At 35.4% G+C, this 72,089-nt stretch overlaps 3 protein-coding genes, 5 long non-coding RNA genes, 1 other non-coding gene and 1 pseudogene across 13 annotated transcripts in view; 4 read left to right on the top strand and 6 right to left on the bottom strand.

Moving 5' to 3' along the window:
* The first annotated feature begins 7,432 nt into the window (after nucleotides 1-7,432).
* On the top strand, nucleotides 7,433-9,452 carry LOC131003871 (uncharacterized). Of its 3 annotated transcripts, XR_009094826.1 has the most exons (6): nucleotides 7,433-7,473; nucleotides 7,723-7,777; nucleotides 7,943-8,017; nucleotides 8,263-8,288; nucleotides 8,370-8,671; nucleotides 9,196-9,452. It is a non-coding gene; the product is annotated as an uncharacterized LOC131003871 (long non-coding RNA). The 3 variants fall into 3 exon arrangements; XR_009094827.1 differs by lacking the exon at nucleotides 7,433-7,473 and having other exon boundaries at nucleotides 7,602-7,777; nucleotides 8,241-8,288; XR_009094825.1 differs by lacking the exon at nucleotides 7,433-7,473 and having other exon boundaries at nucleotides 7,603-7,777.
* Nucleotides 9,453-22,010: 12,558 nt separating this feature from the next.
* Nucleotides 22,011-22,083, bottom strand: TRNAK-UUU (transfer RNA lysine (anticodon UUU)). Its single transcript has one exon. It is a non-coding gene; the product is annotated as a tRNA-Lys (tRNA).
* Nucleotides 22,084-23,313: 1,230 nt separating this feature from the next.
* Nucleotides 23,314-24,485, bottom strand: LOC131003877 (uncharacterized). The gene is made up of 2 exons (XR_009094832.1): nucleotides 24,256-24,485; nucleotides 23,314-24,178 (listed from the first exon to the last, which is right to left on the bottom strand). It is a non-coding gene; the product is annotated as an uncharacterized LOC131003877 (long non-coding RNA).
* A 1,175-nt stretch (nucleotides 24,486-25,660) lies between these two features.
* LOC131003876 (uncharacterized) lies at nucleotides 25,661-27,016 on the bottom strand. Its single transcript, XR_009094831.1, has 2 exons — nucleotides 26,916-27,016; nucleotides 25,661-26,782 (listed from the first exon to the last, which is right to left on the bottom strand). It is a non-coding gene; the product is annotated as an uncharacterized LOC131003876 (long non-coding RNA).
* LOC131003875 (uncharacterized) lies at nucleotides 26,567-27,076 on the top strand. 2 transcript variants are annotated; one of them, XR_009094829.1, is made up of 2 exons: nucleotides 26,567-26,704; nucleotides 26,789-27,076. It is a non-coding gene; the product is annotated as an uncharacterized LOC131003875 (long non-coding RNA). The 2 variants fall into 2 exon arrangements; XR_009094830.1 differs by having other exon boundaries at nucleotides 26,581-26,716.
* An 11,510-nt stretch (nucleotides 27,077-38,586) lies between these two features.
* On the bottom strand, nucleotides 38,587-42,030 carry LOC131003857 (probable mitochondrial saccharopine dehydrogenase-like oxidoreductase At5g39410; annotated as a pseudogene).
* Nucleotides 42,031-42,569: 539 nt separating this feature from the next.
* LOC131003862 (uncharacterized) lies at nucleotides 42,570-49,714 on the top strand. Of its 2 annotated transcripts, XM_057930415.1 has the most exons (4): nucleotides 42,570-43,901; nucleotides 46,137-47,641; nucleotides 49,308-49,368; nucleotides 49,492-49,714. In XM_057930415.1, exons 1-4 carry the CDS (start codon nucleotides 43,232-43,234, stop codon nucleotides 49,494-49,496), a joined length of 2,241 nt encoding a protein of 746 aa, XP_057786398.1. In that variant the 5' UTR covers nucleotides 42,570-43,231; the 3' UTR covers nucleotides 49,497-49,714. The 2 variants fall into 2 exon arrangements, with proteins under 2 accessions (XP_057786398.1, XP_057786397.1); XM_057930414.1 differs by lacking the exons at nucleotides 49,308-49,368; nucleotides 49,492-49,714 and having other exon boundaries at nucleotides 42,593-43,901; nucleotides 46,137-47,816.
* Nucleotides 49,715-49,770: 56 nt separating this feature from the next.
* Nucleotides 49,771-55,808, bottom strand: LOC131003863 (uncharacterized). The gene is made up of 7 exons (XM_057930416.1): nucleotides 55,265-55,808; nucleotides 54,956-55,105; nucleotides 54,729-54,866; nucleotides 54,580-54,657; nucleotides 54,092-54,217; nucleotides 51,817-52,086; nucleotides 49,771-50,864 (listed from the first exon to the last, which is right to left on the bottom strand). Exons 1-7 carry the CDS (start codon nucleotides 55,806-55,808, stop codon nucleotides 49,906-49,908), a joined length of 2,265 nt encoding a protein of 754 aa, XP_057786399.1. The 3' UTR covers nucleotides 49,771-49,905.
* On the top strand, nucleotides 51,924-55,953 carry LOC131003864 (uncharacterized). Its single transcript, XR_009094822.1, has 3 exons — nucleotides 51,924-52,042; nucleotides 53,534-53,612; nucleotides 55,286-55,953. It is a non-coding gene; the product is annotated as an uncharacterized LOC131003864 (long non-coding RNA).
* A 14,416-nt stretch (nucleotides 55,954-70,369) lies between these two features.
* LOC131003874 (uncharacterized) overlaps nucleotides 70,370-72,089 on the bottom strand; it is a 3,340-nt gene continuing 1,620 nt past the window's right edge. The window contains exons 6-9 of the mRNA XM_057930445.1: nucleotides 71,971-72,084; nucleotides 71,678-71,890; nucleotides 71,109-71,593; nucleotides 70,370-71,036 (exon numbers count right to left, since the gene is read on the bottom strand). Coding sequence (XP_057786428.1) covers nucleotides 70,425-71,036; nucleotides 71,109-71,593; nucleotides 71,678-71,890; nucleotides 71,971-72,084 — 1,424 coding nt within the window. The 3' untranslated portion in view covers nucleotides 70,370-70,424. The remainder of the gene's footprint in view (nucleotides 71,037-71,108; nucleotides 71,594-71,677; nucleotides 71,891-71,970; nucleotides 72,085-72,089) is intronic.

Consider the following 72,089-nt stretch of genomic DNA (forward strand, 5'->3'; position numbering starts at 1 on the left):
AATTATACGATGCCACGTAGGATATGATTTATTTTGCTATAATGTAAAAATTGATTAGAAATATATAAATAAATAAGAATGAATGAGAATTGAGGAAAATTAGAATGAAGTGATTATACGATGCTACGTGGGATAAGATTTATTTTGCTATTATATATGTAAGAAGTTATATTTGTTCAAAATATTAAAATTGAACAAATTATCTCTCCTCCCTCATCTTTTTTTGAATAAATCTATTTTTTTAATTCTTTTTTATTTTCCTTTTTATTTTCATTTTTTCTTTTAATTTATTTTATTTTTTTAATTTTATTTTCTTTTTCATAATATTATTATCTGAATTCTTCATTATTTTTTCTATATTGAACTCAAATATATTCAATTAAAATTATTATTTTCATTATATTTATAAATATGATAATTGAGTTGGTATCAATTTTATATATATAAAGAAATATAAAAATATTTTCTATGTGCAAATGCTAGTATTGATGAATGTTATAACTATTTAAAAAAAACTTGAACCTGATTAAACACGTTATACTATACCTTAATAAATTTTTAAACTAAAAAAGCTTGAACCTAATGTATTTTTAATTTCTTCCGATAATCTTTATTAATTTGGTATGCCGTCTGCATAGACTTTTTTATGAGATTCTTAAAAGAAAGTTTTCCACACATCTTAAATCATCACAAATTAAATGTGCAAAATTAAAATTTGATCAAATTTCAATTTTTTATAGGCTATTATCCCCATTAAATCAGATAGGTATTCAAAGTGAAAGGGATAAGAACACTTTCACGCGTTGAATGATAATACGTTTGAAAGTTAAAATAAACCTTTAGGGCGCGTTTGGTTTTGGTTAAAGGATTAGGCAGTATAGTTTAGCTAATGGTTACCTAATGTAGATAAAGCGTGATTAATAATACTGATTGGTGTTTGATATTATAGTTAGTCACGCCTTTATTTAGTTTGGTATCCACTAATATAGGTTAGATTAACATAAAGAAGGACACATTTGTCCCTCTGTAATTTTCGAAAATACCCGCCTACCCTTCTCTCAACCACATCATCTGCAACTCTCAAATTAGAGCAACAAAGAAATCAGACTTGAAACACACATTGCAGTAAGAACCAAAGAATTATTGATAAGTTAAACAAACATTATCCAGCACAAAAACATTCCTTATTGAAATTGTTATACAGAAATCCATTATCTGTCTCCTAGGGCACGAATGCAGACGCCGACTAATGTTTATACCCAAACTAGATTCAGCACAAACAACACACAAATCAACTACAACCATCCTATATTCATAAAAAAATCGAAAAAAATGGTGCAATTCTATGGAGTGATTCAGTTCTGGAAGCGCGATATTGAATTTATAACCATAATTTCGGAATCGGCGATGACAACAAATTATATAACAATCGAATCCATAAATCCACATAAAAAATGAAAACCAATTCACCGTTCTAGTTGCTGCTTTGGATTTGTTTTGATTTTTGCTTCAGAATAGCGATGAAGGAGAAAGAAATGAGGAAGAAAGAGGGTTATATGTCTTTTTTTGAATGAGCTTCGAATTTCGTGCGAAGGGTAAAAAAATAAATAATTTCTCTGGCATCTGGATTATGGGATAATCGGAGGGGGGGAGGCGGTATTAGTAATCTTGAGTAATCCGCCAAATTTCGTCCGGGCCTTGACATTGCGCCGGGCCATCCGTGGTGCTCGCAGAGGAAACCAAACATAAGACTAACCTGGAATAAATTAGTTAATATGGTGTTATAACTATATTAAAAAGGGAGTTTTCAATTTTAAAATTATTTCAAATCAATTTGAAATTGATTTTAATGGCAATTTTGAAAATACTTTTAATATGAAGGTTATAAATATGTTATTCACATCCCATTCGTTTCACACGTTCACTAATTAAGCCAAATCTATTATCTATTAATTAATTAGACAAAAAACCATTAAAATGGATTTATGCAATCCCACGTTCTCTAATTAAACCAAATCTATTATCTATTAATTAATTAGACAAAAAACCATTCAAATGAATTTATACAATCCACGGTCAACTGAACAATCAAACTACTAATATGTTGTTATAAAACAAAATTAAATAAATATTAATTATAATAAAATTGAAGGCTTATGTTTAAACTATATATTTCTTTTTATTTTTCATCTCTTTAACTTCTTATCTGTTGTTTAATTTCTTACCAAAATTGAGAAATTCGATTAATTATAAAATATTTAATATGCATATCAAATTAAAGATCACGATAAGAGCTTTAATTTGATATATTTTATGTAAATATTTGATTTAAAATGTAAAAATTAAATTTGTTTAAATATTAAAATTTTATAAATTTCTCTCTCATTTCTCATCTTTTTGAAAAAAAAAATATTTTTTTAATTTTTTACTTTTTTTTGCTTTCATAATATCAAATTTTATAATTGTAAATTCTTATTATTTTAAAATTTTTTAATATTCAATTCAAATATATTTAATTGAAATTATTTTTTATTATATTTATTACTATGATAATTAAATTAGTATTAATTTTTATATAAATATAAAAAATAAAAAATATTTTCCCGTGCATTGCACGGGATGCAAATGCTAGTTGTATTGAAGAGACGAATAATTCAAATGTATATTCGAGTTCAAACAGAGACTATTGAGAAGATTCGGACAGTGCGTATTTAAAAAATGAGTTTAATATTTTTTTTAAGTAGAAATGTCAGATTCAGCCCGAAAGATGTGAGTTAAGTTTGATTAGATCGATAATTTGAGAGGATTAAGACTGAAAATTTTCAACACAATAAAATTATAATTCGAATAGCCCGTAATCAAATAACCCGACACCCAATAAGACTGGTCCGAAAATAGTCCGAACTCTATAAGACTAATCCGAAAATAATGTGTTAGCTTGATTGTATGAAAATTTTCTTCTTATTTGATTTCTAACTTCATTGTTTTGCTTTTGAAAATTACCATTATAAGATTTTTTTTTTCAAAAGTTTGTGAAATATATTTTGATTTAATATTAGAAAGTTATACCCATCATTTCACTTCTCTGTAACTTTAATCCAATATTTAACATAAAACGTTTAGATGTAAAAATTAGAAAATGATAATCATTTAACAAAAATATGTTCATGATTGTTCATCTTTATATCTCTAAGAATTGCATATTAGTTATTATGTAAGTCAATGTTGACATATCACTTATTTATGCGCTTATTTGTTTGTTACAAATATAATATTTTCAAAAGAAATATATTAATTAATTTTTTTAATATATATTTAGCCCGATTAGCCTAATGGACTAGCCCGAAACCTAAACGTTTAGGGCTAGGGTTGAAAATTTGTAACTCAAAAAATTTTCAACCCGATTAGCCCGCACCCAAATAATCCGACAACCTAATTGGACCGATTGACAACCTAAGACGGACCGACCTAAATCGAAAATTGCTTCTGGATGGATTGAACCGAAGCCTAACATCGGGTCCAGTTCGGTTCATGTCCGACCTGCCAAAATTATCAAATCGTGTTATATTATTATTATTATTATTATTATTATTATTATTATTATTATTATTATTATTATTATTATTATTATTATACACCCAATTTTTAGAATTAAATTTTAAAAAATTCCATATAAACACATTTCTCGATCTCAAATATTCTTAATTCACAACTACAACAAAAACATAAATTAATTTTAAAAAATATAAATTAAATAATTCGGTTAGATATAAATTAATTAGGTTTGATTTGAAGAACAGTGAGGAGACGAACTTTTTAGCTTTTACCAAGTTTTAGTTAAGTTAGATATTAGATAAAAATCAATTTATTTATTATAAAAATATAAATTAAATAATTATTTTATAGGTACAGGTCGGTCCGAGTTTAGTGGGTTCGAGCGAGTTTAGATCCGAACCGATCTGAAAAGTAATCGATCCCTAAAAATAAATCCCACCCGAATCGTGTGTGTATCTTGAATCGGTCTGATCCGGACCGATCTATCAGTCCGAATCAGTGTAATCGGTCCAATTTAGATTTGCCCGCCCCTAACATCCTTAATGATAAGCTAGCTACCATAAAAATTAAACATGTTACTTTTAATATACTTGTTAAACCTTTTTAATACTTGTTTATCGAGGGATTCGAATATGTTTATCTAATTTATGTTTTAGCGACGAAGATATAAATCAGTTAATTTTTTTTATTTTATTTTTTGGTAGAATTACAAAAGGATACCTATTATATAATCAAATAAGTCATTTGTATACAGACGGGACCTCTACATCACACGAAGATTGGAAAATAATCGCAGACGGGACCACTATCCACACAAAGGTGAAAAAACTACATCGCACGCAGTCGGAATTGAACCCAAGACCTCTTACAAATGAGAGTCTTCGGGTGCTTTAGTTTTGCCACTTCAGCTATGCCTCATTTACATATAAACCAATTAATTTAAGATTGCCTTGACTTCAATTTTTTATCAAACAAAACATTTGCTTCAAATTTTAATAGGGGCAGTTGTCTATAAATTCCTAACATTTACACGGAATTAATTTTTACATCATTTTTTATTTTTCTTCTTTTAAATACCTAACCTTTAGTTTTTTGTCTTAAAATTATTCGGTGACCGATTTTTTCTTACGCCGGCGCCGGAAATGCCACTGTGGCAGCCGGAATTGATGAGGTGGCAGTCAAAATTGCCACCTAGACCTATTTTTTATGTGGAAAAAAAATTTAAAAAAAAGAAAAAAAAAAAAAGGAAATCCCTCCCCCTCGTCTTCTTCCCTCTGTTGCCGCCACCATTGCTGCTCCCTCCCCTCAGCCGCCGCCGCTCTCATCAAACACCCCCGCACAACACCTCTTCTCCTCAGATTCCATCGTTGCCGATGACCCTTAAGCTCCGGTGAACGGCCGCCGATTGTTGTTTTGAGGGAAAAGAAAACCCATGGACCATGGAAACACCAAGGACCACTAGCGCGCTGCCCCCAGCCTCTGAAATCCGACCACCAGCGCCCAACCCCAGCCATACACCACCGGAATCATACCTCCAGCCACCATCTCCAACCGCGGCCCACTCCAAACTCAGCTGACCTCCCCTCTCTGAAATTCCGACTACAACAGACACTTCTCCTTCTTCCTCAACAGCCTCCGACCTCCCCCCTCTCTAAAATTCCAACGATAGCAGCGACGAAGCCGCCACCATCGTCTCTCCCTCAAACCCCATCCCTCTTAAAACCCCCCTTCAATCCCAACAGAGCCCTAATTCTTCCATCACAAAAAGATATTATTTTTCTGTCTTCCAAGCGAGGGAGTCGTAGAGTAGTCGGGAGATGGGGTTGCGTTGGGTTGCGGCGGAGGGTGGGGAAAGGGGAGGGAGCGGCGGTGGGTGGGGGAACTTCTCGATTTGGAGCTTGGTCATGAGGCGGAGGACGGCGGCAGGTGGAGCTTGATCGAGATCTGGAGCTCTGCTGCTCCAAGCGGTGGAACGTTGGTGGTGGTGGCGGTGGGTGGCGGTGGTGGAGGTGGCAGGGGGCGGCGCCGGGTGGCCGGGAGGGAGAGTTAGGGTTTGGGGTGGGGGAAGGGGGAAAGGACGATTGGGGGGGAGGGGGGGTTGATTTTTCTTTTTTTTCTTTTTTTTAATTTTTTTTCCACATGTATTTTTCATTTCATTTTTTTTTATTTTTTTTGCCACGTGTCAAAAATGAGTCAAGTGGAGAATTTCGGCTGCCACCTCGTCGATTCCGGCTGCCACAGTGGCATTTTCGGTGCCGGCGTAAGAAAAAATCAATCATCGGATAATTTTCAGACAAAAAACTAAAGGTTAGGTATTTAAAAGAAAAAAAATAAAAATAGGTGCAAAAACCAATTCCGTATAAACGTTAGGGATTTACAGACAATTACCCCATTTTAATATGTTACATCTATCATCTATGGTTGATATATTTGAGCTCATACTGTTTTAATGAACAATCTCATGGTAAGATATAATATATCTACGAAAGAGTTCATTATATTGTACCAAAAATCACAAGCTTTGACTAAAATTGCAAATGATAACACAAATTTTCAATTTGATATTTCCGACTACCGGGCTTATGCCCATATAGACCAACACTTTAGAAACATCACAAAAAAAAACGAAAAATAATATCGAATTAATTATTCCAAAGACTTCTATTTCTTGGAAGGGAGATGTGGAATTTGGCTTGGCTGGAAAATTTTGAAAAATCCAAAAGAAACAAGTGTTCGTCTTTCTAAAATTTAGCATTAGTACTATTCATGTGAGGTGACACTACAAGAAAATTGAGTATACATGACACTGCATACATGACGCTTTTTATTAAAAAGTGTCATGTATGAGCGCCTTTTTTGAATACATGACGTTTTTCAAAAAAAGCGTCATGCATGCAGTGTCGTGTATTCAATACATGACGCTCTGCTGACACTTTTAGAAAAAACGTCATGTATGAGCGTCATTTATTCATAGTATAGATGACGCTCATTACAAAGCGTCATATATGTGCGTTAATTTAAATACAATACATGACAATTAATCTAAAATGTCAAGTATAATTAAAAGAAGCGTCATGTATGTACATTAAATTAATTGTTATCCATGACATTTATTCATGTGGTAATGTATAATTTAAAGTAAGATTGTAAAACCTCAAAGTCAAAACCCTAATTTCCTAACACTCTCTCCCTCGTCCGCCTCCCCAGCCTCCAGTCCGCCGCGCCGCCTCCCCGCTCCGACGCGCATCCGGCAGCCTCCTTTCCGGTCCGACGCGCCCTCGGCCTGACTCCGTCTGCACAGCCCCTTAATCTACCTCTGCCTCCTATCAAATCATCCGCCCTACCTCTGAATCCCAGTCCGCCGCCCCGCCTCTCCCTGTCTGCCTCGCCGCCATTCGCTTCTCCCCGATCCGCCTCCGTCTGCCTACTTCAGCGTCTCCTCTGTGCGCTTGAATTCCAATCCGCCTCGCCCTGAATTCCAGTCCGCCGCGCCGCCTCCCTCTTATCTGCTGCGCCTCCATCCACCTCCCCCCTGTCCGCCCTCCGTCCGTCTATGTCAAAACCCTCCCAAATGAATTCAAGTTAGTTTATGGTAATAGCTCTCAAATTCTTTGCTTATACATTTTAACTATAAACTGCCAAGTCTTATGATCATTTATGTTTCTGTATTAGTATTAGCATTATTAAGCTATTTTTAAGGCATGCAGTTACTGGATTTGATGATAGTTAGGCTTGATTTTGGTAGGTACTATGATTTGAACTAAGTGGATTTAATTGTTTTTCGGCTTTGGATGTAGGTAGCTGATTGGAATGAATGTTGTTGATGAATTTTGGGGCTATTGCAGTTTTGATGAATTTGAATATGGTGGTGATGGTGGCAGCTGTGAGTTTTCTTCCTTGCATTATTTGTCTCCAAATGTGAGATTGGGCTCTTTTTTTTGGATTTCTAAAAATTTGCAACTTTGCTTTGTTTGTGAGGCTATTGTTGTTGATGAATTCTAGGGCTATTGAAGTTTTGATAAATCAACGGGGTATACAGATCTCACACCCTCTCTATCTCTTCTCTATATTTTTGGTGCAATTATGTACTTAGATTTCATGTATAAAAGAATAAAACACTTAGAGAGAGTTGGCATGCTCTAACAACGATTTGTTTATCTGCTGCAGCTGAGAGGAGCAAAAATTCTGAAAATGAATTCAAAACCCTCCCAAATGGTCTCAAGTTAGTATATGATAACAACTCTCAAATTCTTTGCTTTTACATTTTTACTATAAACTGCTAAGTCTTATAATCATTTATGTTTCTGTATTTGTATTAGCATTATTAAGCTATTTTGTAAGGCATGTAGTTGCTGAATTTGATGATAGCTAGGCTTGATTTTGGTAGGTACTATGATTTGAAGACTAGAGACGGACTTGAAGCTGTAAAGGGATCTCGGGTTATAGTATGATTGTGGCACAGGTGAAAAATTTCAGTCTAGTTCCTCAATAGTCTCTATTTGCTTACTCTGCTTTCATTTTAAAGAAGTAGTTCAGTAGCAGAGGCATTCTGTATTTTGTTTAGTTGTACTTGTTGATGGATATTTCTTCGATTCATGTTAATGGTAGCTATTACTCAGAAACTGTGCAACTTACTTAGTACTAGAAAACTTACTTAGTTTCAATTATGGTCTATGTTTAATTAGGTCTCTCTTTATGTTTATGCAGTTAACACTTGGCTATGCTCCTAATTGGTAAGTCTAGGAAGAAGTTGCTGAGTATATGTATTTGATTGTTTAGATCATTTAAGCTGATTTGGCTCTGTTTCTGAAAAGGAATTGCCAAAAGAGATATAACAACCCTAGAGGAAGAGAGCTGGCAGTGCTAGCACTGTGTCAAAATGCAATCACCCATGCCAAGTCTGCAATTCATTTCTTGTTTTTTATGTTGATTCCAATTCAATCTTATTAATCTGTTATGTGCCATTGTGAATGTGATTGATGGTAATACTACGGTGGCAGTAAGACTTTAAGAGCAGTCGATGTGAGCTTCCGCTATCGGACACTCACAAAGGTGATACCCTGAGGCTGCTCTACATTTACAAAAGATGGGGCATCTTGCATTTACACTATCAAAGGTAAATTCCATTTACACTATCGTATATGTAGTTGGTGTTATAGTGAGTCTCTTTGTTTTCTGTTGAAGAAGGGGCTGGGTCGGGGCCGGGGTCGTTTGTTGTGAGGAAAACCTATTCAGGTGTGGCGAATGCAAAGCCAACATCATCTGCTAAGTACTTCATAGAACAAAATAAAATCTCTAATGATGTAGTGAACATTCGTATACTAACACAACACAAACATATTAATGAGAGATGCTATGATTCTGTTTAAATAATGTTGCTCCTTGATTTTGCATTTATAATGCAATTTATGATACTGCTGCTATACCCAGAGAGAGAGAGGAGAGAGTTGTGGCAGTTAACTAGGATAGTGTCATATTGCCTATTGCATAGCTGCTGCCCTTATCCTTGGCAAATATACTGAAAATTCGAGGAGAATAGTTGTTTTGTGGTAGTAGTATTTGTGAGCTCTTTTTGTTCTTTTACTCCATACACCGTTGAGATTTTGTTGTGTTGTTAATTTTTGTATTCTGTGTCTAAAGCGGTTGCTGAGAAATCTGCATGGCAATTTGCGGAGGAAAATAGCGTGGACATAGTCGTGCTGAATCCAGGAGTGGTGGCTGGTCCTATTATGGTGCAGCTTTTTAGATGTTGTAGGATTGTCATATGAAAAATACTATTATGGTGTAGCTTTTTAGATATTCATTATGGTGTTGGGACATGTTGTAAAACAATGGATCTTGTTTTGTGGATGTTGGATTATTAGTTGTTATCAATGTTTAAATGAGCATTTTCAGTATGTGTTAGTTTGTTATTTAATAGTACAATGTATTCATATTTATAAATATAAAAACAGGAAAAAGTAAATATAATAGGAAATATTATATTTAAATTTTGAAAAAGCATAGATGACGGTTTTCAACTGTCATATATATACCTAAATTGTCGTATATGTCAATATACATGACGCTTATAAAGTGTCAAGTATGACAAACATACTGTCATGTTTTTGATTTTACATGACGGTCAGAAAGCGTCAAGAAAAAAATATGAGTGTCATGTATTGTACAATACTTGACGGTTTCAAACCGTCAAGTATAGATACAGAACCGTCAAGAAAAGTGATCATACATGACGGTTATTAACCGTCATCTATACTAGGGACTACTAGTGCACAACCCGTCGAAATTCGACGGGAAATTATTTTAACTTATTATATAAATTATTTTTAAATTTATTTAATTTAAGGTAATATAGTTGAAATTATATTAATTTGACTCATATTCCTCAATTAAATGTTAACCTTTTGTTAGAATAATAAATATTCTTTTTATGTAGATTTTTATTTAATAATATTTTGAAAAATGTATCGATATTGAAAATTTTATTTCATCTGAGCATCATCTCGTCTGAACCTTGTAGGATCATATCATAATCTAAATTTCGGAAGACGACAACTAACGTTTGAACATCAGAATTTTGAGTATCATCTCGTCTAAACCTTAAAATACAAAAAATGAACTTTTATGCGTCAAGTTTTTTTAACATCACTATCTGGAGCTTTAAAAATCAAAGTTGACTTGTGAGATTGTATGATTTGGAGCTTCTAACATCATAACTAACTTGTAAACATCATTTTGTATGGAACTTGAAAAAATCTTGACAAACTTTTATACATTAATTTAGTTCTAAATATTATAATTGAGTTTTAAGAATCATCTCGTTTGGAGTTTAAAAAAATATATTTAACTTGTGAGTATCATCTCATTTGAACTTTGAATGACCACAATTAAGTTACAAGAATTATCTTGTGTGTAGCTTTAAAGATCATTATCATCTTTAGCTTGTAAGATCATAACTAACTTCTAAACATCATCTTGTAGCTTGAAAACTTTTGACAATTTTTTGTGCATTATTTCATGTGGAGCTTAAAATATTATAATTGAGTTTCGAGCATCATTTCGTTTGAAATTTGAAAGAATAAAATGGACTCATGAACATTAATTATCTTCAAATCTTGAGTTTCGAGCATCATTCCGTCTGAAAATTGAAAGAATAAAATTGACTTGACTCGTGAACATTATCTCGTTTGAAGTTTGAAAGACCATAACTAAGTTTTGAAAATCATCTCGTGTGTAGCTTAAGAAAGTTGACACGAGATTCAAATTGTATTAATTTATTTAGTAATTTAATTGATAAATTTTCATAAAAAATCTATGTTGAATCCAAATTTTATTTTTAAAATTTTAAACAAAATATATTATTTTATAATCAAATTAAATTGAAGAAATAATTATTTAATCAAACCAATTTATTTTTTCAAATTAAATTAATTAGACCATGTATTTAATTAAATAAATTTGGTCAAATTAAATTGACAAAACAATTCAAATTGTATTAGTCTCAATCTTTCCGACAATTAAATGTAGATTTTTAATTTGGAGACTAAGAGCTTATTCTTGTATAAGTTTTATTTTGGTGAAATCTTATAAAAATACTCAATGTGAAATGAGGTGATTTATATGAATTCTTCACTCGATTGAGATTATTATAAATTTGATACATGATTAAAGATTTCTAATATATTTTAACATCATATCTTCTATTGTTCTTTATCTAAATTCTTCATTTATGCATTACTAATTTCATAATTTATCTATTATTATTATTATTATTATTATTATTATTATTATTATTATTATTATTATTATTATTATTATTATTATTATTATTATTATTATTATTATAGTAATGGACGAACAGAAACAAATAAAGTTTGCAGAAATGAAAAATATATTTTTCTTCCCTATATAAATAAAATGTATGGATTTATTTTATAAAAAATAAAAATAAAATTTTAATTATTTTGATAGACATAATATTAGATTTTGTTTTAAAGTAATCAGTTTATAGAATTTGTGCCTTATTATGCAAACATGTAAATCAATGACCGGACCCGTTTATAATTTACATATACGTGCATGTCTCAATTCAAACTTAATTTAAAATTAAGAATATATATATATATATATATATATATATAGATACATATATATATATATTCATACAATATAATATATTGCAACATATACATATAATATGTACGCTATTCAGAAATATTAAATTAATAACAAATATACATCTAATCACTAACATTCAATTAAAATAATTTATCGTATATAGATTATAATTTTTTTCTTATCAGACATGTAAATCTAATTTTTATCTAGAAAAAATAAATAATAAAATTTATTAATTTAGATTATATGTAATGTTAATATTATTATATATACACATTTATTATTAATTATATTTATTATGATTAATGAATCTTAATATAGAATGTAATAGTTAATTAATTAATAAATGATGAAGATTATATATGGTAAATTTTGAAATGGTGAGATTTTAGATATGCCACATAGGTTAAGGCTTAATCCTATTATATAATAGATTCTTGACACCACCAGTCTTGACGGTTCTGGAAGGGCATAGATGACGGTTTTTAGCCGTCATGTATGAGCGTTTTTCTTGTAGTGTGACACAGCATGCCTCTTGCATATCTTCAATATATATATTTATTTAAATTAATGGGTTTACATGGCCAACAACTACATGGAATTAATAGTTGGTTTGATGGTTGATACCAACCAAAGAAAATCATGTCAATGTTATGCATATTTCATTTTAATTTGCCATGTCCTTGTCAATTTTGGTAAGAAATAAATCTAGATACATTTTCTTTGATTATCAAAATAAATAAGCATGAAATAAGGAGGGATGAAAAGAATGTAGAGGTGGATTTGGGTGGGTCATATATGTAAATGTTTCTCTTTGTATATCAATTACTTTAAGGAATGGAAGGTAGTTGGCAATGAAAATGACATAGGTGACGTGACGATTGAAAGAAGAATATGCAATTCCCTCAAATTTTGTTTTTATACCTAAACATTGGACGAGAAAGGGACTTAATTGTAAAATTTATTTGATTGAAATGTTGAAAAATAGTGGTGATGTGAAATAGGATTTGTGGTGTGATATGGGACAGGCATTAATGGCAGTAGTTTTGGCGTAAAATCACTCATAATATGTAGAGAAGTAATGACGCCATTAGAGGATAGATGAAAGAGATATATATCGACTACAATATGACCATTTTTTGATGGGATTAGTCATATAAATTTAGGTGAGCAGACTAGAATATGCTGCTGTTTTGACATTTTTAACATATCAAGTTTTGTTAATTATGTGGGATTGGTGTGGTAGGATTTGTATTTCCAGGGGTGGTTCTGAGGGCGTGCGAGGTGGTCGATCACACAGGGCCCCGAAAAAATAGGGGCCCCAAAAATATAGATCCATATATATATTATGTATCTGATAAATAAAACCTATAAAATTATTAACTTGTGTAAGGTAGCGTAATGTTGTAGGGCCATTTTTTAGACTTTCTTTATGTGTGATCGAATCTTACTTGTAGCAAATTCTTGCAAAAAAAAATTCAGCTTCTTTTTTCTTTTAGCGATTTTTCATTTTTAATTATTTTTGCGATTTATTTATCATGGCAGCACGAGGCACACTATTATTTTCTGAAACTTTTTTTTTCAGCTTCTTTTTTCTTAAAATCAAGGTAATTTCTTTAAAAATTTTAAGTAGAGCAACACTTTGTAAGTGAATGACATAGTTTTTTATTTATTAAGTAAATTCCTGGGACGAAGGGAGTATTGTTTAATCAAATATTTTTCTTTGATCTTATCTTTTCTTTCAGCGATTTTTCAATTCTAGAGATTATCAAGGTAATTTCTTTAAAACTTGTAAGTAGAGCAAATCTATCTATCTATACTATAATAATAGAAAAAGAGCATAAGCATTCTATGGGACAACTTGTGGATTGCCTATTTTACCCCTATTATTTATTTTGTATTATATATTTATAAAATAAATCTATTTGATATATATTTATTTGTCACTCAAATCTATAAATAATATTTTATATTATAAAACCAAATATATACATTAAACCGTTGTCAAATTAATTAGATGAAAAATTTATTCTCTACTTAGGTCCAATATTGTTGTTTCCCTCATCTAATCTAATTATAATTTCTAAATAAATCCCTAATATAATTGGTATTTATACATCACAATTCGTTTTTCCCTAAAAGAAGTTCATCAATTAAACCAACTATCAAGGGGATTCCAAAATCTTATCACATTAGAATTCTATTTAATTTATTACATATTTTATTTTAAAATTATTTTACAGTATTATATATTTATAAGAATACATTATTCATTAGATATTACACTAAATCTATGTGATATATATCTATAGCTATTGATAAGGCTTATAAATAAATATATTCATCCAATAAATTATCTAATGAAAGTAATAAATTAATAGATTTTCTAAAATAATGAATTATTAAATAAAATACCATTAATTACACGTACAACGTACGTTCTTTCTGCTAGTTTCTTTAAAAGTGTGAATGACATAGTTTTTTATATATTTGTTAAGTAATTTAACAAAAAAATATATTGTTTAATAAAATATTTTTATAATACATTTTTTCTTTAATTATGAATAGAGGACCCAAATTTAAGAATTCGCACAGGGCTTACGATTCCCCAGCCCCGCCCCTGTGTATTTCTATGGCAATCTTCATATATAATGCATGAGCTAAGTGTTTTGATTTTTTCTTTTCTTTTTTTAGGGTTAAGTGTTTTGATTTAGGCAGAAAGAATTTGTGATTGCTATAATAAAACATGCTTGTCGTAGTGCGATTTTAAGGATCGTGAGTTTGCAGCTAATACATAGAGTCGTGTGAAAGTCTTTAACTTTCCATAATGGTTGTGAAATATATATATTAATTGTTTCGAATGATCTACTCTACTAATGGAATTGGTTGCTTTTTAAAATTGAAAAAAGTTACTAAAATGAGCACTAATTGAGTTGAGCATGGATTGTGTTCTAATGGCGTGATCGCGCATCTTCTCATTTTTTTTACCAATTGAATTTGAACTGAGCTCATATAGTGGAGTATGAAAATAACATGAATATGATATTTGGTAATGGTTAGCTGATTGAGCTAAAACCAATTTTTTAAAATTTGTATTAATTAGTTGAGTATATGGTACTTTCATCTAGTATTTAGGTCTAGATGGACGCGGTCAAACAAAATAAAAGTAGTATTGTATTTATCAAAAGTGGATATAGTGCCATTTCCACCTACCTATGACCATGGAGTATGGATAACATCTACCAAATTCAAAGCCTTTTGGAGTTGTTAGCAAAATTAGCTTGTCAACTTCCCAGAAAAAAAGAAAGAAAGAAAGAGATTGTTATAGTCAGGGCTAGGGCTGTCTAATTGGTTATCGGGTTTTGGATAATCCGTTAATTGAACCGAAATTTTCGGGTTTGGGTATCCAATAACCGAATTTTTTGGGTATCCGTTCGGTTTCGGGTATCATTTTTAGAAAAATTTCGGGTATCGGTTAACCCAATAACCGAAACGGGTTAACCGAAATAACCGAAAATTAATTAATAAATTATTTAATATATATATTATATATATTTTAATTATTAATTCATTAATTAATTTATTTTTTATTTAAAATCGAGTCTTAGCTAAAATAAAATTATGATATGTTTAAAGTTTAAGAATAAGCTTTAGTCTAGTGGATAAGTTGCTTTGTGTATTTTTTAGAGACTAAGGTTCAAATCCTCTATCTAGCAAATTATTTGAATTTTAATTTTTTAAATGGGTATTTCGGATATCCAAATAACCGAATCGGGTAACCGAAGCGGTTATTGGGTAACCGAACACCTAAAACGGTTCGGGAACGGTTAGTGAAATATGGCAATTTCGGGTTCGGGTAACCGAAAATTCGGGTATGGGTAACCGAACCCGAACCGATCGACAGCCCTAGTCAGGGCCGTAACTGTGTTCCTTGGGGCCCTAAATAAAAATTTAAAAGTAGCCCTTGTAATGTAATTTTTTTTTTAGATAATTTTGATATCTAGCAAAATATTTTAAAACACTAACTTTTAAGAATTGCAAGAAAATTAATAGTATGAAAAAGTGAAATATTATATCGAAAGAACTATTCCAAAATAGACAAAAGTTTCTCATTTTAACAAAAATATCTATCAAGTCTGTGTAATTCACTTGGTCAACCATTTTTCTTTCAATTGATAGCATAGCCAAACCATTCAACCTATCTTGAGACATAGTTGATCGTAGATAAGTCTTAATCAATTTCAACTTGGAGAGAGATTTCTCGGCTGATGCAACTGTAATTGGTATGGTCAATAAAATCTTGTAGGCAATATAAGCATTTGGGAAGCAATTTACCCTCTTCAAAAATCGTAGGATATCTATGACTCTTGACATTTCACTTGAAAAATAACTTTACAGACATACCAGTTTTGTGCATAAATCTTCTTTCAATGATGTCTGCATGTCCATTGTGCTTCAAATGTTGCTCAAGGCTCATACATGACTTCATCAAACTTTCAACTGACTCAGTCCTCAACTTTCCACTTTTAACAAAAAATCCAAAAAAAAGTATCATATTCCTTAAATTTCAAGTTCGTGCTTGATCAACTATGAAGAGAAAATACTCAACTTTAAAAGCTTCCTCAGGTGAATGCTTAACCTCATCACTATTGTTTTCATCACATCACATTGTTTCTTTCTATAGACAATGCGTTTTTATGTAAATGTAGCTTCAACACCTAACTCACTTGCCATTTCTTTAGCTTGATCCATGGCATGATGAAACCCATGCTCTCTAAAATCATCAAAAAAATGAGACGAGTCCTTGCAAAAGTGTAATAGCAATTTCAACATCCATGTCTTCAGATTGAAGAAATTTACTCACTTTGTTGATTGATTGTAACATCTTATACCAAATAACTATTCAGAGCAAAAACTCAAAACTGTTGATTCCATTTGTTGCTAAAGTCTCAGCATCACTTTGTGTTTTAGGATCTTCACTATTCTCGGCTAGAAAGAGTAAAGCATCTCAAATCTCTACGATTTTCTCTTTTATAGCCCTAACACTCTCAACATGACTATCTCATCGAGTTTGTGACAATGGCTTAACTGTATGTCCATGTACATGGTCTTTGAAAATTTTCCACAGCTTCGTAGAGGAAGAGAACAATGTGTAGATTCGTTGTATCACTCCAAAGAACAAGCCATTATTCCCAACAAAAAAATTTCCAATATCTCCTCGAAATGGCAAACTATTTTTAGCAAGTCGCTTCACAATTATAATTATTCTTCTCAATACCTTTTTCCATTGTTGTTTTTCCTTGTCAATTTGTAGTTGCACACTTTCATCTATTCCCTTTCTCTGTCCAAGTCAATCTTCCAATTCCTTCCAACTAGTCATAGAATGAATATGCTCCTTACTCCCTTCATGACGCCTGAGACGTGTGTACATATTACTCCAATCACAAAATCCCTCAGACTAATTAATATTTATTGACTCTTATTATAAACTTTATTACATGAAAGTCACATTTCCAAATAAAAGCTTTCAAGAAAAGACCTATTTGATTTTATGAAAAATATTATTTACATTTAAGCGAAAGTTTCATTTATTAAAAAAGGTCTTAAAATTTTATTTTTTGTTACAAAACTTGTGCTATTATGAAAAGTCATATTTACTATTGAGTGTTATTTTTACACTTTTGAGCATACAACTTATTCTAAATCTTTTGATCATATTTACCAATACAATAATGCTATTTGGACAAAATATGTTCGGACCAAATATGATTAAAAGTGTTATCTCATACAAGTAATACCATTATTAGTAAAAAAATCATATTTCCTATAAAGTAATTCGATATGCTTTTATTATAAAAAGACATATTTTCTGTTAGAAAATATCATATTTTCTATTAAGTTTTTATATATGCTTTCTATTATGAAAACTCACCACAACCTTGTTTACGTTTTCTTCTTTGAATACTTTTATTATATATATTATCTTACGCTACTGGTCTCATATATGAGATCAGTCACACACAAGTGTTTGTGTTTAAAATATAAATATATGAGCTACGAACACATAATTAATTTTGTAACAACGAAGCATAACTTAGTTCATAGAGATTTCTCCTCCATCCATTAAGTTAAGAATTCGAGTCGAGGGGAATTGGAAAACCACTATTAATCATTCTTAAAATGAAAAAAACACATATAATGAATTATATATGAAACATGATATATTTGTTGAAAATATAATGAACAAAAAAAAATTGAAACTCGTTTTTTATGGAATTCAAACACAAGACCAGAAATTTATTTAATATTGATGAATTTATTATAAATATTTACTATTTAAGGATTGGAAATTAATCTTAATTTCTATTTTAAAGTTAGTTTTTAGTTTAAGTGCGTAGGTATGCTTTAGAATTCCCGAGATATAGAATGAAAAGAAATTGAATTTGTTACATTTCTTGTTGCCATAGCTTAAAACATAAGTTTCAAAACCACATGTTATGATTATAGACACACCATTAATTTTGCAATAAAAATAGAATAAAAAATTACATCAATAGATACCGGTTAAAAACCAAGGCATGATATAGAATCAAGAAATGCAGTACTTTTTTTTTGTTTTTCATACTCACTTTTATATGATTTTTAATGTTAATTTTGTATGAAATTGAGTGTTTGATAATTATTTTGAACTTGAATTGTTTTATCTTGTGAAATGTGATACTTCCTCGTACTTTTAGGGATGGGAAAATAGGGTTCGAGTATAGGGTACCCGATTACCCGACCCGAAAAAATCGGGTATCGGGTACCCTATACCCGAAAAATTCGGGGTCGGGTTCGTGATCGGGTAGTTTAGGGTGTAAAAAATCAGGTATCGAGTATACCCGAATTAGTGGTGCCAAGGACCAACCGGAACCGGCGGTTCGACCCTGAACCGGCCCGGTGGTCAACGGTTTCGGCCCGGACCGTTGACCACCGGGCCGGTTCAGGGCCAAACCGCCAAACATTAAGGGCCGATTTAGGTTCACATATATTTCGACCCTGAACCGGCAGTCCGAACCGGCGGTTCGACCCTGAACCGGCCCGGTGGTCAACGGTTCCGGCCCGGACTGTTGACCATCGGGCCGGTTCAGGGCCGAACCGCCAAACGTTAAGGGCCGGTTTAGGTTCACATATATTTCGACCCTGAACCGGCGGTTCAACCCTGAACCGCCGGTTCCAGCCGAATTTTTAATTTTTTTTTTAAAATCAAATTCATATCCTACATTTTTCAATGTGGGATTCAACTTAGAGTTTTATCAGTTTATTTAATTCAATTATGTCTTCTATTTATTTAGTTTTGTCTGTCTAATTCTTTTTCGATTCTAGGGTTTGTATAGTTGATTGAATACGCGTGCTTCATTTAATGATATCAATTTGCCTTTAAGCTTGTGATTCATGATTTCTTGTGTTTGTTTCTTGTGAATTTTCTAGCCAATAGTTGGCATGTTTAGTTGTTCAGTTTGAATCTTGAATGTGATAATTGTTCTGTTGATTCATGAATGCATGATATAAATTCACCTTGAGTCTTGAATGCGATAGGTGAATTATAAAAAGCCATTCTTTAGGTATTTTTTGGAGTTAATTAATTCTCTTGAGTTTTGAATGTGATAAGGAATTTATTAATCAACTTTTATAATTGATTCGTTAGAAAAGGTTGTAAATAGTTATGTGATCTTACTCTTACAAGTTTTGATAGGCTTTGCCTCTCCTGGTGTCAAGTAGAACATGTGCGAACTCTTTGTGATGTAAAATCGGTTCTCATTATATGTGGACTGTGTTGTACATGTTTTTGAATTTCAAAATCATTAGAATTTTGTCATACTCAATGACTTGAAGGGAAAACTATAACCTTAGCAACTTGTTAGGAGCTATTACTATTAGGTCAAGTTTAATGGTATTTGTGTGAGCTTGATCAACCCTTAGTTAATCCATCTCCCACTATACTCTTACTTTCAATTAATTTCACGTGCTAGTATTGTCATTGTTGATCTTTTGGATAACTTCAATTTTGCAATCAGCTCTAAAATCTATTTGAACTCTTATTCTCATTGGCCTACATATTTTACGCCTTGTTGAACTTATGCACTTCCATCTTCATGTTGTTTCTTTGCTTGCCAACAATCAAGCAACAACTCTCCTTGAGCTTGAAAATTTGAGGTGGTTGTCTTGATCTTCCCGTAGTTGGCTTGTCATTCTTCTTGTCTTGAAGTAGAAACCGCACTAAGGAATTCCTTTCAACTGTAGTTAGATATGTTCTACTCATTTTGGTCTTTGGTGTAGGCTTTGAATGGATTGGCTGAATTATGTAATGTGTAGACTGTGAATAGATTGATTGAACTATGTAATGTATTTTATAGACAACTTTAGAGGGAAACTCGAATCCTTTTTAAAATTTCAATGAAGGCATACTTTTTTGAAGTCGTGAACATTTGAAAATTTCGATGAGGTTATTTGAGTGTAAACTGACGCAAAAAATTTGAATGTGGCGTCATATGTTCTTGAGGTGGTCTTGGGTATAACCGGGTGTACCGTACAATCGGGTTGACTTGCACCCAGACCCTAACCTGCATCCTGATTCAAACTCGCATCTTGATTCAAATCGTGTAAATGACACTATTTGATTATACAAATGACACTGCGTACAAATAACACTATAACATTGTAAATGACATTGTGTATAATTGTAAATGACACTTCCTGTAATCGACACTATAAGATTGTAAATGACACTATAATATTTTAAATGACACTATAAGATTGAAAATGACACTATAACATTTTAAAATGTTACAGTGTCATTTATATAACTAAATATTGTCAATTATATGCAATGTCATTTGTATAATCAAATAGTGTCATTTACACTATTTGAATCAGAATGTGGATTCGAATCAGGATGCAGGTCAACTCGATTGTACGGTACAATCACTTATACCCAAGTTTTTGTGATTGTTCTTATTTTAATCTAGTGAATGAACTTTAAAAAATATTAGCATATTTTCGATTAGTCTGTTTTAGTTGGGCAGAAAAAGTTTATTTAAGTTTTCTTTCTTTGTCTATATAGATTAGGTAAGATTTTTTTCTTTTTTCTTTTCTTTTTGAGGAATAGATTAGGTAAGATTTAATACTATTAAAAATCACAGTAAGTATCTGGGCCTTCTTCAATTTCTCTCTAATTTTAAACTCCAAAATACATGTGTCCAAAAAATTTGTGCCATGAATATTGGGATAAGAGGGAGTAAGAATTTTGTATTCCTTTAACTTTTCTTAGGTATATATTCATTCAATCATTCGCAAGATTCTTACATATTTCCGTATTTAATATTATTTTTATTATTTTATTGAAACGTAAAATATAATTTTTATTTGATTAAATTAATTAAATCATAAAAATAAAAATAAAAATACTTAATCATAAAAAATAAACACCCCTTAACATATAACCATCTTTGTCGTTCTATACATTCAATTTATGCATATTAAGCAAAACTTGAGACATGAAAAGATGTTATAATATAGAAAGTAAAAGAAAAGTCACTGGTTCAAAAATGTTCGCATTTTATGAGAGAAAACAATCCACTATACATGGATCATAAAGAAGTTTCATTACTTTTCTTGCATCTCGAAATTTGTCGAAACTTTAATTTTATCAATTTAAAAGTACAATAAATATATTATTCATTAATAATAATCTTGGATCACAACCAGAAAGTAAATTGTGTTTTGGAAGAGCATTGTGGAGGGGAAAGCAAAACATAGTAGCTTTGAGAATGTAAAAATAAATAGAGTTTTAAATTTGTACCTTTAAAATATACGGGGAGTCCGTTCAAAATATATATATATATATATATATATATATATATATATATATATATATACGGGGAGTGATTTTTGGACACCAATTGTCTTAGACACCTTCATAAAAAATCGGTTTTTACTTGATGTTTAATTTGACTGATTTTTTGTTATTTAGTAATTTGTCTAAAATATCATTTAATTTCCCAAAATATATTCAACTGATTTTGTTATTATTTTCAATTTTTATATAGGAAATTAGTGAACTTGGAAAAAAAATATAAAAATAAAAAATAATAACAAAATAGGTTGAATATATTTTTAAAAATAATATTTTAGACAAATCACTAAATAACAAAAAATCGGTCAAATTAAACATCAACCAAAAATCAATTTTTTATGAAGGTGTGTCTAAGACATCTATGTCCAAAAATCTTTTCCCAAAACGTAAATAGCAACAAAATCAATTCATTATAAATGCTTAAAAAAATTCAAAGCTACCACGCCGTCTGTGGGAATCGAACCCACGACCACATGGTTAAAAGCCATGCGCTCTACCAGCTGAGCTAAGACGGCTTGCTTCAACAGTATTATTGTGTTAAGATATAACGTAGTTTTAGATCGAGCTTTGAAAATGAGTTGACCTTCAAGATATTTGTAAAAGTCACGAGCTTTAGACGAAATTTCAAATATGGAATGCGAGCAAGATTTTGAATATATCTGGCTTGTCTTGTCGGAGTCACATGAGTTTTAGCAATATAATAAGGTATAAGGGAACGTTTACAAATTATTATGTTTAACCTAGATAAATTTATAAAACTTAATCTATTATTTATTAAAATTGTTTGAAATTTAAAAAATTTCTTGATAATTGATATAAGTAAACTAACTTGCTTGATTCATATAAATTAAAAGTATTAAAATTAGCGAAAAACAGTAGACACTATAAGCATTCACTATACTAGTGTATTACCCGTCGAAATTCGACGGGTACATATTTTCTTGTAATTTATATATTTCCGAACTTCTTATGATAATTATATAAAATAATTTTTTACGTAAATTATTTATATAATTAATTAGATTAAATTAAATTAGTAATACATTTTAAATTCTATTAATCTCAACAACTTTTAGCAATTAAATTATTAATTTTGTTGAGGTCAAAAAAATACCCATTAGTTTTCATATGAAATTTTATAAAAAGTTGACGCGCAAGAAAAAAAAAAGTAGAAATACATATAAATTTGACATAGGTATGATGGAGGATTGATTTGTTGCATTTGTTGTTACAAGATTTATTAATTTTGTTCAATTTTTTTTATTTTGCCTTTTGACCATAATAAATTTTATATGGAGTTTGAAAAATCATAATTGAATTGTAAGTATTATATAATTCCGAACTTCTAAAAGCATAACTAATTATGAAAATAATCCCGCCTGATATTTAAAAGACCATAACTGATCTATCGAACATCGTATCATTTGGAGTTTTAAGACCAACCAAGTTGTGGGCATCATCTCGTCGCAAACTTGACAGATCACCTCTAACTTCTGAGCATCATCTTGTCTGAAACTTGAAAGAGAATCATCTCGTCTAAAACTTGAAAGAGCACCATCTCGTCTGGAGTTTTGAGCATCACCTCATCTAGAGTTTGAGAGAGCATCATCAAATATGAAATTATATTCAACCATGACTCCAATTGTCAACTATCTAACAAACATAACTCTAACAATTTAGATATTTTATTTATATATGTAATTTTATTAGTTCAAACTCTAGAGAGAAAGGAAAGAGAAGAGTTATTAAAGCAGTAAAAGAGAGAGCGTGTGTTTTATTTCATCATCGTAGGTATTTATAGGCATTACAGTCGGGGTAAAGTAGTAAATTCGTCTGGTTATCTATTCCGCAGGCCTAATCCATTAAACTAATTAAGGCTATTATTAGATTATAACTTGTCAGGTCGTTGTCCCCTAATTACAGAGCTGGATTCTGTCTTCATCATCCCGCTCTGTCTAGTAGCTCTGGATTTCCTTCCTTGGGGCAGACTTCTACTCTTTGGCACGCTCTGCTAAGTAGCTTCGCCTTCTGGCGAATTGTCTCTGGCGTGTGGCTCTGCTCTCTGGCTCCAATATCTTAGCTCTGACTCTGGATCTGGCGAGTTGGCTCTGACTCTAATGACTTAGCTCTGACTCTGGATCTGGCGACTTGGCTCTGGCTCTGACTTTATTGACTTAGCTCTGGCATCTCTGCTCTGGCAACTTGGCTCTGGCCCTCTGCTTTGGAAGCTCTGCTCTGGTTAGCTCTGGCTCTGGCTCTGGCTCTGGCAGTTCTGCTCTGGAAGCTCTGCTTTGGAAGCTTTGCTCTGGCAACTCTGCTCTGGTTAGCTCTGGCTCTGGCATCTCTGCCCTGGCTAGCTCTGGCTCTGGCATCTCTGCTCTGGCAACTTGGCTCTGGCATTCTGCTCTGGAAGCTCTGCTCTGGTTAGCTCTAGCTCTGGCAGCTCTGCTCTGGAAGCTCTGCTCTGGCAACTCTGCTCTGGCAGCTCTGCTCTGGAAGCTTTGCTCTGGCAACTCTGCTCTGGTTAGTTCTGCTCTGGACTTTTCCCTCTGCCTATTTCTCACAGCTTTTTTGCTCCCTGCTGCTCATCTTTGGTATTCCAAGCATAGCCTAACAATATTGGAGAAAAATCAAAATATGCAATTAAAACTTATAAATATCGGAAAAGCGAGGATTAAGAATGTAACCTTGCAATTTCGTGCAGCGTGGTACTTTGTAACCTAGATTAGGAATCTTGAGCAGTCAGTCGACGCTTCTTTCTGAATCAGTGGAGAGAGTTAGCATCTGCGAATTGAAGTGTGATCGATGTGTTATGAATCAAATTTAATTAATTAAGATTAAGAGCATGAACGTGATGGTGATGATGATGATGAATGGACTTGCCAAAACTCGGACCTTCTTTCTGCAAGGTTTGCTCTGCTCCCTAAACACTGCAAAAGAAGAAGAAATCACTATGAAATATTGTAACACCCCGATTTTATTAAGACAAAGATAAATAGAAAAATAATGGGAATTCTTAATAGAGCTGAATAAACTTGACAATTTGCCCTTTTAAATGGGTTATTTATAATTTGAAGAGATAAAATGAAAGGCATTGAGTGATGCCAATCAATTGATAATATTTAAACTCACGGGATCGCATAAGTTTAGTTCCGCGACTCTGTTCATAATCAACAATAACTTTATTAATAGAAATATGAGTTAAAAAGTCTAAGTTCAACAAGATAATATTGCACCATATAATAGAAGTTCTTAGTTTAGGGAATTGAAAGACAAGATAACAAGCTAGCCATTAGCGGAAGCAAAAGACAGCGTGGAACCCTAGCTTCAACTCAACCCTGTCTGCACCAACCGATCAACTTGAAAACATTTGAAAATAATTTGGGCTGAGTACTAGTGTACTCAGTGGGCATGAGTTTTCGAAACATCTTATGAAATAGTCAAACAGTTTATCCAATATCACAATCATGACTCAGAAGGTTTTAAAACAGAAATCCACTTCTAAGCATGACAAAACTTTTCTTATTAAGTGGCGTGCCATGTAACGTTCGATTGTTACTCGGTGCTTATGATCCCGGACCTCTAGCCACCGACGGATCGCTTTCTTTTCTCCCATTTATCAATCTCGGGACGCACCCGGTCAGATCAATAATCATAACTGTGCATCGGAACACATCCAGGCAAGCACCCTTATAACGCCTCTTAGCTTTGTTAGTGCACGATGGCGATCAACCCATCGAGCCACTAACCTTGTGTACACAATCCTCATCTAACGTGTTAGGCCAAATGAAAATCTCGATCGATGCTTATGCGGGCATTAAACAATACAGAACACACATAAAAACATTTATATTGGATAAACAAGCAACTTTCATGAAATATCAGAGCTTATATAACTCAAGATACATTTTACCAAAATATAGCCCACCTCGAAAGTGGAGATTCAACACTCGCCTCGCTTGAAGTTCTATTGCCCTTGATTACTCGGACCTACAAAAAATCTATTTTTAAATAGGTCTCGAAGTGTCATTCTAATTTCTAAGTAAAGGGAATTGCTAATTATTGATACACTTTGCCCGGATTAATAATCTCTTTGAATGAATCTATAAACTTTATAAAATAATTAATAAAGCCCAAGCATTTTTTTTTTTAGAATCAGCCCAATGGTTATTAAGAAATTCTGGTCAAATACAGATAAGGCCCAAAACAAACATAAACTGAGCCCGTCAGATGATTAAAAAAATCGGCCCAGTCTAGGATTTATAGCAAGCCCAAACACAAGGAGTCCAATTATGAAAGTCAAACTTTTCTTTTAAGGAAAACCTAAACATCTTTCACTTCTCTTCTTCAAAATCGGTTCCCTCCCCCTTCTCTCCAATCTCACCGCCCCTTTCTTCCTCCCTAAATTCCGCCTCCGTCGCCGCTACCCGGCGGAACCACCGCCGGAGTCCGCCTCCGCCATCACCCTCTCTCTCTTGCCGCCTCGCGTTTCCTGCAGCAGACGGCTATGAAGGACCACCGCTGCTGCTGCTCTGTTCTCGCCATGACCAGCGGCGCCTGGCCTTCGGCCGCGCCGCCCCGTACGGCAGCTCCTCGCACTGCCTCTCCATGGGGCCGCATCATTCCGCCTCTGTCCGCGTTGCCTTGCTCAGCCGCCTCGGCTCCTGCCAGCTACCAGCCGCCCCAACAGGAGCCGCCGTCTTCTCCAGCGGCATTTCGTCCACCCCGGCTCCGCTCTGCCTTGCCTCGACTCCATCTGTCTTGGCCGTGAGCGGCCGGCGACTGCTGCCACATATGCAGCACCGACAGCCGCGGCCTCGTCAGCCCGGGGTCGAAGCTCCGACAGTGCGTTGCCCTCTTATTGCCACTCATCCCCAAAACCAAAGGTAATCAAAAAAATTCACAGATTAAAAAAAAATAAAATGGATTCTTGGTATTAAGACTTATGCATGTGTGTGTTCTTGTAGTATGTTCATTTCTTTTGATTTTGAAGGGTCAGAAATATGACAAAGTTTTAGTCCATGCTTATTCAAGTCCTCAAGTCTTTGTTGCTGGTTGGGTATACGAATGATAAATAGAATAAAAGAAAGTGGTGAGAAGGAGTTTGGAGTCTAGACCTTAAATACAGACGACGAGGTTGGAGATGTGGTTCGTGAGTTTGTTTGTAAATTCTTCAATGTTTCTGCAAGTTTGTTTGTAAATTCTTCAATGTTTCTGCAGGAGTTTAAAAGAAGTGTAAGAAGTTGCTTGAAGAATAAAAGATCGAGCTGCAGAAAAGAAGTGTAAGAAGTTGCTTGAAGAATAAAAGATCGAGCTGCAGAAAGGAAAGGAAAGAAGAATTCTTTACCGCTCCAATGATTCAGTCTGAGCTATTGGGTGGGGAACAAGAGTAAAAGGCTTTTATATGAGGTTGAAAAATTGACGTGGTGAATTGTAAACGCTGAACTTGTGTGTAATTGAGCATATATACGAGGCTATATAATACCCATGATTTTTGGAATAAACAAAGCAAAATATCTTGTATAGTGACCTTGGAGAAAAATGATTCGTCCATCTTTCAAATCCATACTCTGATCACAAAAATGCTCTCTCTATATATATATATATATATATATATATATATATATATATATATGTGCTTGATGTCCAAAAATAAATAAAAAAATAAATACTAAGTAAATAGATAAATACTTAAAAAAAAATACTTGTATTAATATTCTCGTATAATTTAGCAACGAGATCAAGATTTATAAAATCTCTTTGAAATAATAGAATTTATTATACTATTTAAAGGTCTTTTATATTCTTATCGAAAGATCTGGGTTTCACAAATATATGGACCCAATCAACTGTAATTTACATATTCCGTCGAAAGGCTTATAACATATCTTTCACAAGTCAAAAACAAATTTTATTCAAATACGAAGCACTAAATTACACAGCAAAAGGTTTGCTTTGCTCCCTAAACACAGCAAAAGAAGAATAAAAGTAGAAAAAACACGATGCATCGTATTAGTTTCCATTGTTAAAATTCTTTCCAAAATTTGTTCTTTCTAAAATAATAATCATTCTATATTTAAAATAGTGAAACGCGTTATTAAATTAGGAAACTAATTTAATACTTACCATAGGTGTGTAGGAAGAATCACGGCAGATCCGGAAATGGAGGTATCAAAACAGAGGAGTCGTCGGTGGGGTGGGGGTCGACGGCACGGTGGACGAACTCTAGGACTCAGCGGTGACTCGGCGACGGACGAACCGCAAGCTCAGCGACGACTATTTCGCTGGAGTCTAGAAGAAGGAACGACAACTGGTTATAGGAAAAAGAAATCTTAGGGCTCTTGTATTAATTGCTTCGAATGGAGAATTCTCATGGGTTTAAGAAGTGGAAATAGAATCGAATTAATTAAGGAATGTAAGAGGGAGTTAGAGATGAGGCGGGGCAACGCTGCCCTTAGGACGGCGGCGACGTCGGAATTTAGAGGGAGAGAGAGGCGGGCAGTTTAAGAGGGGAATTAGGGCTCGATTTGAGTGTGCAATCGACTTTAGAGAGAGAAAATGATTGAGAGAAGAGAGAGACAGTGAAGGGGGAGACGACGCCGACCGGATTCAGGGACGGAGGCGATGGGGTGAGGAAGAGGGAGGCGTGAGAAAGAGGGAGGCGTGACTTTTGTTTTAAAAGTGAGAATGAGAATATATAAATTGGATTCTCAAATGCAACATTGGAGATTGAGAATGAAAAGAAAAAATTTGAGGCGTGCTGAGGCCATCGTATTATAGAATAGATGCAACTCAACACCATTCACATGCATTAATTTGGTGCGGTTAGGTCCCACCAATGTAATCAAACTTAAATAATGAAATGTGGAAATGATAATTAGCAGCAAGGTTTTGATGTTTCATGAGCAAGTCATTAGCATAACCAATTTAGAACCGAACTTATCTGACAAAACTATTATGACTAATTTTTCTACTACATATTGTGTAGGTGTTGTGGAAAAAAAAAAATTAATTTAAACAAGTTTTTGCATATGATTAAAATAAAATAATTAAATACATGCAAAGTCATCTTCGCTACGAAGAGTCGATACTTATTTGAAAACGAATTGAATCGTAACTTCTAATTTCAAATATCCAACCCACTATCAAGATTCATGCATGTAAAATTTAAAGTCAAATACTTTGGTACCTGCAAGGAATAGTTTTGTCATATAGTTTAGGTTCAAACAATTGTTAATTAGGCATGATCAATCGATTTATATAACTAAAGAGTGGTATCTCAAACAAAAATAAAAATAATAATAAAGAGTAGTATCCATCAATCTATTCATAAGTATTACACAATCATCATCATCATATAAAGTTGCTTTGACCTCTCCCTCAAAAAAAAAAAAAGTTGCTTTGACCTCTAGTCAAACAAACAATGAATAAGAAAAATATTTTAAGACATGGGAAGGAGACAAAGCTTTGACCCTATGAAGATCAAATTGTGATAGCGGCAAACAACTCAATGTTTCACGGAAGAGGAAGAAAAGATCAGCCTCATATAACTTCACTGCTACTCCCTTCATCTTTATCAGTTGTGCGAGATCTATATCTTGTTAAAATATGGTATAGACATATTGTAAGAGAATTTGAGAGATTGTAAAGATTGTTTCTTGTATTTCTCTTACTTATTTTCATATTACATTGATATCTATTTATAGATTACAATATGAAGCAAAGTCATACAAAATCCTACTAAAGTCACACAAAATATATCTTTTGACTATTGCTAAATATTTCTATACTTCTAGATGTGGTTGTTTATTGACCTTGATTAGTATTTTCAACACTCCCCCTCAAGTTGAGTAACGGGATTCCCGATATTCAACTTGCCAAGAACTTCTGAAAAATTCTTGGAGTTCACAGCTTTGGTTAGGATGTCTGCTAGTTGGTCTTCAGACCTTACGAATGGGAGCGTCACAATACCTCCTTCAATTTTTTCTTTGATAAAGTGTCTATCAACTTCTACATGTTTTGTTCTGTCGTGTTGAACAGGATTTTCTGATATGCTGATGGCTGCTTTATTGTCACAAAACATTTGACATGTCTTTGTCGGTTGAAGACCCAATTCAGTCAACAATCTTTTTAGCCACAGGACTTCGGTTAGTCCACTCTTGATTCCCCTGAACTCGGCTTCTGCACTAGAGAGTGCTACCACTTTCTGTTTCTTACTCCTCCATGAGACAAGGTTGCCTCCAATAAAGGTGAAGTATCCTGCTGTTGACTTTCGATCGACGGGATTTCCAGCCCAGTCAGCATCAGTGTATGCCTGTATTTCAAGGTGTCCAGATTTCTTGAATAACACTCCATAATCAAAAGTTCCTTTCAAATATTTTACAATCCTGATCGCAGCTTCCATGTGGTTAGCTTGTGGTTGGTGCATGAATTGGCTTACCACTCCAACGGCATAAGAGATATCAGGTCGCGTATGAGAAAGATAGATGAGTTTTCCCACTAAGCGCTGATATTTTCCTCGATTAGTCAGTTCTGCTCCTTCCTCAATCTGTAGCCCGTGATTCATAGCAATAGGCGTCTCTGTTGGCTTGCAATCTAGCATCCCTGTTTCTGCTAGAAGGTCTAGAGTATACTTCTTTTGGTTGATAAAGATCCCCCTGTTTGACCTGAGAACTTCTATTCCAAGGAAGTACTTAAGTCTTCCCAAGTCCTTCATCTCAAACTCCTTGAACAGCCTATCTTTCAACTTTTGGATTTCTTCCAAGTCGTTTCCTGTTATGATCATATCATCAACATAAATGACTAAACAGGAAATAAGGTCACCTCTCTTCTTCAAAAATAAGGTGTGATCGGCATTGCTTTGCTGGTACCCAAACTTTTTCATGGCCGTGGTGAATCTCCCAAACCAGGCTCTGGGGGATTGTTTGAGCCCATACAGTGTCTTCTTCAATTTGCATACTTCACCAACTCCGAATTCTTCTGAGAAACCCTGGGGAACTTCCATGTAAACCTCCATTTCTTCTTCAAGTTCTCCATGGAGGAAAGCATTTGTAACATCGAATTGGTGGAGGTCCCAATCTTTATTAGCAGCAATAGAGAGGAGAGCCCTGACGGTGTTCATTTTTGCAACAGGAGAGAAAGTCTCCTCATAGTCGATCCCATATATCTGTGTGTACCCTTTTGCGACCAATCGAGCTTTGTATCGCTCAATTGACCCATCTGGTTTTCTTTTGATGGTGAAGACCCACTTACATCCCACAGTTTTCTTCCCTTTTGGCAATCTGCACTTCTCCCAAGTATGATTCCGATTTAACGCACTGATCTTCTTCTTCATGGCCTCTCTCCAGTGCTTAATTTCAAGAGCCTGTTCAGCTGTCGTCGGGATATCTTCATCATACAGTGCTTCTTCATAAGCAACAGCAGTTCTGGATAGATTTCCTTTAGCGATCTTTCCAATAGAATACCGAGAGTTCTTCCCGACCTTCTCCGGAGTGTACCTTTTAGGAGGAATCCCTCGAGTACTCCTAGGAGGCAGCACGTATCCCCTGGTATCTTTCTCTGCAATATTCTCCTGTTCTTCATCAACAACTTGATGAACATAATCAGGTACCTCAGAGGATAAAGTTTGATGAACATAATCAGGTACCTCAGAGGATAAAGTTTGTTCTGAATGCCTTACCTCGGATATCAATGGTGGAGGAGATATAGAATCAGGGTACCGAGGAGATATGGGCTCTGTAGTGGATGAGACCTGCTCAGTGGCAAGGTTAACTGTTTCTGTTGGTCCTGCTTCCGTACTTGGCATTGGTAACCAGCTTAACAAGTCTATTTTATTTCCTTGCTCTCTCTCCCCCTGACTGTTAAGTTGGTTATCATAGAAGAACTCAGTTTCTTGAAAATCACAATTCGTGGTGGTTAAGACTTGACGAGTTTTAGGATTGTAACACCTATACCCTTTCTGATTAATGCCATAACCTACAAAGACACATTTAATGGCACACGGGGAAAGTTTAGTTCTTTCATGTTTGGGGATATGGACAAAAACAGAGCACCCGAAAACCCTAGGTTGGAGAGTAAGAGCAAGAGGGACAGATGCCAAGGTGGAGAGTTTTTCTAAAGGAGTCTGTAACTGGAGAGTTCTAGTGGGAAGACGGTTTATAAGATAGACAGAGGTAGCAACAGCTTCAGGCCAGAAGTGTGTGGGTACTTTAGATTCAATCATCACAGCTCTAGTCATTTCAAGGAGAATTCTATTTTTTCTTTCTGCTACACCATTTTGTTCAGGGGTATGGGGACATGTAGTTTGATGGATTATCCCCTTTTTTTGACAAAATTCCTGCATAGATCTATTGACAAATTCCCCCCCATTATCGGTTCTAAGAGTCTGAATGTTTTTCTCAAATTGAGTTTGAATCATGGTTGAAAAATGGGTAAATTTTTCAAAAACTTCAGATTTGTGTTTGAGGAAATAAACCCATGTCATCCTTGTGCAATCATCAATGAAAAGCAAAAAATATTTAAAACCCGGACCTCCGGCAATAGGTGAAGGTCCCCAAACATCAGAATGAATTAAAGAAAAAATAGATTTAACCACAGTATTATTAGGTTTAAAAGAGTGTCTGTGGCTTTTAGCCAAAATACAAGTTTCACAAGACAGAGTTCCCCCCTTTATTAATTCAGGAAATAATATCTTAAGATAACTTGTGGAAGGATGCCCTAACCGACGATGCCAAAGCCAAGCGTCACGGTTAGCAGTTCCGTGAGCGAGCATCACCTCGCCTTGTTGAGCTATCTCATCCACATACTATAACCCATTTCTCTCAGTGCCACGTCCAATAATCTCCCCCGTCCTGATATCCTGAAGAAGACAAAATTGAGGATTCATTAGCATAGTACAATTTAGTTCTTTTGTAACATGGCTAATAGACAGGAGTTTATGAGACAGAGAAGGGACATATAGACAGTTTGAGAGGTGCATAGTAGGAGAGATTTCTATGGTTCCAGCCCCTTCAACACGGGTTAAGTCACCATTTGCAGTTTGAACATGTGTTCGGTATGGTGCTGATGCCTTCATGATATCAGTTTTATCAAAAGTCATCGTATCAGTGGCTCCACAATCAAAAATCCACCTTTTATCCCTATCCCTATTATCAGATGAGTTTTGATATGTAGCGGAAGATTTTAGGGATTTTCTACATAAAAGGCTGGTATTTTTCGTATTACACAAAGGTTTGGGGTGGTTTTTTAATTTATGAAAAACTAGGGAGTTAGTTTTCATAAGATGGGGTTCTTTCTGGAATTTAGAATAGTTAAGGGGTGGAAATTTCGAATTTGCAAAATTTGAGGGACTTGACCCCAAAAAATGGGGTCTTTTATAGTAATATGAGAAAGTTAGGGGTTTATGTTGCAAAACACCACCAAACCCTTTAATTTCACCTCCAATACCTGCGCCTCCTTCATAGGCGCCTTCTCCTCCACGATTTTTTCTACCCCCTTGCACAGCCGGACGTTCTTCAGCCACCTCCGCCGCCGCTGGTCGCATCACGGCCGGTGCCGCCGCCCTCACGGTCAGCGGGGACTGATCTCCAGCCGCCAACATCTCCCTCGCGCCCCACGTTCCAGCTGCCAGTCGGTCGACAGCCATGGCCGCCGACACCGTGGGCCACGCCGGCCGGTTTTCGGCCACCGTCGTTCCGGTTGGTGTTGCTCCACTTCCGTCTGCCATTTTTCCTTTCGCTATTTTGTTGTTGTCTTCCCACCATTCCGGGTAACCAACAATTTGGAAGCACATCTCTTTGGTGTGTTTGTTCATGCCACAATGAGTACAGTAGAGCTTGGATTTATCTTCCTTTTTTCGATTTTGGAAGTTTCCTGAGCGTGGTGGGTTGTTCCTGATGGTGGCGGTGTGTGGTGGTCGGATTTCAGCCCGTTGAGTAGGGCGGTGGACGGCGGCGAGTCCGGCTCCGACTCCTCCCGATGATGAGGCGTCGATGTCGGCGTGGTTGGTTGCCGGCTGCAAGATTTGTAGTCGGGCGGCCTCTCTTCTCACTTTCGAGAACGCCGATTCCGCTGAGGGAGCCGGGATTTCCTTGAGGATATCCCGTCGAACGTGGTCATATTTTGAGTCCAACCCGGATAGAAATTGATACAGACGCCGACTCTCGATGAGCTTCTGGTATTTGGTGATGCCCTTTTCGCAGCAATCTAGCGGATTCGGCTCCCGTGTGTCGATGTTGAGCCATATGGCTTGTAGTTCATTCCAGTAGTCCTCTAGGGTAAGTTGTCCTTGGTTCACCTTATTTGCTTTCACCTCCAAGTCGTAGATTTGGAGCGGATCTGTGGCTCCACTACCGTATGTTACTGCTAGACTATCCCAAACGGCCTTAGCCGTCTGATGTTGGGCGAAGTTCATCACTAGTTTCCCTTCCATATTCTGTAGTAACCAAGAAAAAACAGCCAGATCTGTTTCTTCCCATTTGTTGTAATTCGGATCTGCAGGTTTTGGTGGTGGTGGTTGTCCGGTGATGTGTCCGGACCTGCCCCTGCTGCCTATGGCTACCTTCATGAGGCGTGCCCATAGGGGATAATTGTTGCCATGTAATTTGAATCCGAGCACGACGTTTTCGGAGTTTCGCATCAGATTGGCTATTTGTTGGGTTAGCTCGTTTGTATCTGATTTTGGTTCTATGATCTGCCTTTCTTCTGACATTGTGATCTAATTTTTTTCAGGAAGGAAAATGGAGAAAAAAAACCGGCTTGGCTGCCTTGATTTGGGTTGAGGTAAAAAAGGAACAATGAGGAAAATTTTTCTGAGTTCCAAGGATTAAACATGCTCTGATACCATGTTAAAATATGGTATAGACATATTGTAAGAGAATTTGAGAGATTGTAAAGATTGTTTCTTGTATTTCTCTTACTTATTTTCATATTACATTGATATCTATTTATAGATTACAATATGAAGCAAAGTCATACAAAATCCTACTAAAGTCACACAAAATATATCTTTTGACTATTGCTAAATATTTCTATACTTCTAGATGTGGTTGTTTATTGACCTTGATTAGTATTTTCAACATATCTCTCCCGTGAAAGATCCAACTAGTGTATGTTAAATCTATTCCATTATATGTAAAATGCGCTCTTATGATGTTGACAGGCCGGTGAAATAGATTACCGCACTTTACACACGGACAAGGCATCCCATTTGCAATTGCAAAATTGAAGAAAGATTCGACTCCATCTTCGTACTCTTTTGATAATCGACTTTTGGACATCCACCCTTTATCCATTTCTCTTACGTTAAACTAAGAGCTAACTACAAATCTGAAACAATTTTAATATAATCTCGTTTCTCATCTTGTAGTTCATCATTAAGAACAAAAGAAATGTACACATCAGAAATGAACACAACGCCAACAAGGTACAAAAGCACAAGCTTTACAATTGTCAATAAATCAAAGGCATAATCCAGCTCAAATTGTATCTTGTGCTACAATGAAAGAACATTTAACTGTAAACTTCAAAATTATTTTATGGTAACCTAATTTCTATCTAATCAGATTTCCAAAAAAAAAAAATCTATCCAATCAGACCTCTTAATTTCATTGCAAACAACCAACACCCACACATTGCAAGAAATCCAAACAAAAAAACCCAAAACAAAACTGACAATGAAATTAAGACAAAGTCAAGCTTCAAAAACTATATTTAATTCTGAATTTGGTGCTTGTAAATAATTTACAATGTCTAATTTAGAGATGGGCTTAGCTTATACGTTTTGCTTTTGCATGGGCTTGTTTAGGCCAACTGTTCTGTAAGCTGATTTCACATAAGAAATAAGGGCCGAAACACATTTATTGATTATTTGAGATAAAATCAAAGTTGGAAAATACAAAAGAAAATACTAGTAGAATAATTTTAGCTAAGATATCTAGGAAAACTCTATTTTACTTGATGGAATTAATATAAATGTGATTATTTTGGATCAAATTCACCTCCCTACGCCAATATATACAGTGAGAAATCTACTTGATTTATATTCCTCATTCATCTAACACGACAACTTTTATTGATAACAATTGAATTAATGAGCCTAATGGTGCATAAATTCTTAGAGTATTACTCACTAAACTTGCATGAATCAGTGAATCATAAGAAAAGCATAACAAAAGCTGTAATCATGGAAGCTGATAACAATTTTTCTAGCTCACTGTTCTATCCAGAATCCTCATCCCTTCTGCTCTCATTTTCTATATCTACATATATGAGCTAACTATGATGCAACTGATAATGAAGATGAGCAAAGAGAAGCAACACAGAATATTACTCAATAATCCTAACTTGGTTGAGTCAGTGACACTCAAATAGTCTCAGACAATGCATGAACAAAGTGAAATTGAGCACAACAAGCATATCACACACTATCAACTTTTTTTTATCAAACACGAAGATGAATACTCTGACACGATATATAACTCAGTGAACATATTCATGCCAGCCAAAAAAAAAAACCTCATATACGTAACACATGGAACAACGAAAAACTACATCCAAGACATAGACAATTTCGACTAAAAAGAAAGAAAAAATAAGCATCCTAAATAACACTACCTCGGTTTAAATCGAAGAAACAATTTCGACTAAAAAGAAAGAAAAAATAAGCATCCTAAATAACACTACCTCGGTTTAAATCGAAGAAACAAGAGGATCAGTACTAAGATGTCGTCGGAGACAGCGCTGCGTTTAGGCGGGGAGGGCGGCGATTCCCGCCGTTCGCTGTCAGAAATAGAGATGAGGAAGGGCGACGGTGGCGGAGGGAGACGAGCAGCCGTCTGCAGGGACCGAGCTAGGAATTAAGTTCGGGGGGGCTGAACTTGTGCGGGGGTTCCCGAGAAATTTTTTTTGGGCATTCTGTATATTTAAGGTATTTTTTTTATTAAAATACGAGCATAATACTAATAATAACGAATAATATTTTCATAGATTATATAGTTTCAATATATCACAAAACTTTTTTTGGGCATTCCGTATATTTAAGACATTTTTTTATTAAAAGGCAAGCATAATAATAATAATAACAAACAACATGTTCATAGATTATATATTTTCTATATATTACAAATTAGTTTCAATACATCATAATTTTTTTTAGCATTTCATACATATTAGGCATTTTTTTATTAAAAGACAAGTATAATAGTGATAATAACAAACAATATTTCATAGATTATATAGTTTTAAATAACAGAATTATCCTTAAATTAAGTATATATGAGAGAATATAATAACCAAATACTCTTTTATAAAACAAAATTATTTTATAATAGGTATAAACATATATTTAAAAAAAAAAACTCAGAATTTGGGAGGTGGCTCTAGCCCCCCCCCCCCCCCCCCCCGTCCCTGGCCGTCTGTCGAATGAGAGAAAGAGGAAGATTCAGGTGGAGGATTTTGGGGTTTTGATGAGTAGTGGTTAGGGTAGAAGGGAGGAGGCCGCGCCGGGCTGGAGAAGGTGGCGGCGACAGCAACGTGGGGGACGAGCGGTGGGTTGTCTCACAATGTAGAAGGAAGTTAGGTTTTTTTAACCACTTGCAGCTACGCCAACACACGTATGGTCTCGAATGCAGGCCTTCAAACTTTGGGCACTAACCACTTACAGCGGAGCCAACACCCGCATACCAAATAAGGAAGTTAGGTTTTTTCTTTTGAATAATTGGCGTTTAAATACATAAAATTTGAGTGTATTTTAGTTTTTTTATAAAGTTTAAAAATTACACGAATTTATATAACCATAATTTAATTTTTTTTCGTCCAAATTAAATTTGATATGATTGTATATATGTGGCATAATTAGGATCAAAATGACGTTTTGTTTACGAAATAATTTAATTTTTATTTTTTTTAATTCCACCTCATCACCCTATTCTTCTTCACAATCTCTCCTGTCGCCAGCGATCGTCCATCCCCTCACTCATCAACAACATTTGTGCTTTACTACAATAATAGTATGCAATCAATCGAATGAAATTCAACATATGATTATATAAAAATTTTCTAATAATAAACAAGGTAAGACAACAAATCAACTAAATCAAAAAAATCCAATTAAAAATAATGTTGCTCCGCCTTCATTTCTTCGCTATTGTTTTTGTCTTCTCGAAACTGACCACCACCGCAACCTTAGTTTTCTCGCCGATCAGGTCACCATGTCATATTTAATTTGAGCGAAATTCTAAATTGTGCGAAAATTACAATACTATATAAATTCGTGTATTTTTTTAACAAATTTTAAAGTCGTGAAAAAGAATCCAAATACACAAAAAAAATCGTGTATTTAGACACTAAGAACTTCCACTGCCCTAGAAAGTTTTAAGGTAGTAATATTGCTACCTCGATAGTGAGGCATTGATTTTGAGGAAGCGAAGTTGAGGTAGCAAATAAAAGAAAGCACCTTTGCTTCCTGGATAGTGGGGCCCCACGATAATTCCAAAAATGCATGTGTGTATGAATTTCAAGTTTCATATAATAAAAAAATTGAAATATATATATATATATATATATATATATTGTGGTAAATATATTGATAGCCCATAAATAATTAAATATGAGGTACTGTTATAGTGGAGAAAATATAAGATAATTGAAAAATGAGGTAGTTGTTGATGTGGCACACATGTGACACTACTATGGGGTAACACCACAGTGAATGCCCCAATAACACTTTCTTCTTTTGTTTCGATGCCAAAGTTATTTTTAATTTTCATATAATTAAAATACATAAGTGTGTTATAAGTTTGTTGTCTAATGATGTGATAGACAATAGGTTTTTAAAATATTTGTCTATATGCTTTGAATAAATACAACAATTTAGGACTCATTGTCTATTGTATTTCTTTATTTAATTGCTAACTGATAATAATTAAAAAACATCATATTATATGCATTTTGTGACTGATTTTCAGACCAAGAATTTCAAGAAGAAGCATTATTTCATTGCATCATGTAATGTAAGATGTTCAAAGCTTAGATGAGGCACGCATCAGTATTGAGGAAGAAATGGCTTTCTTAAAGATGAAATCAAACGATATCTCGTTCTCTTGCAAGCGTTTATGGAGGTCAGTCGGGTCAAACACGAGCCCAGGCGTATAAACTCCTCCTTTAGGCAGATTATCGCGTTCACTCAATAGCACGAGAGCGTAGCACGAGAACGCATTAAAGCAACACGATTGGGTTCGTCAGATATCCAATCTCTGGCCCCATCACCCTTGTCACCAATTTCGTGTCGGGCTTCTTGTCACCCTGCGACGCTAGACTGCTGTCCGAGTACCCCTGTTCTACGAACCACATCTTGAAGGTAGCACTCGCCACTTCCTCCTCGGAAGGCCCGTTCTTTCTGAACCATCCAAGGCTGAAGAACACGGGAACTTGAGCAGAAGCCATCTCCCCACTCTGCTTCTACTTAAGAGCCCCAAGAATACACCATGTGTGATCACCGAAAACAAACCAAGCAACGATTTTGAGCCTAATTTGACACCGAAATGGGCTAGCTTCGCGGATGACCAGAAGTCCTCCATCGTCTTCATGTGCTCAACACTCCGTTCACACCGGGTAAACCGTGGGGGTTTTCAGTCAATGCGGCCTGGGTTCTTCGTACGACAACCGAGCCCGCTGATGGCAAGCGTAAGCCCAGAGGCCGAGCTGCTTTTGGTGCTTGATGATGGAGCCCTTCGGAGGTGTAGGTCCAGGAATCACGGGCCGGGCCCTCCTCGGTCTGGAGCGCCGCAACTCAATCAACTTATCAGCGTTGGCCACCCCAAGAACCGCCGATTCATACATCCTGAAATTCCCCACAATCCTCTTGTCCGACTGCAAGCTCAAATACGCCTTAACCTAGTTCGGCACCGACGACCCGACCCATTCCCCATCGCCTTGTCGTGGTAGGAAGCCTCCATGCTCTCCATGAAATCGAGCTCGCCGCAGATGTCCAAGTAGTCGCAGCCCGAATCTACGCACGCCGCCACAATGGGCTGCCCGTAGATGCGGAAAGGGCCGACGCAGTCCAATATGATCCTCGCTTGGGATGCGAGGCGGGTGAGCGAGTTCCCGTCCGAAGTGTCGGCGGTCAGCAGGGGGATCTTGGGCTTCGAATTCGGGGCGGAGGCCCATATGAGGGCCTCCAATAGTTGCGATGGGCTTCAGGCCGCCAAGGGCAGGGATTTGAGGGGAGAGTTGGGAGCGTTGAGGAATTTGAGAGCATCTCGAATTACGTATTTTCCGGTGAAATCGGAGGCGCCGAAGATTACGACGTCGTAGGCTTTGGAGCTCCGGCCGCCGACATTAATTTCTACCCTTTCCAGAGATCGCAGGCGAAGGTCATTGTCTATTGTATAAACAATAAAAACTAAGACCTATTGTCTAAAAACGGTCATAAATAATAGATTTCAAAAACTTATTATTTATGATCACATTTTTAATGGTTATAGACAACGAATTTGACCACAATAATTATTTATATAATAATTAACAATAATTTTATTAAATTTTAGTATTTATTTTATACTATTTTTATGCTCTGTTCTTATAATGTGATTAATAACTACTCCCTCTGTCCCACTCCAATAGGTTCACTTCTTTTGGGCACGAAGATTAAAAAAACTTACTCCGTACTTTTTAGTAGGAAAGTGGTAGTAAAGTGGTGTGGTCCACACCAATTAAGTACAATTTTTTTACCCAAAAAGAAAAATGAGCCTATTGAAATGGGACGGATTGAGTATTATCAAACTTTATGCAAATCTAGCCCTACCTTGCATTATTAATAAGACAAAAACCAAATCCCTCACATACTACAAACAAGATATCTACAACGCAAGCACACTCAATATTGTTTAAGTTGTTAGTTTTTACTAGATCTATTGAAGATATATAATTTGCATAGTCTCGTTCCATTTATAAACACTACATTGGCTCATAACATATTAATATTAATATATCAATTTTATTTGCATATTCTATCACATGGTGTGCTCCTTAATTGATGAAATTTATCCAAATTGGCCAGTTTTCATCAGGAGTCCTTCATTTCTTACGAACGAGAAGAAGATGAGGATCAAACTGATGCAAGAAGTTGCACGAAAGAACAAAAAATGAGCTATTGGTGTTCTTCAAGCTCGTTGGGCTATTATCAAATGTCAGACTCGTTTATGGAAGAACGAGCAATTGAGTGATGTCATATTTGCGTGCATTACTTTGCATAATATGATAATCAAGGATGAAAGAGAGCATGCGACGGATTGTAAAGTCAATTGTTGTAATTTTTTAATTAATGTAACGTTGAATTTTAATTTTAATGAAATTTATGTTGTTAAATTCAATGCTTAATTTAATTTAAAAATATATTAAAAATAAAGATAAAGTGTAAAATAAAATTAGAGAGCCCGAATGTAAAGAGCCTCTGTGACAAAGTGACTCTTAAATAATGTAGACCATCTAAAAACTCCTTCAAGGGGTTTACTATGTGGATGTTCTAAGGATAATATTTAGTGAAATTATTTCTAAATATAAATTAGGAAGATATTTTTGAGATGGACAAGAAAAATAAAAAATATTGATGAGAGTAATATTAAAATTAAAAAATATTAATACATTCAAATGCTCATTAAATAAAGGCATAGAAGACGGAAAAGTGCTACTCACTCCGTCCACCAAAAGTATAACATTTTAATGGGCACGGGTTTTAATGAAATTGGTGGTGATTCTTATGTAGTCGAGAAAGTGTTCCATCATTTTTTAAAATGGGTGATTGGGATTGAATTGAGGGCGATTTTTTTGTAAATAAAGAGCATTTATAAGGATTAAAATTAAGAAAAAAATGTGAGTTCATATTCAAAAAAGAAAGGGTTAATTGCACCAAATATCACAAACTTTGTCCGAATACCATTTTTTCCATATTTTTAAAAAATTCCATTTTTTTATCACAGATTGAATTAGTAGTTCATTTTCCCCACAATTTTAGCTTCGGTGACCGAAATGTTGACGTGACGTTGATGTGGATTTAAATTTACACATAACATTAATGTGGAATATATATTAATTTAAAATTACTCAAATAACAAAATCACACAAAAAAGCCCTAATATCACTTGAATTAGAAAAAAAAAATCCCTAAGAATCGTCTGTCTTCTTCTTCAACAAAAATTGGCTGTCTTATTCTCCTCCATCCCAATCTCACTGCCATCCATCTCGCCGGCCGCCACCCATCTCACCGTCGAGGCGTTGTGGGCCGTCGGCACCCACCGCCGCCTGTCTTCCATTGCACTTCTAGTCCTGTGTCTTCCATCGCGCTGCCAGCCAGCCGAAGCTCCGCCTATCTTCCTTCGCGCCGGCAGTCGAAGCTTCGCCTGTCTTCTGTCGCGCCGCCATCCATCTCGTCGGCCGCCACCCATCAATCCTGTGTCTTCCATCGGCTGAAATAGCCGAAGCTCCGCCGTGCTCCGCCCCTAAGCTCGAAAATACAGAACCGGATTGTCCCCGCAAGCCACCATTCAAATCGCCGATGCTCCAGGTAGCGTGGGTGATGAATAAAAAAAATGAAAAATTATTGAAAAAATGGAATTCGGACAAAGTTCGTGATATATGGTGTAATAAAAAAACGTAACTTTTTCAATCGTCAGAGTGGAACGTGTGTGGCGTGTGCCGGCGAGCCACATCAGCGCCACGTCAACTCCGATATGAGGCAAAAAAAAATCGTGAAAAATGAACGATTAATTCAATCTATAATAAAAAATTATTATTTTTTTAAAATTATGGAAAAAATAAAATCTAGACAAAGTTAATGATATTTGGTGCACTTAACCAAAAAAAAAAAAAAAATTATCGAACACTCAAAATGATAAAAGTTTTGTGGACGGACGGAGAGTATTGGGCTATTCATTCAAGACAACTAAAAAAAGAAATGCAGCGTATCTATATGCATTGACACGGATAAAGCGTTACGTCTTTACTAAAACATATTTATCCACATCTGTGCAAATCCATTAATTTCCACGTAGGCAGTGGATACTAAATACGATTATACGAGGTCGGTATTAGTATCATCTATCCCAATTTTTTGAAGATATCTAAAACTGTTAGGAGTCGGCTTCTACGCTGTCGTTTTAGACAAAATTATTGGGGTGAGAAAATCAGGGCGAAGAAACAACCTGGAGTTTTTGGGCTGGAAGTTCAATTCCCGAGCTAAATAATCCAACAAATGCAGCACGCATTTATTATATTCCTTTTTATCGCCCTTTACTTTTCCAAATATGAACCCTCTATATACACTGTTATGGGAAAGTTTACCCATTATTATTTATTGCCAAGATTCCGATTTAATTATTTCATGAAGATTCAGTACTATACTCAATTTCTGGCTTAATTTTCCTATTTGCTGTTGCCCCTCTTGCTTTGCTGCTAATTGATACGGATTTATGGCCATATTCCTCTTATTTCAAAGTGTATAGATTTCTCTGCATGTTTCTTGAAGTTTCCGTCTCTGTTTCAAGGGGTGATATGGCCCTTTTGATCAGAGTACGTAATTGAATATGCTTGCTTTTGTTATTTTTTTGAGAAATCGAGATACCTTTTGTGGTAAAGTTTGAATCTTGGGTGGAATTCCAATGAGAAATGGCGTGCCACGCTGTGCAAGTGTGGAGTTTGAGTGGTTTGGTGGCTGCTTTTCTTGATCTCACAATAGCGTACTTGTTGCTTTGCGCATCAGCTGCTGCTTACTTTGCGTCGAAATTTCTGGGCTTTTTTGGGTTGAATTTGCCATGCCCTTGTGATGGAATGTTTATCAATGTTCATAGTAGAAGTTTGTGCTTCAACAAGTTGTTAGTTGATTTTCCTATTCAGAAATTATCAGATGTTCAGCTCTCTGTTAGGCAGAAATTCCCATTTAGTAATTCGGTATCTTCCAGAAAATATGATTATAGTGTCGTTGGTGATAACTGTGGTATTGGGATTATTGAGCTAGAAGGCGATGCATCTTGTAGCTCTTCAATATCAGATGTGAGGGAGTCTGCAGATGTGGTTCGGAGGGAAATGAGTTCAAGGTCTGGGAAGATTGATATGAAGGGAAAAGGGGTTTTGGGTTATAGGCCAAAGAGTCGATTGCGTAGCCGGAAAGGGGTTAGTGGTCATGGGAAGAATTCATCTCTTTTGAGTTATGATTCTCCTGTTTTTGAGGAGGTTTCAGATTCACAACTTCATCATTTTAACACCAACAAGAGGGGCAGCTGGAGCACCGGAGATGGCTCGCTGCCGACTGACAATGCTGGAAATCTTAATTTTGAATGTGAGTTATGCCATCTTGAATTATGTTTAAGTGTCTTTCTATGGAAAATTACTTAGTCATTCCAATTTTCAAGGGCTTCTAATGTTGAGATTTGTTGAATGAACTGATTTCTCTTGGTCGCTTGACCTTAATTAATTATGATTAGTATGTGTACCTACATCTCCGGCCACTGTACCTACTTGGAGTTAGTATCAGTAAGTTGTCTACTTAAAGAATAATTAATGCATGCATTTATTTTTTCTGACTTATTGTTGCTCATTGCTAAAATCATTTAATGAGGAGGGCCTATATTCCATGTTAGATTATGAGCAAAAGACCACTTGTAGGATTATGTTTGTCAAGTTTGGGCCATCATTTTATATGATCAGATATTTTAATCTAATGTAACTTCATTTTCATCTTCTCAATCTATCACTCAATGTTTTGCATCTACTTAGATGAATTTAGTTACATATGTTAACTACAAACCTTTAACCAATTTCAGTAAGTTCTTTGAATCACTTGTAATAACCCCTTCAGATGAAATAGGTGACAAAATAAATCAGTTGGGATAAATTTCTTTTTTATTCCATTCAGCCACCATCATTGGCTTAGTTTAGAAGAAATTTAAACCAATTTGTTCAGATTATGAGCTAGCATCTGTGCATCTTGTAACGCTGTAAACCAATATCTCGTTACTAATATTGTATTAGTTTGAAATTAATGAATATATTAAGAAAGTCATCGAGGTCTCTCTTTCTTTCTTTTTTCTTCAATCAGTGTGTAGAGCTTGGAATTTTTCTTGAAATACCTTCTCATTTTTCACCAAGATGTATATATTTTTCCAGAACTAAAGGGTGAGAATGACTGTTGATGGTTTTATTACTTGACAAATCTGTGTTGATCTTCTTGTTCTTTGTTGCTTTCCTGGTTTCCTTACATTGTGAGGTTCTTAGACAATAAGTCACGAATAATACTAATGCATAAGATGTGCCAAAAGCCATGAGCCACAATTGGCTGATTAGAAATCCAGCTGTAGTTTCAGTGTGATGATTAAGATAAAATGTATAAAGGGAAAGACACATTTTGCCCATTTAGCCTATGGCCTCTCATCTGAAGTAGATGCTTGATACCCATTTGAATGGTGAAGATTCATTTATGCCCTTTATAAAACATAAAAAACTTACTCTATTTCGTACCAATTCACATACAAATCTTATTGAATGAGTGAGTGGAAAAATTGATAGATTGAGTCAGCCAGTGTGAAAAGAGTGTATTCTGGTGAAGGAACAAACAACTACAAGACAGGTGATATTAGATGGGGACTAATGGCATAAGATCATTTATTACTCATGAAATGTGTTAGAATGTTGTTTTGGGGGTATTTTCTGGACTCACTGATGTGTTCGGGAAGACAATGTGGTGTGAGCTGCAATGGAAAGCAAGAGCTCATGCCACGACCAAGGGTTAAGCTTTGTGCCCTTTTGTCCTGCTGTTGTGCCATGTGAAACCATGGCATCATCCCATTCCCATCTGTATGGGCATTTCTGCTCCAGGTCTGGTCTGTTGCGCCATGGTTCATTTGCATAGCTCGCACCATTATTTTACAGAACTATTTCATGTATTGCTGCTTTAGCTACCCTAGTGAAATTTTTTGTGCCACGTCTTCTACGAATAGATATGCTCATCAGATCTGGTTTCCACAGCCACACCCTAATATTATAATTCTCAAACTCCTTGTCAGAATAACTCATTGGCAAGACCATGGTTTTCTTCTTCAAGCTGCTGGACTTATCGAGTGGATGGGTGGGGTGAGCGCAGGTGTGATTCGTGTTGATGTGAGAGGGTGAGAGGGAAAAATAAGAACATAACTTTGTTTGTTTTATGTTAAGAGCATGTTCATAAATTTGCTTGGAAAATGAGCCTAAAACTGATTTTATTTTGTGTTTCCAAAAGCAGGTATATAACTTCATTTGCCGAAAGTTGGCAAGAAACTTTCTGGCGATATGAAAATTGGCACTTCCCATGCTCTGCATTGTATTGTTTTCTGTTTCTTATTTTTTCGATCCGATAGTTCAGGTTCTAAGAAGCATCTACAGCAGGAAATGAACATATTGTTTACGTTAAATCTTCTTTGATATTAAGTTATTACAGAATGCAAATATAGTGCAAATTTTGTTAATATATTATCAAATCATCCATGCATAATCCTAAGTATATGGGTGCATAATCCTAAATATATGGGTTTGTATTTAGATGATAAAGCTCCCAAGAAGATGAGAGGGAGGATAAGGACTCTCAGCAGAGACGAAATGGATCTGTCTCCCGATGAAGATATGCACATAAAGGAAAGCATGCTATCTGGTGAAGACCGACAATATAATCAGCAAGAGGTTCAAAGTTGTGGTGGATATGAGAATACTAAAATCAGGCAATTAGAACAAGCACTTGAAAGAGAACGTGCTGCTCGGGCTTCCCTTTACATTGAGCTTGAAAAGGAGAGAAGTGCTGCTGCTAGTGCTGCCGATGAGGCTATGGCTATGATTTTGCGTCTGCAGAAGGACAAGGCATCCGTAGAAATGGAAGCTCGGCAATATCAGAGGATAATAGAAGAAAAGTCCGCTTATGACGATGAGGAAATGGACATTCTCCAAGAAATTCTTATGAGAAGGGAAAAGGAGAAACTCTTTCTAGAAAAGGAAGTTGAAGCATATAAGGAAATTGTTTCTCGAGGGAACGAACAATCAACTGGTGATTATTCAGATAGCAATGATGCTACACAAATATTTAGCCCTCTAAATGATCCCAATGATGATCCAGTTTTATTTCAGCACCAGCTTGCTGCATCTACTGACGAGAAGGTAAAAATGGAGAATAAATGGGCAGACGATGTTTTTGCGAGTAGATTCAAATGTAAACCTGCCTTTGGAATAGAATCGCCATTTCAACCTCACGATGAACAATCTAGCGTTGAAAGACTTAGAAACTTGAATGAAAACTCTGTTGATGTATCAGTTCGTAGTAGTTCTGGAAAGATGGATCTTCCAAAGGAGGTTATATCTTCTGATGAAAACATACAGTTGATGCCAAAAGCCATCCCCAGTCTTACAGAAGAACTCGAGGAAATTCAAGAGTGGAACCAAGAACATAAAATTGCCGACAAGGTTATTAGAACTTGTTATGGAACTGAGAAAGGTGATCTGAATTATAATCCAAGTTTGAAGCAGCAGACAAAAGAGGTGCCTCTTGGATACTGCAGTTCATGTGATCCAACACTAGAGAAAGTCCCTCATGATGTTCATGTTATTCGTGATGGCATCAACCTCCATAGCAAGGCAACTGCAGATAAAGGCGAGCAGCTTCCGGTCAGCAGTTCTCTAAAAGTACGCGAGATAGACTGTGTTCAATCTGGAGCTGCACTAGAGAGTATTAATGATTCTTTTGTGAAGAAAAGCAGTTCAGAGGTACCTAGTTCTCTTCCACCAATTGGCCGGAGATCTCAGAGCTTGCGACGTAGTTCCATGTCGGCTTTGGATACTGAAATGCTAAAAATCGACAGTGAGATTGTTCAACTTCAAGAACGCTTAAAGCTTGTTCAAGAAGGAAGAGAGAAACTTAGCGTCTCTTTGGAGAATCGAGAAAGTAAAAGTTTACAGTTGAAAATTTTGGAGGATATAGCACGTCAGATTCAGGAGATTCGCCGCTTAACTGAACCTCAAAAAGCTGCAAGACAAGCGTCTTTGCCCCTTCCAAACTCTAAGGTGCCGCATTACTTTCTTTCTGTTCATGTTCTGTGTTTAGTTGACTCCTCAATAAAATGTATATCTGATTTCGTCGTCGTTAATTTCTGTTGATTAGTTATAGTCTTTCTTGTTGAATGTTTTTCCTTTGGATAATTGGATTTCCTTGGCGGGGTGATGAAATTTCTGGTTTTGTTTATAGTATTTCTTTGTTCACATGAAAATTATGTTTGCAAGAGCGATTGCAGTAATTTAACTAGAAAAAGTATATTGTTGAATATACATACCTAAGAAAATTAGCAAATGACTTGGTCTCTCCTTCAGAATTTACTGTTGGCTAACTTTAAGCGGAGCCTGCAGTAAGTATCTTGTTTGTTTCATTTAGAACATGAAATTGTCAAATAGTAGGTTATGCTATTTGAGATTTTTTATCAGCATACTATTATAGTCAAAGGCAGGATTCTCTGGAGTTCTCCTAAAGAAACAGCACTCGCACTATCACATTGTAAAGACATAACAATGAACTGCTTGAAACTTTCTTGGGGTGTTCCTAAAGGAGATTTTCACTTTTGCCACTCAGATTATCTGTTCTCTTCAAAGTTGATGAGCCTCTTTCAGGATGTATCTAACTGTGATTTTTATCAATCCTTATTGATTGCTACACGATATAAACCCTAATTTACCAGTGTGGCTACAAGATACTTCAGAGTCGAGCAAGTCCTAATATTATTTTCCTCTTGAATATACTATGAAATAAATCGATATCCTTAGCTTTCAGTTGTCATTGACGTAAATGATGGATTCTAATTTTATCAAATGGATAGAGTGAGCTTGAGACTGCTTAGTACTGAGCTTGTTTAGGTTATATTTGAATGTGAAATTGTTTGTTTTTGGATAAGATTTTGAAAATGTTGTGTTTGTAATTGTGCTGTTTTACAAAATCCGTTGAAAAATCATCACATGCATATTCGTGTTTTGATGAAATAAATATGATATGTACATACATATATCATTGACAGGCAAACATGTCTAGGTTTTCATTGATGAATTCAATTTAAGTTAGAGAAAAAGTCACTAGCCGCATTAGTAGAACTTCTTCTCCCTAAATTCTTTTGTTTTATTAAGCCACAAAGAAAGCGGAAAAAATCAACAAGATCTAACTTTAGGTTATTCAAAATCAGTTAGAAAACCTATGCCTCGAGAAGAGATGATAACTTGATCGTTGCATCTTTTGCAACAAGAGGTTTTCAGACAGCATATCACGTGTTCAAGATTTTATTAATGAAAGAAGTGTTTTGGAAGGTTTTTGTTAGTTGCAGTATTATCCTTCCGAACCCCAACATCATGTCTACTAACTAGCAGAAATATCATTGCTTTAGGTGTTTCTCTCTAATAAAGCTTTACCAAGATTCTTGTATCAAGAGTCCAGTGTTCAATATGAAAAGGGCTCAGCAGTAGAATTTCATGTGCTTGTCGGAAAAACAGTGCGATATGCTGCCTGTAGCAGTTAAATTCAATCTTTTTAACTATTACCCTCATTTTACCATGACATGACAGCTCCTATTTTTATAATTCATATTGTTGCTATCATTGTCTACTAGCTGGTTCTAGATGTTTTCTTGGTGACATGATTTTCACTAATTTATACTATATTCTTGGTAGCGCTAAATTTGTCGTCATCTGGTAGGGTTTATCCAAGAGAAGGAGAAGCAGGAGTGTATCTTCGGGATTCCAGATGAGCTCCGAAGGTATGATTAGTAATGCGAAATAAGTATTGAATTTCAAATGACATTGGTCTGTTGTTTATTGTCTATCTACACAGTTTCATATAAGCTTTGGTATAACCGAAGTTGAATCCTCGTCTTTTCCAGGATGATGAAGCTGTTTGTTTATATGATAAAAGTGTAGACGACGCTATGAGAAGATATGAGATAGAAATTCTCGAGATGCAAACATCAAGGTATGGTTTAGGTTCAGTACGGTAGAAATGGTATGAGATGGAACACAAGTTGTTAAACATGCAACATTTTTTTGTTTTTTGTTATACGTTGTAGTAATAAGCTTATATGTTAATAAAAGTTTTGGTTTCGCCCCTCTCCTTTCTCTAACCTTTTTTTTTATTATTGCACGACCGCGAAACAACGCATACATTAAACAACACATGGAAACTGTAATATCCTGCATCATAAGTAAGGGGATATAGCTTATCACAATTCATATATTCTCAAACTCAATCCAAAAACCATAACATATATGACTCGAAGCCAAAGGCAAAACCACACACACTAGTAACAGAACACCTTGTAGCTGCGCAAAGGCACCTTCTTGCAGGCAGCCCAGAGAAGATCAAAGTACAAGGGCAGCTGCGCGATGGCGAAAAACGCGACGGGTATGGTGACGGAGGCATATATGGGGATGACAGCAAACTTGAGCTCCTCCCTCAAGATGAAAGTGTGGCCAGAACAGAAAGACAAGAGTATCGCAGTAATGGACGCAAACAGAGAGCTCAGCCCGGCCAACAGCTTCCTCGGCAGATTCCTCTTGAAATCGCGCTCCTCACACCGCGACGTTATGATGGCCAGAAAGAAAACGAGGGCCGTCACGGACAGGCAGAGCGCCACCAGCGAAGCCACCGAGAATACGTCGAAGGCCTTCTCATCTTGGAGAACCGGTTTCCCCTTGTCTTGGTTTAGGCCGCCGGGAACAGTGGACGAGGTGGCGAACGCAACGGCGGCTATGAGGGCCGCGACAACTGAGCAGGATTCGGAAGTTTTGATGAGCCATTCGTTACCGGCCTTCATTAGGTCCTTGTGCGTTTCTGAGAATACAGTCCTAGGCGTTTTCCCTTTCTTGTTGGACTGAGAAATGTGCTGATTAAACACTATTCCTTTGACATGCTTGTACCACTTGATCTCCCACTGCATCTGGAGAGCAGCGCCGGGGATTCGCCAAGGGTAGAGCTCGGTGAGCTTGGCGGCGAGGTGCAGGATGCTGTTCCCGTCTTTATCGAACTGCCGAAACATGTATTCGGGAAGCTTCGAGTCGCAGAGATAATTGAATACGGCGGTGTGCCTGTATTCAGCTGCGAGCATCAGCACGTTCTTCTCGTTGGAGTCGAGATCTTGAATGGAGACATGGCATTTTTTGTGTATTCTCTTTACTATTTCAAGGATTCCCGTTCTTGCTGCTACAAGTAGTGGAGTGTCTTTTGTAATGAACCCCTCTGCCTTGGCTGCCTTCTTGCCTGTCACAAAAACGAACTTATACTTAATTCTTTTTTCCTTTTAACTTCAAAGATATGAATAAAATTATTAAACTAGATTTTAATTGATTATTAGAATTAACTAATCCATAGTTACATATTTTAAATAAATATTTGTAATACTAAATTCATTATATAATATTAACAATGATTTAATTCTTTCAGGCATGCATATTAAGCAAATGCTGTTGAAAGCAATAAAATGAAATGATTGCACTTATTTTAAGATATAAAGTGATCTTTCAGTCGTTATTAATAGAATAGAGAAAATAATAATATTTTTTATTTTTATAACACAATAAGTTGTTCACAAAAACTTGGGTGAGGTCAACCTCATACCATGAGACGGGTCGGGGCGCGGGTTTGGCGGGTCGGGTGGGCTTTGGGCGCGGGTCTGGGATACCAGAAATAAAGTACACATTCTCATTAATAAAAGTAACAATTATTGTGAACAAATGTAATAATTTAGAAACATTACATTTCATCATATCAATAGTTATTTTTCCTCAAGACAATGATTATTTGAATTATTATTTGAATTATTTCATCATATCAATAGTTACTTTTCCTCAAGACAATAATTACTTGAATTATTATTTAATTTTTTTTCTATATTCTATTTATTTTCTCCGTTATTCAAAGTAATTGTTATTATAATGAAAAGTAATTATTGATATGCAGAAATGTAATGTTTTGATATTATTACATTCGTTCACAATAATTGTTACTTTTATTAATGATAATGTGTACTTTATCCCAGACCCGCGTCCAAACCCGACCCGACCCGCGCCCCGACCCGACCCGACCCGACCCGTCTCACCCCATGAGGTTGACCTCACCCAAGACCAACTCTAAGTTGTTTGATAGAGGATCTCGTCCACCTTTTTAAATAGATTCTTTCAAGTGAGAATAGTGGAAAATTGAAGTTGTGAACCTTGATTGTGTTGAGCATTGGATTGAGGAGGAGGATTGGATGAAGATGTTGGCGCAGTGGTGGGAGCTATTGTGTTATCATCAACATCAAACTGAGGCGGCGCTTTGGGGATTTCGATTTTTCCAGAAACTTCTTGTGGATCAAGTTGAGGGCGTTGACCGTTGTTATCATATTTGTATCCTGACTCATCCTCCAACATTTTATCCAAAACATCCATCGCATTTAGGTATCGTTTCTTCTTTTCGTTTATCTTATGTACCCTCCAAAATCCTGCACACAATTCACAAATCTGCCACTATTACATATTACCAAATTCTGATTTTTATCTACTAAATTTTCCACTCCATCTAAGTGGTATCATATTTGAGGTTCTATTCTATGTTCCACTTTTAAATTTATTTATTTATTGAGATAAATATCACTTTAAAGTTTAAATTATTTTTTGCACTATTAATTACTAACCTAAACTATCGAAAATAATTTTTTCTGAACGAATAATATACAATTGATTCAAAATTGATAGTTCAAGGTTTAAAAAAAATATTTTCGGTAGTTCATGATATAATTGATAGTGCAAAAATAGTTTATGGTTTAAAGTGATATTTACCCTACTTTCTTCTACAATTTTTGTTTTGTATACAGTATACTTTAATGTTGTAATTATTAACTTAGATTTATTCCATCAAACTAGGGTATATAATTATCATTTTATTTAATTTTTATTAATTAATAATTCATTATTATGATTGATAAATTTAAAGTTAGGATCTATTGTTTTTTGTTTTGTTTTGTTTTTTTTATATAATAATTAAATACTCTCTTCATCCCTGAAAATTGTGACCTTATAACTATATTGATACGCCTATGAAAATTGTGATATTTTTTATTTCGAAATGACCTCACAAACTTTCTCTCTCACTATTTACAAAAAAACGTGAAATTCAATCTTCACTCAAACACAATTATCATACTTTTTTCATAAAACTTGTGTCATCTTCATGAGATTACAAATTTTAAAAATGGAGGGAGTATATTTTTTTCATAGTTTATGTTTTCACTTTATGTATAAGATTTATAATAAAAGTCAATAAAGACCATATGATTCAATGGGTAAGGTGCTTGTCTAGTGGAGGAACTTGTATCTATAATTTTATATTTTCATAATTTATTTTTTCACTTTATAATTAGAGTCAACAAAGATTTTACTTTTATCTATATATTTTTTTCACAAAAATTTGTATTTTTTCATAATTTATTTGTTCTCTTCATAAGTAAAACTTATAATAAAAGTCAACAAATATTCTATGACCCAATGGATAAAGCAAGTTTATGGATCCAGAGAGTTTGATCCCTATTAAAGATGCTTTTATTTTTATTTTTATTTTTATTTTTATTTTTTCACAAAAACTTGTGTTCGAATCTAATGGAGACGCTTTTTTTATGGTCTTGATAAAGGATGAGTGACCAAAATACAAATTTCAATTCCTCACAAAATAAAATAAGACTTTTTACTCATAAATTAGATTTTGTTTAAATGTAAATACTACTAATACTTTTCATAAAATTAAATTAGACTGTTTTTGAAAGCAAATGAGACTATTATTAAAAGTATATAAGACTTTCCATTCATAAATGAGATTTGGCTTAAATGTAGATAAGACTTTTTATAAATCAAATACTAAGATTTTTCTGTAAAACTTTTCTTATTGTAAACAAGATACTCCCTCCGTCCCACGAATCTTGACACGTTTTCATTTTTGGGCCGTCCCACGAATCATGACACATTTTCAAATAAGGTAACTTCTATCTCCTACTTTATCACTTTTATTACATTCTCTCTCCTACTTTATCACTTTTATACTTTATTAATTAATTACACACTTAAAACACTAATATACAATTCCTTAATTCTCGTGCCGAAACCAAACATGCCAAGATTCGTGGGACGAAGGGAGTATATTTTAAGACATTTTATTTCCAAAAATGAATTAGGAAGATGTTTTGTGGACGGATGAAAATGAAAAATTAGAAAGATGTTTCGTGAACTAACGGAGTACATTTCATGAAGTTAAATAAAACTTTTTTTAAGAGTAATTTTTTTTAAATTAGTAATATTTAAAAAAAAAGTAAATATTAATTTCTTTTCTAAGTGAGTTATTTTTTTTTTTAAAAATAGACCCAGCGGTCTGGTCGTGTAAGTCCACCTCACTAAGGAATTAATCCATACTTTAATCTTTGCACATACATCCGGACGTGAAAAAAAAAAGATACTTACCAACTCCAAGGATAATAAGGATGACCTTCATTGCAAATTTGAAAAGATCTATGCAAGTATCGTAGTTGACAGGAAATAAATCATGATAGCTTCTGTATCCCTTCTTTCCCTTGGCAATAGCTGAGTCTAGGCACAAAAAAGAAAAGAAAAAAAAAAGAAGAAAGCAAAGAAAAGAAAAGAACAAGATAAAGAGAAAGGAAAAGATAATAATAAGAAGAATTCATCATATAAAGTTGGAAAGTTCAAGACCTCTAAACAATGTAAAATATACAGTAGAACATTATGCGTATTTGTATAATTTATAAAAGGCGTATGTAATTAATCAATGCATGCATGATTCATTTTCAAAGATTTCTAACGAGATGGTTCATGAACAATTAAGAATTCTTTAATTAATTTAAAACTAAAAACGCAGATCATGAAATATTCAGGCATAATTAAAAACTGAATTTTAATGAAAACATTTAGAAGAATGAATGAATCCATACTTAGAGCTCTTTTTTGTTGGTGATACTGATTTTCTTCATCGCTGGGTCGATTATTCTTGAAGATTACAATAATACTATCTGCAGAGATCACGCATGGTAAGTACTCTGTGGTGTGTGTGTGTGTGTTGATAAATCTTATTGCAGTTCACCTCGAATAATTAGAAAGATTTTCACACATGTTGTGTAGTTGTCTGGATATTTAAGCTTAGTTTCCAAGGGAGCTGCCGTCGAATCATCTGGGCTTCCGTTGCTGAACTTTTCATCGTTTAACTTTTCAACAAACACACCTTAACCATATATAATTCAATTAATTATTTCACATAAGTATTAAAGTAAATAATTAATTGCAAGAGCGTGACATATATAATATTCTTACAGTAGTAAATGATGGAGTCATAGAATCGAAGATGGGAGCTGCTTTTGAACACATTCGGTTTCTTGGCCAAGACATGGAGGGGAGATTCTCCATCTTCATTTATAGACTTCACCATCTTTGAATACTTGCAAATGATCTCATAAGCTAATTCTGTGCAACATCAAATAAAATATGCATGTAACATACAAGTAAATCGCTAATAGATGACAGGCCAAAGCCGTCATCTATTAGAAAATCACTTATCATAAATGAAGGTGTAGTCTATTTAGGGGCGCTGATAAAAAAATAATTAAAAAGGGAAGAACTGACCGAAGTTTTCTTCGAAAATAGCTTTGTGCAGGATGGTATTTCCATCTTTCCTGCGGGCGAGAGACTCGTCTTGGGGCTTAAGTTTGTGCAGACGGCGGAAAACAGCGAGGTTGCCGTGAAGAGCGGCCAGGAACAAGGGCGTCTCCCCCTTTTTGTTCCGACTGTGGAGGGGGGGCTGGAGGAGATCCTGTTCCTGGAGGCTGTCGAAGATGGGTAGGCATCCAACGGCAGCCGCGAGATGGAGAGGGGTGTCTCCTCTCTGGTTCTCCGTCGCCAGCACGGTGGCTAGCGTGCCACTGCTCTTCATGAGTTGAATCATGTGCGTGAGGTGGGAGGAGGGTGTTTTAGGATGGTAAGTGGAGATTGCGACGTGCAAAGCCGTCTCCAGTGACTTGGTCAGCTTGGTGTGGTGAAGGGTGTTGTTTTCCTTGAGAATTTGTAACACTTGGCTCCATCGGTTCTCCATTGTCGCCTTATACAGATCATCGAACTGCTTGCCGTCCACCGCTTCTACACACTGCCCTCCTCCGTTTTCCGGATTCATCTTTTGCTGCCTTCTTCTTTCTTAATTTCTCTCGTTTTTCAGTTGCACTAAATAAAATACTACACCATATATAAATTAATTTAGGAATGTCATCACGTATTTCAACTTTATTATGTAATAATAATAGTAGTATTTCTTTTTATAACAATAGTTACTAGTATATATATTGTATGGTTCAGATAGATTCCTAGTTGGGTTCCGATGATCCGACTCCGTTGAATTTTTCTCATCCCGGTTGCTTTGGCTCAGTACGGGGGTCGCTACGTACGAGGGCAGGTTTTAGCCTCCTCTCGATTTGCTCGAGCTCTCTTTGGTTTGCTCTGTGTCTTAGTTTTCTTTTGTTCTTGTTTTCCTGACTCTGGTTGGGCTTGCTTTGTTGCTTAATTGGCTTTTGTTTTGTTATAATATAGATGAGTATTCTTTTTTCTTCTTCGTCTTTTTTGGTTTTTATCCGAATGGTTTTTATGAGGTTATTATGCTATTTTTGAGTTTTTAGGTTTTTCTTTTTCTTATTTTCTTCAATAAATTTTAATTCTGCAATATTCGTGGATTTTACTATATTTATCTATTCGTGAATTTCATCATATTAACGAATACGACTATTCGTATGCTATATTAATTTATTTGTTATTTTCATTGTCACAAATATAGTCATTTTCACTTAATCCTTTTGATATATCTATATATATATATCGAGTTTGTAATACGTGTTCAAATCTATATACATGCAATTATAAGTTTATTAATACAGTTTTAGTCACAGTCACAGCACAGCCACAGCCAAATGAAAAGCGAAGTTATTCTAAACATATGTAGTGTAAGAAGTTAATTAAACATAGAGTATTGACGTTCAAAGTTAGATTCTCTGATCACATTATCAAAAAAAGTTAGATTCTCACATAGATTTCTGCCCCAGCAAGTAACTCTTTGTACTTACATTACTTTTCCCAAATTGTGAATTTTACTCAAAGTTATTGATTCGGTCTTTTCATCAAAAAGACAAAAAAGAAAGAAAGAAAAATAAAAAATAAGACGCATGCTATATATATATATATATATATATATATATATATATATATATATATATATATATATATGATTAGATTACACTGAGATTATTATTTTTCGTGAGATGTGAGACTAATGAATAAGTCAGTATATAGCAATATGACTAAGACAATATATAGAACTATCAAAATTAGTCCGGCCCGATGGACCGGCCCAACCCGCTCAGATTTAAGGCTGGTTGGGCTCGATAAAATAGAGCCCAAAAAAAAATCGGACCTAAAAAGCCCGCCTAGATGGCCCGCTGGGTCGATTGGGCTTCGGGGCTAAAAAGCCTAGGGTTTTTGGCCCGCTCGATTTTTTTAATTATTAATTTATAATATTTATATCTTAAAATTTAAAATAAAAAAGAATTAAAAATAGATTTATGTTCAGATTTCACCCTTATGTTAGCTCATTAATTGATAAATTTTAGCTTCTGAATTAAATATAAAAAATATTATATCTTGAATTAAATATTTGTTATAAATTAATTAAAAGAGTTAATTGCCCATAAAATATTGAACTTTCATCAAATTCTGGTTTTGCATACAAACTTTAAACTGTGGTATATGATAATTACTAAACTTTTGATTTTATCTGATTTTGCTACTAATCCAAATTCTGGGGCTGACATGGCGCACCAATACTTGACATGATGTATTTGTTGTGTGGCAATTAGTTACCCACAAAACACTAAACTGTCATCAATTTATGATTTTGGTTACAAATCTTATTAAATTATTCTAGTTAGTCAATTATCATTAGTCGAGTAATTTTTCACAAATTAATAGCTAATACTATCACATTTTCAAATTTCATTCATTTCAAAAGATGCATTATTTGCATATATACCAATTCTTTTCATCAGGCACAATGGTAAGCTTCAACAATTGAAAATATTGGAAATAAACTAGCTCATAATAATGTAGAATTCCTTGTTGGAAAATCTACTTTCAAGATTACAGTTAAATAAGTGAGATCATCAAAGGAGGCAAAACATAATATGAAATCTTCTAATAGACCAACTAATTAATAATGGAAACAACTGCTAAAGTTGTGACTAATGTGATTAATAATGGAAGCTATTTTTACGATTGAGAATCATATTGAGCTTCGCTTGATGCAGGATTTCTTCGTCGAAGAGCATGTTGGTGTATCCCTAGGCAGAAATAAGCATCTGAACATCAAGTAGCGAAGCTTGGCATTCATTTATCATGCTGCATGTCAATGTGGCAAAAAACGTTCTTGTTCCAACTTTGCATAATTCTACTTGACAAACATGGTTTTTGTATCTCCATTTCAAATGATTTGTTGTCATTTACCTTCATGTTTTCCTTGTGAATGCTTGTTTGTGCCATAATGTTGAGTTTTATGAAGATTTAATTCTTAAATGTAGTTTTGGTGTGATTTCAGGGAAAATCAAAGCTAAATTAGAGAATTATGAAAACATGAGGTTGAAGTACATCTCAAGAGGAATCCGTAAGCGCAAATGACGACCAAATCGGAGTTCGAACGAGGGCTGCATTCCTTATCGTGGTCACTACCGTGACAACGGGTAAAAAGCGGAATTTCTACTTTGGTGGGTCTCAGTCGCGATTTTCAGCCAAAACACCTCTTTCACCCAAAACATCTCAAGAGGAATCCGTGAGCGCAAATGACGACCAAATCGGAGTTCGAACGAGGGCTGCATTCCTTATCGTGGTCACTACCGTGACAACGGGTAAAAAGCGGAATTTCTACTTTGGTGGGTCTCAGTCGCGATTTTCAGCCAAAACACCTCTTTCACCCCCATTTTTTTTTATATCATTCATCACACATACACACAATCCTATCTTCCCCAATACTCCACCTAAAACCCTAGCCTCCATTAATATACCATCTACCCAAGATTGAAGAGCATTGATGAAGAGAGAAGAAGATTGAAGATTGCAAGACTTTAAATAGGATTTATCATCTCTATCTATTTCATTTGATCATGTTTTCTTTTTACATAAGTATTTTGATTTCAAGCATGTTAGGCTAAATCCCCCTTTAATTTGGGGATTAGGCTAGATGAATGATATATGTAATGGATTGATTGTTTTACTCAATATATATCTTGATTATATTATTATTATTATTATTATTATTATTATTATTATTATTATTATTATTATTATTATTATTATTATTATTATTATTATTATTATTATTATTATTATTATTATTATTATTATTCTTCTTCTTCTTCTTCTTCTTCTTCTTCTTCTTCTTCTTCTTCTTCTTCTTCTTCTTCTTCTTCTTCTTCTTCTTCTTCTTCTTCTTCTTCTTCTTTCAAGCTTAGTTTTATCTCTTGCATGAATTGTTGGCCACTCTTTATGCATTTCTCATTTGTAATTTGAATCGGGAGAGGATAATTACAATAGATTAGGAGTTTGAAACATATCGGCTCAATAAATCGGAAGGTTGAGAGTTGGGTGAGAGTTTATCGATCCGTTATGCTTTTGGGAGTTATAAGTTAGAAGTTGATCGGGGACGGTAACTATGTGTAATACCCGGGCTTTTGATGACGTGTTTAATTGCTTGAGTTTGAGTAATTAGGGTTTAGATCCCTAGTTGTAGATCACTCGACTTAACTATCCTTGGTTAGGGCGGGCTGCGACAGAGTGGTATCAGAGCCAAGGTTAGCTCTGAATTAGAAGTCTTGAGTTTAGTCTAGAATGAGTCACTAGACTAATAGTTATTAACAACCATGAGCTCAGCGCACCATCACACCAGGCTCAACGAGGTATGTAAAATTTCAAAGTTTATTTGACGTTAAATTTTGAAGAGAATGATGTTGAGGTTATATGATGAGTGATGTTATACTTTGAAGATGCATAGTTTGAGTTTGAGGATGACAACATGATTAATAATGAGTTGTTATGTTGTAAGAGTATGATGTTGATGTTACATGATGAATCATGAGAGAGTTTATATCATATGATGTTATATGTTGAGGATGCATAATTAAGAGAGATTTTCTACTAAGTAGAAGGATGAAATGAGAACTTAGAGCTAAAGCTTGAGAGAATTAGCAATTGCTTTAAGTATGAGTTATGAGTTTGAGTTATGAGCTTGATTAATGATGAGTTATTAGCATGTTGCAATGAGATATTGTACGATATGTTTGAGATGTTTTGTAACGCGAGTTTTGCTCACGCAACCTGAATGGTACTTGAGAAGGTATCATGAGCCATAGTCTTTGGAGATGGCTTTGAGAGAGAATTGTTTGAGTTGTCTTACTGAGTCGCGATGATTTAGATTAAGGGATCTAATATCATTGTTTAGAGAGGTTACCTACTATGTAAAGATAGGACGAGATGAGAATTTAGATGTTTTGAGCTTGAGTTTTAAAATAACAGTACTACTTAGTGGGAGTTTTGCTAAGTTATGTTTTGTTTATTTCTGTTGCTGGAGCCAAGTAAAGTTAGTTCCTAGAGTCACCTTTAAGTTCTCCTTATAGGTTGGCCAAGGCTGTTGGCACTGCACGAAAGTGGACTGCTGTGAGATCGAACTCAGGGAAGATCGAATACGAGGACGAGGCGTACAGTATGTGGTACAGAGATACCCTAGCAGATTTTCAAACACATGTTCAAAGACTATGAAAGGATGAAAGCCTTATGGTTGTTACTAGATTGGATGGCATCGTGCACCTTGTCCCCGTGCTACCAATCGAGTGGTAGGATTGAGCAAGGAAGAAAGCTTCTCAATATGATGGGACAGGTCGTCTTGAGCGCTGGACCCACAGGAGATGGGATTTGTTACAGATACCTAGATTTTTCTATGCGGATCTACTGATCGGATGCTTGTTTCCTACCAGGGACTCCAGAAGAGTGTAGTAGATATCGAGTCGATCCTTGAGTATCAGTTACCAAAGATGATAAAATGATAAACGATAATGAGGATGAGAAGTAGCCGAGGAGGGCTAGAGTTGATGAGGATGAGAAAATAAGCCGATGTAGGCTAGAGCTAAGGATGATCTTGGGAGTATGAGCGGTACACCCTCGTTTTTTATTAGTTTCAATTACATTGCGATGTATATAACTTACTTAGGAGATACTTGTACTTGAGTTTTTGACATGCTGATAGATAAACATACGAATCTAGTACCCTACTGATGTTAGATAGATGGATGTTCCTAGTGTGCTAAAGTAGCAACTAGATGAGTTAACCGGTAGCAATTACTGTAGGAGGTCCAGACCGAGACATAGTACTATTAATGGTGTCGGCTTAGAAGGTACATCACGATAGATACTATAGTTTTCGTAGGGTTTATATGACCCATTTATGTAAGTCCTCTAAAAGAGGCATTCTACTGATGGATATATTTGGTGGACCCGAATGGTCTTTATGTTAGCATTTCGTGAGTGCTTATTGCCTTACAGATGAATGTTACGGTGACCGTGAAGGTTTCCTTAAAGTTGAGTTAGTAAATTTGAACTTGAGTTTCGAGGATGCTTAGAGCGTTGGTCGAATTGGGTTTTTCTTTTGTGATTACAAAATGCCTCAAAGATTTCATCAAGAGTGTGGCGTGGAGGATAGGTGAGAGACAATACTCCGCCACCACCACCGCAACATGAGAGGAGATTCGAAAAATATTGAGCATTCGGAACAAGAGTATAGAACATAGGACCCTAAGTTTAAGCTTTTAGCTTGCTGGTGCGAACTTAAGTTTTGTTATGTATAGTATGTTGAGGGTTTAGAAGACACATAATTTCCAAGTTCGGGATAGTATATCCCGTGTGACTGGGGAGTGATTATGTTGGACCTGGCCAGTCCGCATGATCCAAATCTCAGTAGACGTGTTTTGGGTTTATAAACCCACGTGTTTCAACTTTCGGTTGAAAAGCCAGATGGGTTCTTACTCTAGGTCATTTTTGTTCGACCTGGCAGTTACTTCATTCTACCCTCTGGTCATTCATTTGAGTCTCTTGAACAATTTGTTTTGATGTCGTTCTAGGGTTGAACCCTTACAACTTTTGAGTTATCCTAGTAGATTCTTTTAATGTATAAGACTAGTGAGAGGCACGTCAGAGGACTTTAACACCTGAGCAACTGGTAAACTATACTTGAGAACAATTGAAGACTACTCTTGAGAAGTATGTACCGAGGAGTACAGTAAGCAGCGAGAGGCTGATTATCGAAGTTTGATGCAAGGAAAGAAATCGATTGTAGAGTATAACTGAGAATTCTGTGAGCTATCACGATTTGCTCATCAGAAGATGGATACTGATGAAGAAATGTCTGAGTTTTATGTGCCGGTTTAAGGCAGGACTTTAAGGTAGTATGGGCAAGTTATTGGATGCACCAGTTAGAATCCTATTTAATACAGGAGCCTCGCATTCTTTAATTGTTTGAAGCATGTTACCTTCAAACTCGAACCAAAACGAGCTAGTCTCGAGTTGAGAGTAATCACTCCTGTAGGAAGAGCTACTACAGTTTCTCACATGATTTCTAACTTAGAGCTTGAGTTAGGATCACTAAAGATGAAAGCAAGAACCTTGCACTTAATGCCTATGTGGAACGTAGACATTATTCTAAGGATGGACTGGTTAGCAGAGAACTTTGCCCCGATTGATTGTAAGAAGAGACAGATAACTTTCCAACCACCTGGGAAGGAACAGACATGTTTTTCACGGCATTGATAGAAAGAAGAGAGTTCCAATCGTTTCGGCACTTCAGGCGTCGAAATTGGTAAAGAAGAAAGGAGCACGAGCTTACCTAGTTTACTTGAATGATGAAGGAGAATCAAGTAAAAACTTTGAGGATGTAGCAGTGGCAAGCGAATATAGAGATGTATTTCCCGAGGTCTTACCAGGATTTCCACCAACAAGACAGTTGGAGTTCACTATCGACCTAGAACCTGGATCAGCACCAGTGTCGAAGGCACCCTACAGAATGGCGCCTAAGGAGCCACAAGAGCTGAAGATTCAACTACAAGAACTGCTCGAGTTAGGTTTTATCAGACCTAGTGTATCCCCGTGGGGAGCACCAGTCCTTTTTGTCAAAAAGAATGATGGCACGTTGAGAATGTGCATAGATTATCGAGAGCTGAATAAATTAACACTCAAGAACAAATATCCTTTGCCGATGATAGATGACTTGTTTGAGCAATTACGAGGAGCGAGCTTTTTCTTGAAACTTGACTTGAGATCAGATTACCACCAGTTGAAATTTTGACAGAATGATATACCTAAGGCAACTTTTCAAATGAGGTATGAGCACTATGAGTTCATAGTTATGCCATTCGGTTTGACGAAGGCACCAGTAGTTTTCATGGATCACATGAATCGAGTGTTCCATCAATAACTGGATAAATTTGTCCTAGTTTTCATAGATGATATTCTCATCTATTCGAAGAATGAGCAGGAGCTCCAAAACATTTGAGGACGATGTTGGAAACGCTAAGAGTTGAGAAGTTTTTTTTGCCAAATTGGAAAGAGCGAGTTTTGGTTACACGAAGTAACTTTTCTAGGACATGTTATATCATCTGAAGGAATTAAGGTTGACCCCGCCAAGGTACAAGCTGTACATGAGTGGAGATCACCAACTACGCCTAACGAGATTCACAGCTTTTTGGTTTAGCAGGATACTATCAGAGGTTTATTGAAGGATTTTTCACGATAGCAAGACCGATGACATAATTACTTAGAAAAGAAGCTAAGTACAATTGGAAAGAGGAGTGTGAAGAGAGTTTTTAAGAGCTTAAGGGAAATTGACTACAGCACCAGTGCTGCTAGTCCCGAAAATAGATAAAGAGTATACCATCTACACAGATGCGTCAAAGAATGGGCTAGGATGTGTTTTGATGCAAGAAGGAAGAGTTATAGTCTATGCATCACGACAACTTAGACCCCACGAGATAAATTATCCAACGCATGATTTAGAGCTTGCAGCCGTTGTGCAAGCCCTGAAAATTTGGAGACATCATCTCTACGGAGTTAGATGTGAGATTTTCATGAACCACAAAAGTTTGAAATACTTTTTCGAGCATAAGGATATTAACATGAGGCAAATGAGATGGCTCGAATTAGTAAAGGATGTTGACTGCGACATTAATTATCACCCTGGCAAGGCCAATTTAGAAGCCGATGCATTGAGCCGAAAGGTCTCGTCAAAGTTAGGATGTCTTCTCACGAGAGAGGATGAGCTTATAAAGGACTTTGACAAGATGAGGATAGAGATGATAAAACCACCAAGGACGATAGCGAGTATTGTTGCGACGATGCCTAGTTTGAGGAAAATGGTGATTGAAGCACAAGGAAATATGAGACAATGAACAAGTTACAAGAAAGGATAAGAGCAGGAGATCTCAAGAGTTACCAAAAAGCATCAGACAATGCTATCTTATTTGAGGAGAGAATATGCATTCCCCGCGATGATGAACTTAAGAATACGATCATGAGTGAGACTCATGACACACCTTACACCGCCCACCCATGAGGCATAAAGATGTATCAGGTTGTGAAAGAGAGATTTTTGTGGGACGGAATGAAACGAGACATAGCTTCGTTTGTAGAGCGATGCTTAGCTTGTCAGCAAGTGAAAACATTACACCAACGACCCTATGGGAAGTTAAAACTGTTGGAGATTCCCGAGTGGAAATGGGATCACATAGCGATGGATTTTGTGATAGCTTTACCGAAAAGTCAAAGAAGAAATACAGCAATTTGGGTGATTGTAGATCGACTAACAAAATCTGCACATTTCATACCGATCCTAATCGCGTATGGACCAGATAAGTTAGCACAATTGTACGTTCGTGAGATTATAAGATTGCATTGAGTACCGGTGTAGATCACCTCAGAGAGAGATTCAAAAAAAAAAATAAAAAAATTACATCACGTTTTTGGATGAGTTACAAAAAGAGTTGGGTACAAGGATGAATTTTAGCATAGCAGACGATAGAAGATATGATAAGAACTACTATCCTTGATAGAGGAGTACATCGGGAGAATGTGTTGCCACTAATTGAGTTTGCCTATAAGATGTGAGACAAAGTTTCGAGATAGGTGACAAAGTTTTCTTGAAGGTTTCACCCTCAAAGGGGATGAATAGATTTGGAATTAAAGGACAGCTTAGACCCAGAGTTATAAGTCCTTACGAGATACAGCAAAAGATATAGCGTACAGGTTGGCTTTGCCACCTAGCTTTGGAAACGTGCATAATGTGTTTCACGTGTCATATTTGAGAAGATATATTTGAGAAGATATACCCAAACCATGAGGTTTACTAAGAAGAAATGATCTTAGAACCAGACTTGAGTTATGAAGAGAGACCTTAGATGATGCTAAATCATAAAATTCGGCAATTGAGTAATAAGTCGATTGCATTGGATAAGGTCCAATGGAAATATGATAGTTAGAAAGAAGTGGAAAGAGAGCTTGAGGATAAGATGTGAGAGAAGTGCCCGAAACATTTACAGGAGGTACAAATTTCGGGACGAAATTTATTTTAAGGGGGAGGGTATGTAATACCCGGGCTTTTGATGACGTGTTTAATTGCTTGAGTTTGAGTAATTAGGGTTTAGATCCCTAGTTGTAGATCACTCGACTTAACTATCCTTAGTTAGGGCGGGCTGCGACAGAACTCAATTAAAATCGAGCATGCCAATGTGTTTAGAATAATTAAAAATATTTGTATTTAAATTTTGGAATTTATTTCCATTAAATACAAATTTTCTAATTATTCGATGATTTATTAAGTTGAGATATGTGGAGTATGTGAAGTCATGTAAGTGAACTAGCACTGCATATGAGTTAATGCTATGTTAGTAAGATTATATGAATTATTTGAGTATTTATGAGATGATGATTAGTAAGTTATTGAGCTTTTTGAGTTGCATGAGAAATGCATATAAAATGACCAAGTATGAGAAGATAGCATGAATTAGATATATTGTGTTTCAATGAGATAAATAAATTAGAGAAGTATGTTAATTAATTAAAATTGGAATTTAGTATTTAATTACAAAGTCCGAGATTTAATCGAGAATTATGAGCATGTTAAATTGTTAAGATATAATTTATTATTTGAGTTAATATCGATTATGTGTCTAAATGGAGTGAGTGTGAGAGTTATGATTAACGCACATAAATGTTGGTATTTGACACTCGAACAGTTGGTTTCGAGTATAAATGATAGTTTACTGATAAAGAGTTTAGATGATTTTTGAATTGTTGGTTTGTGTTGAAGAGATGTCAAGATGTTAAGTTTTGAGTCGAGAGACGAGTTCACGTAGTGAGATTCACGCGTTGAAATCTCGTGGCTGACATTATGTATGAATAGGTCATGCCGAAATTTTAGTGAATACTTTGATATATCATCAAATAATCATTATAATTTCTTAGTGAAATTAGGATTTGAGCATAGTCAAAAGAGAGATGAACATTAGAGATACTAATGTTTCATAAAAGAGATTAGATTATTAATCGAGTTTTCTTTAATAACTTCTCACTGATTCTTCATAACGATGAAGGTCCTTTTGGGAAGTAACGACTTGAGGGAGAGAGTGACGTTACTCATTGATACAGAGACACAACGAGGTGGGCTTTCTTAAACACGTATATAGAGATCCCCTGCATACAGGCCTCTTATACGAAATGAAATGAATGATATGATATAATTGTTAAGTTTCGATTTTATGAAAATGATCAAATGATGAATGGTTCTTTATGAAATGAAATGAAATGAAATGAAGGATGTTATATTGAAGTTATTGCATTGCCAAAATATTGATGTTTTGGTATGTTATCTATTTGCTTGAGATGAAGAATTCGGTCCTATGCTAGTGTAGATACTAGTAAGGATTTGTGTACACTGAGGTGGTCGTGAGTCATCGAGCGGGTTGGCCGATCACAGTGCTGTAGAGGGAGGCCTCCCTCTCAGTACTTGATGTTATAACAGATATGATACATACTTGATGAGAAAAGTCTGCGCAGACAACTTTGAGGAAATGAAAATGAGTTTAGCTAATACAGGGCCTTTCTACAAATTCCTTGTATTATGCATATGAAATGGCAATGACAATATTTATAGCTTTATAAGCATGAGATGAGATGAGATGTTTGGCATGTGTTCACTGAGTGCTTTTTGTACTCAGCCCTGCATATGTTTTTCAAAAATGTGCAGGTTGAGCTGATGTGGTGATGGTGCTGCAATGAGCGGAGTCTCCAGGGTTGTTGATAAACGAAGTTAACCTGTCTAGAATATGTCTTCATACATATGTCTAGCTACTTTCCGCTGCAAAATGTTATGATGTTATAGTATGTTATGTCATACTATGAGTCTTAAGAGAATGGTTTCATATGATGTACAACTTGATTAATAATATTAATTAAGCTTTATGTTGTCTTTCATAGACTGTTTAAATGAGTATTAATGAGAAATTATGACGAGTTTTCTTATGTTGAGTAAGTTTTACGGTTCCAAATGATGCCCCTTTCTTCCCCTTATTCTTTAACCCCATCCCTAGTTGTAGATCACTCGACTTAACTATCCTTAGTTAGGGCGGGCTGCGACACTATGACCCGTAATTTACTGTTTTAGTCTTTTGGGAAGGAGCTAGAACTAGTTGGGAGATCACTCTAGGTAATATCAAGATTAATATTGAGCTAACTTGAAGAGTTCATTGCTAATCCATTGATGTCTAGTCCCTAAATCACCTTAATCACTTAATTAATCCACTTTTCTTATTTGCTCTTTGAATTTGTTAGATAATTGCTTAGATAATCAAACCACTCACTTTACCATTTAGTCTAAATAGCCATAGTACAATGAATTAGGATAATCACTAGAATTTAACCACTAATCCTCGTAGGATACGATCTTGCTTCTACATATTGCAACTACCCGTATACTTGCAGCGTAGTGAAAATAAATAGCAAACACTATGCAATCTTTTCAATTTGAGCATAACTTTGAGAAGAGGGCATCTAGAAGTTACTGCAGCTGTCCATGATTCCCTCACAACGTCCAAGAAACCAAGATGCATGGTCCACATGTCCAGGAATTTGAGGGGACGGTGGGGTCTATCCTTCGAGATAGAACATTGTAAAATAATTAGAGAGCTATGATGCACGGATTCTTCAAAAATTAGCATGTACGGCGAATCGGATTCTTTTAGGGTGCGATTCTCTCGGATTCTCGTCGGATTCGCACCCGATTCGCCACGTGGCGTATCTTTTAAAACAATTTATAAAAATAAATCGGATTCGCAAATTTCATAGACGAAATTCGCGTATCTCGTGCACGAAAGGCCTACACAAGGTTATTTTGATAATTTTATTTTCAGTTATGACTTATATATTGGACTAATAATATTTGAATCGTTATATTGTTGCTCAATTAACTTATATAAATGAAAATGCTTAACTTTTGGGTAAAATAAAATGTAAATTACATATAATTAATTTAAGAAATTTTAAATTGTATATATTTTATAAGCATTAAATATCATAAAATTTTAATAATTAGATGTATCATTGCCGAATCGCACCCTATAGTTTTTAAAAATCTGTATCCCCGTACTCGTATCGTATCGCCCCCGCATCCGCACCTCCGTACCTATGCAACATAGTTAGAGAGTGATCAGAGGAGATACGTGGGAAGACATGGGTGTGAACAGCCTGCCATATGTCCAAAAATTGTTAAACAACATAGCTCTATCAAGCATCGACTCAACATGATTCGGAAGGAATCGTCGCCCGGGCCAGGTGTAGTATAGCCTTGTTGTGGTCGACTCCCCAAAACCCGTATCATTAATGAACTCACAAAAGTCGCGGTAAGAAACCAGATTATGGATGCAATTACTGATGCATTCATGGGCTCTCTTGATTGCATTAAAATCGCCCAAGAAAACCTAGCTGCCATTGGTGTGATTTAAAAGATCCAACCATAGCCGATGATGTTTAATATGGAAGTTCGAACCATGCACCACAACCACATTGAAGCTGGAACCCTGCCATTGATAAGAAACGATAATAACATGCTCCGAAGTAAAGATAACGTTAGTATAAACCGATGGTTGAGCAAAAAACTAAATATTCGAACATTGAGACCCTTAGGAATTTTGATAAATTGGGACCATATTGAGAGAATTCTAGTAACTGGCCCGAGTTTTATGGAATGCCGATTTAGGCTCAATAATCCCCAGAACCAATGGAGCGAAGGAGCGACAATGCTCCTTCAGAAGACGTTTAGACTTGTGCGTGAGCCCTCGGACGTTCCAAACGAGTATATTCAATTCATAGATTAATTAGAATTCGTGGCTAGAGATTCCCCCAACTCTATTGTTATCACTCCGATCAATAATGTAGTCCCTTGGTTGTTGACCAGCTTCCACCGCCTTCCTAAGACGATTTTAATCGTTTCTTCTTGTGATTGGAGTGGCGTGGAGTGATTACCCAAGTTGGGTCCCACCTGTTCGAGGGAATGTTTAGGCGGACGTCCCCGACCATGCTTAACATGAATTTTACTCTCTCCGTCCGTCAAGATTATGTCAAATTGCTTGGGCAGAAGATTTAATAAAATTTGTGATGATTTTGATGTAGTGGAGAAAGGGTCCCACCACTTTATGAGATGTGTGGTTGAGATTGAATTTGAGGTGAGTTTTTTGTAAATAAAGGGTGTTAGTAAGGATAAAATATTAAAGAGGATGATGGGACCATTGCCTTAAAAGGAAAGTGACATAATCTTGGCGGACACCAGATATAGTAATTGTGACTTAATCTTGGCGGACGGAGGGGTAGAAATTATAATTTTATTTAAAATTATAATGTGTAAAAAAAAATAAGAGATAATATTTAAATTAAATAAATTCACATATCTATCGATTCATTAATTGTGGTTGATAATAGTGGAAATCCATCCATAATAGGTTCATATTTTAACAAGTTACCATAATACTCATAATTGTAATATTTTTAACAATTATTAATTTATAATAATGAAACCTATATACCCCTACCCCTCGGTCCACAAAAAATAGTCATAGTAAGGAACGACACGGGTTTTAAAAAAATGATTATTGCACTATGAGTGGAGAAATGGTCTCACTTAAAAAGTAATGTTTATAATGATAATTAATTGTATTGTGAGTAGAGAATATGACCCACACCATGTGATAAATAGTTTTTTAAAAATGGAAATAGACTAATTTTTGTGAACATCCTAGGATAGCAAAAATTGACTATTTTTTGTGGACGGAGGGAGTATTTATAAAAGAGTTCTCTTAAAAATTATTATTTTATTAAAATTGATTTTTGAAGTAGCCCAAATCCGGATCGGAGAAATTTATTAATTTATAGAGTTTTATCAATTTATTGAGTACTATTATTTTAAAGAGGTTATACTATATATAGTTATAAAATCAAATAAACCAAATTGCTATTTAAAAATTAAATTAAATATAATAAATATTATATTTATTATTTACTTTTATTAAATAAGTAATATGAAGGTTATCTCTGCTAGTAAACTCAATTACTCAAACGTATAGAACCCTAGCTATAATTTATGGATTCATTAGAAATCAATACAAAAGCGTTATTACTGATGGAAGAGCTTGTAGCTGCGTAGCGGCACTTTGACATAGGCAGCCCAAACAAGATCAAGGTACAAGGGCAGCTGCCCCATTGCAAAAAACAAGACTGGTATCATCGCTGCTGTGTATATCGGCACTGCAGCAATCCTCAGCTTCTCCCTCAGTATAAAAGTATGCCCCGCGCAGAACGACAGCAGCATCGCCGCTATGCCCGAAAACAGACAGCTCATCCCCATCAGCAGCTTCCTCGGCAGGTCTCGCTTGAAATCCCGCTCTTCGAATCGCGAAGTGATGATTGCAAGCAGGAAAACCAGTGCCGTGATGGATAGGCAGAGCGCTATCAGCGACGCGATCGAGAATATGTCGAATGCATTGCGATCTATCAGAATAGGGTACCCTTTCACTTGGTCTAGCCCGCCGGGGACCGTGGCGGAGGTGGCGAATGCGACGGTGGCGATGAGGGCCGCCACCACGGAGCAGGATTCCGCGGTTTTCACGAGCCATTCGTTTCCTGACTTGACTAGATTTTCATGTGTTTGTGTGAAGATTCTCCTTGGAGTCTCACCCTTTGCGTTGTGCTGACTGTAACACAGTGCTGGAACTGACCTCTTCACATGCTGCATATAACAACAATGTATCATTGATAATTTTTATTAATATGTAAATAGTAGGTAGGTAGGTATATATACCTTGTACCATTTGATCTCCCATTGCATCTGCAGAGCAGCACCAGGAATGCGCCATGGCTGCTTCTCCCCGAGCTTTGCGGCCAGGTGAAGGATGCCATTCCCTTCATTATCAAAATGATGAAACACATATTCGGGGAGTTTTGCTTCATCAATGAGAAAATTAAAGACGCTGGTTTGCCGGTTTTCCGCTGCCACCATCAACACGTTCTTCCCTTCCGAGTCTTGATCTTGAATGGCTATGGGGACTACCTCAAGTATTTTCTTCACGATTTCTGGGATTCCCATTTTAGCTGCTACTAATAATGGAGTGTCCTTTACTACGCTTTTAGAGTACTTGTCCTTGACTACGTCAAGTATTTTCTTCACTATTTCCGAGTTTTGATCTTGAATGGCTGTGGGGACTGCATCAAGTAATTTCTTCACTATTTTTGGGATTCCCATTTCAGTAGCTACTAATAATGGGCTGCTTTTAGACTTGTCGTCTCCTGCAACCAACGCAAATTGGAAATATTAGTAATTTAGTATACAAAACAGAGAAATTTGTTTTCATGCATCTTTCTTATCATTACCAATGTTGTGGTCATCTTTAGATTCTTGAGTTTGGGTTTCTGCATCATTGGGAGGGCTATCTGGAATAGTGGATGCTTCTGAGTGATGGATGGGGCGCTGCCCGTCGTTATTATATTTGTAACTTGGTTCCGACTCAATCATTCTATTCATGATCTCCATCGCATGAGAGTGTCGAACTTTCTTGTCATGAATCTTTCTTATCCTCAAGAATCCTACACCAAACAATAACCAGGAACTTGAGCTTATAAAAGCAAACTAGAATCAATCAAATTGATGTGAAATTTATACTTACCAATTCCAAGAATTGTTAGCGCGACCGTTGTTGCAAATTTGAAAATGTTAATGCAGGTAGTGTAATTGGGAGGAAAGGAGCCATAATCTTTGCTCTTCTTCTTTTCAACTTTGGCTGAA

This window comes from Salvia miltiorrhiza, unplaced genomic scaffold (genome assembly GCF_028751815.1).
Source record: "Salvia miltiorrhiza cultivar Shanhuang (shh) unplaced genomic scaffold, IMPLAD_Smil_shh original_scaffold_282_1, whole genome shotgun sequence".
NCBI classification, from domain to species: domain Eukaryota; kingdom Viridiplantae; phylum Streptophyta; class Magnoliopsida; order Lamiales; family Lamiaceae; genus Salvia; species Salvia miltiorrhiza.

Bases quoted from the DNA above. Each gene is read 5' to 3' on its own strand.
- LOC131003862 (XM_057930414.1), top strand. From the start codon at position 43,232: ATGGCGTGCCACGCTGTGCAAGTGTGGAGTTTGAGTGGTTTGGTGGCT. The intron at 43,902-46,136 runs GTGAGTTATGCC...GTTTGTATTTAG, and splicing joins TGGAAATCTTAATTTTGAAT to ATGATAAAGCTCCCAAGAAG.
- LOC131003863 (XM_057930416.1), bottom strand. From the start codon at position 55,808: ATGAATCCGGAAAACGGAGGAGGGCAGTGTGTAGAAGCGGTGGACGGC. The intron at 55,106-55,264 runs GTCAGTTCTTCC...GATGTTGCACAG, and splicing joins TATTTTCGAAGAAAACTTCG to AATTAGCTTATGAGATCATT. The intron at 54,867-54,955 runs GTAAGAATATTA...TATATGGTTAAG, and splicing joins TGACTCCATCATTTACTACT to GTGTGTTTGTTGAAAAGTTA.